This window comes from Nuphar pumila, chromosome 16 (assembly GCF_984573655.1).
Source record: "Nuphar pumila chromosome 16, dmNupPumi1.hap1.1, whole genome shotgun sequence".
Lineage (NCBI taxonomy): Eukaryota > Viridiplantae > Streptophyta > Magnoliopsida > Nymphaeales > Nymphaeaceae > Nuphar > Nuphar pumila.
This window is the reverse complement of record NC_143264.1, coordinates 84,278,824-84,339,771: the sequence shown is the minus strand read 5'-3', so window position 1 is coordinate 84,339,771 and position 60,948 is coordinate 84,278,824. Positions and strand designations below refer to the sequence as shown.

The 60,948-nt window shown below is 38.3% G+C and overlaps 2 protein-coding genes and 1 non-coding gene across 5 annotated transcripts; all 3 read left to right on the top strand.

The window, feature by feature from the left end:
• Positions 1-11,925: 11,925 nt before the first annotated feature.
• Positions 11,926-34,935, top strand: LOC149813924 (serine/threonine-protein kinase D6PKL1-like). Its single transcript, XM_089990742.1, has 3 exons — positions 11,926-12,027; positions 30,480-32,091; positions 33,869-34,935. The coding sequence occupies exons 2-3, from the start codon at positions 30,692-30,694 to the stop codon at positions 34,752-34,754; spliced, it is 2,286 nt and encodes a 761-aa protein (XP_089846868.1). The 5' UTR covers positions 11,926-12,027; positions 30,480-30,691; the 3' UTR covers positions 34,755-34,935.
• Positions 34,936-36,210: 1,275 nt separating this feature from the next.
• TRNAN-GUU (transfer RNA asparagine (anticodon GUU)) lies at positions 36,211-36,284 on the top strand. Its single transcript has one exon. It is a non-coding gene; the product is annotated as a tRNA-Asn (tRNA).
• Positions 36,285-36,609: 325 nt separating this feature from the next.
• UCH3 (ubiquitin C-terminal hydrolase 3) lies at positions 36,610-52,549 on the top strand. 3 transcript variants are annotated; one of them, XM_089992435.1, is made up of 10 exons: positions 36,610-36,762; positions 39,007-39,138; positions 41,668-41,721; positions 43,848-43,953; positions 45,133-45,191; positions 45,305-45,379; positions 46,390-46,438; positions 49,591-49,667; positions 51,983-52,126; positions 52,290-52,549. In XM_089992435.1, the coding sequence occupies exons 1-9, from the start codon at positions 36,697-36,699 to the stop codon at positions 52,070-52,072; spliced, it is 708 nt and encodes a 235-aa protein (XP_089848561.1). In that variant the 5' UTR covers positions 36,610-36,696; the 3' UTR covers positions 52,073-52,126; positions 52,290-52,549. The 3 variants fall into 3 exon arrangements, with proteins under 3 accessions (XP_089848561.1, XP_089848562.1, XP_089848563.1); XM_089992436.1 differs by having other exon boundaries at positions 52,239-52,549; XM_089992437.1 differs by lacking the exons at positions 49,591-49,667; positions 51,983-52,126; positions 52,290-52,549 and adding an exon at positions 48,672-48,995.
• The last annotated feature ends 8,399 nt before the right edge of the window (positions 52,550-60,948 follow it).

Genomic DNA, 60,948 nt, shown 5'->3' with positions numbered 1-60,948 from the left:
TTGGTGAGTTTGAGATACGGATTCATTGGTGTGTTGATAGGTTTGGCGCCAAGGTAACCACTATCACTAAGAATATCTAAAAGATATTTTTGTTGTGATAGAAAGATACCTAATTTGTAATAGGCTACTTCAAGGTCGAGAAAATATTTAACCCATCCAAGATCTTTGATACCGAACATACTATTCAAAGTGGTTTTGAGAGTCTTAATATACTCTACATCATTTCCAGCAACTATGATGTCATCAACATACACATGGGTGTACATGTTGCCCACTGATGTGGTTTGAGAGAATAAGGAGTAGTCCGACAAAAACTTAGCAAACCAATTGTGGGATAATTGTTTAAGGTCATAGATGGACTTATGTAAGCGACATACTCTCTGCTCTTTCTGACCACAATATCCCGGCGGTAAGCTCGTATAGACCTCCTCCTCTAAGACACCGTGTAAGAATGCATTATTTTCATCAAATTAGTAGAGAGTCCATTTTTTGGATTGCAACAACGGCAAGTAAACATAAAAAAATAACCAATTTGGCAATGGGGGCAAAAATTTAGCGTAATCGAGCCCTTCAACTTGTGTGTATCCTTTTGCTACTAAATGGGCTTTATATTGCTCAATAGTTTTGTCAGAACGATGCTTACTTTTATAGACCCACTTGCACCCAATGGGTCATTTACTCAAAGGTAAAGAGACAAGGGTCCAAGTATCATTAGCTTCTAATGCCTAAATTTTTGTTGATATCACCTCCTTTCAGTGTGGATCCTGACTGGCTTAGGTAAAGGTCTTTGGCTCAATAGTTTGAGTGATGGTTGTTAGGAAGGCTTTGTGAGAATAAAAAAATTTGTTATAAGATAAAAAGGAATACAAAGAGTACCGAATGGGTTTTACCGTGGTCGTCTCAAATGAAGGAGGTTGGATGATAGTGTAGCATCTATAGTCCTTGAGATATCTAGGTTGAGAATGAGCCCTAGTGGATCTTCGAGAAGTTGAGGGAGGGGTGCAGGTGAACCCTGATGTGGGTCGGTATCTGACTTAGGAGTTGGGTTTGATGGGTGATCATGGGTTGGATCCGGTGATGGTTCATGGTCAGATTCACAATGTGGGACATGATCCACAATATCATTTAGGAAAGGTGTGCCACCATTAGAAGAAATGTTTGTGATGGGTAGAGGTAAAATGATATCATTAGGGGTGGCAAAACCTGACACGACCCGCCAACCCGCCTCTTAGGCGGGTTCGGGTTTGGAAAAAACAAACCCGTTTAATAAACAGGTCGACCCGCCTAACCCGTTTATTAAACGGGTCAGGTTCGTGTTAGGGGTATGCCAACCCACCAACCCGGTTGACCCGTTTAATAAACGGGTTAGGCGGGTGGGTCAACCCGCCAACCCGACCCACCAACCCGCCAACCCGACCCACCAACCCACCAACCCGCCAACCCGACCCGTCAACCCGCCAACCCGCCAACTCGTCGACCCACCAACCCGACCCGTCAACCCGACCCACCAACCTGACTCGCGAACCTGAGAACCCGTTTACCTGACCCAACCCATTTATTAAATGGGTTGGCGGGTCGTGTCGGGTTACCCGTTTATTAAACGGGTCGGGTTCGTGTTTGCCACAGCCGACCCGTTTAATAAACGGGTCGGGTTCAGGTTGAGGTATGCTGACCCGCCAACTCGTCGGGTCGACCCGCCAACCCGTCGGGTCGACCCGCCAACCCAACACAATTGCCACCCCTAGATATCATAATCTTCTTGAGATGCACTTGGTATATTTTGAAACAAAAATATGTTTTTATGAAAAATAACATCTCAATTAGTGAAAATGCTATAGTTATCCAAGTCATAAACATGATAGACATTTTGGCCATAAGGATACCCAATAAATATGCATTTTCTTACACGAAAGTCAAATTTATGAGAATAATGAATGTTATGTGCATAACATAGACACCCAAACACACAGAGATGTTTATAAGGACTTTTGTGAAAAAATAATTTCTTATGAGGTTTTGCCTAGTAGTGGTTTAGTAGAAACACTATTAAGCAAATAAACAGTTGTGAGAATGCATTTACCCCAAAACTTTATAGGAACGTTTCCTTGAAAATGCAAAGTTTGTACTATGTATAAAATATCACGGTGTTTGCATTCCACAGTCCCATTTTTTTGTGGTGTGAACAAGCAACTATGTTGGTGCACGACTCCTTGTTCATGAAAGAAAGCTTGCATCTCATTAGAAAAAAAATTGGTTCAATTGTCACTGCAAAGGCACTGAATTTGAGTACCAAACTGGATCTTAGTCATGAAAAAAAAATTATGAATTGTATGGTTTCAAATTTGTATCTCATCAAATATACCCACGTGCTTTGGGAAAAGTCATCGACAATGGTTAAAAACCAATGTGTACCTGAACTGGATGGGGTTTGGTATTCCCTCACAAATCACAATATACTAATTGAAAAATGATTGTAGTTGAGATAAAACTAGCAGGAAAAGATAAACTAGTTTGTTTGGCGAGATGTTAAACTTCATAATAGTCATAAAAAAAAAAGCATTAATGTTATTAGAATTAACAAGATTTTGAATGTGTTTATTGAAAATGTAGCAGGTGTATTTTTGCAAATGGTTATTTTTAAACAAGAACTGCACACCAAATAATAAATTTAAAACCAATCCTTGCACTCATGTAGAATGGCAAGTTAGATTGTCTCCTCAGGAAACATGAAATAAGGCATACCATTTTACTTAAATCCTCCCTTTATTAATATTTCAAAAGAAAATAAAAGAATTACACTATCTCTTCAATTATAATACAGCAAAAGTAAACATGATTAAAATGAAAGCAAATCCTAAACTAAGCTTCGGACTTTCTCTTTTCGGGCTCAAGTAAAGAGGTAATGATAGATATCCTCCTCTCCAAAGAAGCAACCTCTAAGAGACCTACAAAACAAAATGACACAACTATTCCTATACTAACAAGACTATTAACAAAATAACAAAAAGCCTGCAGGACTAACAGTTAAAAACTCAAACAAATTAATTCTAACTAAATTCGAGAACAATTGAAAGGAAATCGATAACTAATCAACAATAAATCTATCTAATTTAACACTACTTAAAAGCAAAAACAAAAACAAAAACAAAAACAAAAACAAAAACAAAAACAAAGGGATTATACTAACAATCACAACTAAAAAGAAAACTAAATAAAAACACCTATGTTTTTCTTAACGAAAATCAATGCACACACACACAGACTAGACCTAACTAACACTAATATATCGAATAACACAAAGTAACACTCAAAAAAAAAAAACTAAACTATTCTACCTGAATTGCAAATAAAGAAAACCCAAACTCGGCACGACCTATCAACTTTGGACAGAGGATGGGCAGGGTCAAAACAGATCAGAATCTCCTCAAATTTGGCATAGACCTAGCCAATATCCTCTAGTTACATGTTCGCCTTGTCCCTGGACAAAATTCTACAAAAATTTACATGAAATGACGCACTAAAATGTGAAATTCACTTTATTGATTTATATTTTAACGATAAAATAATTAAAAGCTAATTAAAAACAAAGCAATTCAATCTAATTAAATACTAATCAGAATGAAGACTATTCTAAAATAAATTCTAAACTAAAAAATAATCACTAACTTAATGACAAAATGCTGAAATTTTTTTAAAAACACTAAAAAAATTAAACTGCATGATATAACTATCTACCACTAACTTAAACAAGAATTCGGCTAATATCGACTAAATCAGACCTAAAAACGATAATGATAACAGAATCTGGCACAAAACAACAAGATGAAAATAAATTTTAATCTACCTAATATCAAATTAATCAATCAACAATTGAAATTAACTATGACACTGCAAAACCTTAAGACACACTAATACTTGATTGACGCTATTCAAGCTATTTAATTCTAATTAGTCTAATCTCAAATAAATTTTAAAAGAAAAACTGAAAAATAACTTAATTAATAAATTGATTTAATAAACTAACAAAGAACTACACGCCTAAACTAATTAAACTTATTTTATGCCTAACTACAAGCAGTGGGTGAGAAGACTTACCTCAAGGGCTGTCCAATGAATTTTAGAAAGAAGAGAGTTGTCCGCCTTCCTCGAAAATGCGTACCCACATTTTCCTCTGTTGCATGTTGATATCCTTTTGCAGAACACATCCCGAAGTCAAATCTACGAAGGGGGAGATCGATGGAGAAGAAAATATAGTCGGTGGTTGCTAGATAGGATTCTCGGTCATCGGCAATGAAGGTAATTGGTGTTTTCATGCAAAATCCGATTTGAAGCTCTAAAAGATTGTACCTACAATAATTAGATACAAATTACAGCCAGAAGAACAAAAAATGTGAAAAATACAAAGATTTATAAGAAAATCACAGAGAAAAACTAAAAGAAAAAGAGAACAAGAAGAGAAAAATGATGGAGAGGAAGAAGAGAAGAGAAATGAGAAGAAAACGTGAAGAAGAAGAAGAAGAAAGAGGAGGACAACTCTTAGGGTTGTTGTAGTTTTCTTTTTGTATGAAAAATTCACCCTATTACCTAAAACAACCCTTAGTTCAAGCTATTTTCAAGACCCACCTTCAACTTATTAAAATTTATAATTTACCTCTAGGCACCATCTTTGAGGGTGATTCGGTCTTTTCTCACCTTAGATCTTTGGATCTTGGATGGGTTCAAGTATGGATCTGATCCAAGGTCCATGATGAAGGCTTTGGGTCAGATCTGGATCCAAATCTCCTAAAAAATTGATCACTTACCATGAAATAACTCTATCTTTTTCATTTTAACTCAATTTCAAGCAAAATTGGAACTGAAGCATCTTTGCATCTTAAACATCACAAACATGAATACTTAAGTCATAAAACCATATATAAATGAATGAATGTATGATAGAATGATATGCATTTCATGCATTATCAGTGACCAAGTCTAGAATGTCGAACATGAGTTGGTGTAATGGCCACCAAAGTAATCTCAGCGATTTTCTCAAGAAAATAGAGCCCATTTTGTGGTTTACCCGCTCCAATCATATGTTTCGAGAGACAGTCTTGTAATAAACAAAGATCATTGTCAAAACAAGCTATACAGTTAAGGTCTCAGATAAGTTCACTAATGAAGATGAGGTTGAATTTGAATTTGGGAATACACGACTTCTGAAAGATGAATCTTTGGAGTCAATGTGATATCTCCAATATAGGAAACATGGGAGGTGACTCCATTTGGAAATCCAACTGGTGGGCATGATGCTGGTATGGGTGAAGTCAGATTGGTGAGAGACCCAATCATATGGTTGGTGGTGCCTATGTCAAGGATCCAACTTTTGACAAGGAAACGACTTCAGTAAAATTTAAAACATTACTTGCCAAGTTTGCTTGTTGTCCTACTCGATTACCTTAGTTGATGAAAGTAAAAAGTTGCTCGACCTATTCCTTGGTGAACTGTTGATTGGGAGAGGTCTTCTAATTTGAAGAATATGTCAGTGAATGTCTCATCTCCTGTTCTTGTCAAACTTGTGCTTCTCTCAATCATTCGATTTGGAAAGCTATGCAAGTGATAACACTTGGCCTTAACATAACCAACTTTTCCACAATGATCACAGTGGGGTCGAGTTCTTGTTTGACAAAGTAGACTTTGATTTTCAACCACTGCAACAAGTGGTGTCTCAATAGTGACACTAGGGTTCACACACATATCGTGTTGTCGCTCTTCTTGGACAATCAAAGAATAAGCCTTAGAAATTGTGGGGGTGGTTGCATGAGCAAGATTTGACTACGAACGGTGCCATAGTTATCGCTCAAGCTCATTAGGAACTGAATAAGGTGATCTAACTACAATCGATCATATACCGTTTTTATGGCACTGCACACACACATGGGAAGCAGGACATATGAATCGAGCTCGTCTCATAAGCCTTTTATCTTTGTGAAATAATTTGCAATAGAGTTTTGCATTTATTTAGTATTGATGATTTGGTATTGAATCTGATAAATTCTTGACACATCTAATTGCAAAAAATGCTCCTCAAGGTCTTTCCATACCTTGGCTACACTTTGAGCATATATGACGCTCTTTGACAAGTCTTTGTGGATGGCATTAAGAATTCAAGAGAGGACCATATCGTTGCATCTCTCCCATGCTGCAACCATCTTCGGTGGATCCACAGGCTTTGTAATGGTACCTTTGATGAAACCCATCTTATTCTTGGTGCTAAGTGCCATAGACATGGCATGTTTCCACATAGAATAGTTTTCCCTAGTGAGAACTTGTGATACGAGTAGAGCGCCTAGATTATCCAAGTGGTGTATGTTGAATGGATTCAAATTGACCAGATCATCATCCTTTTGGTTTTGGCTACCACTGGTGTCGTTGGAAGCCATAGAACCTAGTCCTTAGGATACCTGGTTTGATTCCATGAAAAAATAAATGAAAGAGCAAAACGATAATGGTAAAACGATAATGAGAGAAAATGATAATCAATCACGATCTCATTCCATACAAGGTGATATGTAATCATGTATACAATGGGAAACGGTTACGAGTGGAGCCCAAATGATAGCAATCTCATTGTAAATAGGTAGAGATCCAATAAGATATACATCAAGGTAAATGGTAAATGTAAAAGATAAATATATAAAATGTACTCGTAATTCCTAATACAAATGATGGTGGTGGAGATGGCTGTGAGAGTAAAATGTTAAATATGACACTAGTTAACAGCAATACAGACTGAAGTTAACTTGAACTTTTTTTATCAACCATAAAAATGTTTAGGTGTGTTATTAAGGATTTTTAAAACTTAGGTGCATTTTTTTATTATTGATAAAAAGTTTATATGCGTTTTGAAAAATTCCCTTATTTTTATATGTATTGATACTTTCTCTTGCTTTAAAAAAAAAAAAAAACAGGGTTTTTCAAATTATCTGGAGATTTTCCCTGTCCCAGATTTTCAAATTATCTGGAGATTTTCTCTTGCTTTAAAACAAAAAAAATTACCCACGCAAGTCCCATGAGAGCCGACCTGAGGTAATTACAACTCGGTATTCGCCGTTAAGCAAACATTTTAAGGCCATTTTCGTAATCTAATTAATCGTTCTGTGTGTGGTAATTTGGTAATTTTATGATCCATATCCCAGAATGACAGATACCCACCCAATCTTTCGAGGGGGAATGAGGTGAGCATATGCTGCCGCGGGAGTTCTTCCGAAAAGCGATGCTGGGGAAAGCTGGGGAAGGGTGGGCCCAGCTCAGGCCCGGGGTCCCGGTCCTGTGGGACCCACGGGACCCTATTAGGCGAAACCCTCTTAGCTCTCTCGCGTGCTCTGACACGCTGTGTACAATTTTAACCTTTTTTCCAATAAATAGGAAAAAGAAAAGTATAATTTTTATTCTTGGTCAAGGACAGAAAGGTACCTTACGTGACATCGAATGACGATTCTACCCTTCTTGGCTTTACGTCTAAAATATTAAAGGCCATGTTGACCACCTGTAATGATCCACAAGTGTCCTCCAAATTTCACTATATGACGAAACTATCCCTACTCCTTTAGTGAAACAGTGATCAAGGATTTTTGACAAATTTGGATGAACAGATTTGAAACGCTTCACGAACCAACTTGGTCCTGGTTGGATCCTCTGTGGACTCGGGTGAGGAATGAGTAGGGATGGCAGTGGACCTGAGAAAAATGGAGCCTCGCCCCACCTTGACCTGTTTGGACCGAGGATGGAGGTTAGAATGAAAACCCATGCAAGGATGAACTTATGTTTCCCCGAGCCCTGTTCCCATCACAATCCCTATCTTGCCCCCACTCCAATCTTTCTTTAGAGATGACAATAGACCGAGAGAAAGTGAGGCCCGCCCCGCCCCATCTCACCCCGTTTGGACCAAAGATGGAGGTGGGGATGAAGGTTAAAATCAAAACCCTTGCTAGGATAAAGGCAGGGACGAAGGTCTGAATTTTGAGATGGTGAGAAGATAGAGACCTTGTCCCCCGCCTCAACCCACTGCCATTCATAGTGACAAACGTTTTTATCGGCAATTTCTCATTTTTCAAAAACTCTTGAGAAATTGAAAAAATTTCATAAATCTTGCATTTTTTTTGGCAAAATCTTGGCAATAAAAAATTTAATTAAAAAATATAACATTTATTTTTTATAAGAAAATAGTAATAAAAAATATTTAAAAATAAAAATACATAATTTTTTCATAATAAATAGCCGTTTAAAATGTAAATATCGTGTTTAAATCGTGGTATTTATGTTTTTTTCATAAATCTCACGATATTTTGAAAATCTCACGAGAAATTACCGTTATAAACTTTCAGGCAATTTCTCATGATATTATCGCAAGATTTTCATAAATCTCGCAGTATAGTGCGAGATTTATGAAAAAAACATAAATACCATGATTTAAACGTGATTTATGTTTTAAACGGCTATTTATTGTGAAAAAACCATATATTTTTTATTTTTAAATAACTTTTGTAGTACTTTTTTATAAAAAAAATATTTTTTATATATTTAAATTTATTTTTTTATTGCCAAGATTTTGCCAAAAAAATGCAAGATTTATGAAAACTTTTCAATTTCTCACGAGTTTTTGAAAAACGAGATTTTGCCGATAAAAAAGCTCGTCACTATGCTATATAGTGCAATTGGAGAGCTCCGTTAAAACACGTAAAATAATTAGAAAGCATAAGGTATACGCTAGAACGTACAAAGTATCATGTACGGTAGATTGCATGTTTGTGACGATAGCCAAAAGCATAGGCTTCTAGTATTCCAACAAAAGAGCTAGGATTATTACAGTATGGATATTTTGAAGTACTCACTTAAGGGTTACTTGGTTCCAATAGCGGTGACTTGTGAATAGTGGATATAACTAGGGGTGCCAATGAGTCGGTTTTACCCAAACCAAACCCAATAGGGTCCCGGTATGGTGACAAATAAGAAGACTTGATTAAGACCTGGGTCCGGACCTGAAGGTCCAATTAATACATGGACCCCAGGTATAGTTTGTGAAATTGTATACCAAACCTGGGCCTGACCCGAGTTCCGATTAAGACCCATAATTTTTCAATGTAAAAATGATAAAAAATATTATTTTATCGGATATGGTCATGGTCTGGTGCATGTAGTTTTTATATGGTCTAAGTATGGTTTTTCTTAAAGTAGAACCGATTATACTCGAGCCCGAACCCGATACCATTCCGGACAATCTGGTCGAAGTCTGGTTCCACTTGAGTCCTAACCAAACCTATATAACCAAGTTGAGGGGAAGTCACAAGCTTGAAACCCATGGCTGCATGTCCCAAATACCATGGAGGCTTTTTTTTTTCAGCAGTTCATTTTTGAAAACCTTAGATGCCCGTTCATCCAGGGCATCAACGGCTCTGAAAAAGACTGTATGGTGTTTGAGATGCTGTTCAACGGGGGCTCTGCTTGTCTGGTAGGATCAGTTAGTTCCCGTCACCTTGTGTTGGGACGTTGCAGGTTCAAAACCCAATGGTACAGTTGTATAACTGGTAAGGGAACCTCAGCTTGCCTTAAAAAAAAACAAACTGCATAATTATAATTGTTTTTTAATTTTTTTCAAAGATTAAAATTGGGTATCGTGCCTAACCTTAGCTTGCTAATCAAGGGAAAAAAATTGGACATTGTTGTGTAACTGGAGTTCCTTTCGTATAGTCATCAATATAAATTCATGCAAGTCAAATTTTCATTACATTATAAGTTTATTGTAAAACCTTGAAAAATATTGGCGTTTTTTTGAATAATACAACTAAAGCAAAACACCTTGGGCAATATCTCTTTTCATTAGCATAAAGAAAAGGTGGACATTTTCTAAAGTGGACAAACTAGGAAATAGAAGGTTACATTATTAATAATAAATAACAGAAACAAAACTATTGCGTAAACATTAGTACTTAAAAGTAGTTCATATTTATTAAAACATTGTATTTATTTATTATTTTCAAGACATTGAAAACTATCATGTTTTTTTAAGTCATGTTTACCACCGATATCTTGATCATTTTCAAGATAACGCATTATGAAATTTAATACCGCCAATTATTTTGCCTTGGATATCACACCCTCTGATTTGTTGGGGAATGGTTTAGTTAGGATTTGGAATAGAATCATCGTTGTTAGATTTAAATCCAAGCTCTATCGAAAAAGTTGGATCGTTGACCTAAGCGGTTCACATCACACTTAACCTGTATGAGGTTTGCTAAGTTAGGTCAATAAAATGATTTTTGCTGCGTTTTAAGATATATATATATATATATATATATATATATATATATATATATATATATATATAATTTTTTTTTTTAAATTTTTCTAAGTTACAAATTTTGAGGCATTGCAGGGTATCAAAGCCCAAAAAAGATACCCATTATAGTGTTCATTAAATGATGTGAATTTTATAATGCATCGTAAATCAAACCAAAAGGTAGGCATTCAAATTTCATAATGCGTTTAGTTGTTTAATAAATGTTTTTTTTTTTGGAAAAATTCAAAGCAAAAAATGTCTATGCCGGTTTAGCCAGAGGGATCCAGCAGTGGCGGGTCGACTCTATTTGAATCTTCGTTGGGTCGGATTTGATATCCAGAAGGCTCGCTTGGGTTAACATTGGAGGCCTGCACTAGGGCTGGTTTTATCTCCGTCATGGCCCATGAGAACCGAGTCTTCCCTTGGTTTAGTCCCATAGTCAAAAGGTTGGCAATATATGACCCATGAAAAGCTATTAAGAAGGAAAAACTCATATCCATTGCCTACAAGGGCTCCGCTCACCTGGTAGGGGCAAGTTGTGAATGTCACTAAACTGACAGAACATCACAAGTTCAAAACCCACAGGTGGCATTCCTTGCTGCATGGTCGAAGCTGGGTGTACTTCTCGGTGGATATGGAGACCTCAAGGGTTTTGCCAAACGGAGGTCACCAAATGTGTGGTGTCGATGATGGGTTTCCCCCCCCTTGGACTATCCAAAAATACTAAAAAGAAAAACTCATATCCATTTTGGCGAGACCCAGCTTTTATAAGATCTGATCTGCAATTATAACCAACCACGCAAGCCCAAACCAACTTACAAGACTTAATCTCAGACAACAAAACCAGTTGGTTCAAAGTGCTCCGGACCCGGTTACCAGTATTTAATGAATGAATCGAGCTTTTTTGTGTTCAAGCTTGATTCATGTCTGTGGTGAGCCAAGCCCAGTTCGAGCTCATAATGAGCCTGAGTTCGAGTTGACTTGTTTAAACAAAAAATACAATTGTTTTAGAGCTGGGAGAAATAGTGTTACAAAAAAAATACGTAGAAATTATATTTCTTATTATCTAACATGCTTCTATGAGTCGAGCTGAGCTGGGAGAAATAGTTTAAACAAAAAATACAATTTGGGGAACGACAATATCCATTGGAGTCTATTATCGTCCATATGAAAGTTATCATGCCTAATTCCGTCTTTTCATACCTACTGACATATAGCGAAATTTCAGGGAGACTTTTGTCATTTACAAACGGGTAAAAAACCGGAAAGGGGGTTAAAAAAAAACACAGGTCTCCTACGTTACCAGATTCTGAAAGCTTGGGTTCTAATAATTTTAATTTATTATTTCTTTTTTTTTTACAAATAAATATTAACAGGCTTTCTTTTTTCCACCATATTTTCAGGAAAAAAACAGAGAAAAAATAAAAGAAAAAAGGAGAAAGTGAAAAAGTAAAAGCGAGCATGCCGTCTGCACACTGCACACTGCACACTCACACTCACGCTCACGCTCACGCTCTCATCAATTCCTCTCTCTCTGCTTGCAGACACTCTTCCAGTCTCCCCACACATACACAGAGAGAGAGAGAGAGGGAAGTCGGGAAGCGGGGGGAAGCTCGGGCTGGGGAGGTTCGCAGGGTAAAGCCGGTAATGGAGGAAAGACAAAGGGGTGGACGAGGGGAGATGAGGTTCTCACTTGCGAACGGATCGTGGTACGTTTCACACGCCTCAGCCCTCTCTTCGTGTTGCTTATTTCTCTCCTTCTCTTGTTCTCTGTACGGTTTCTCTCTATCTCCCTTTGGATTTCTGGTTTTAATGGAGGCACAAAATCGATTCGTTAATTTTCAAGGGAGTTTTGCCTGATTTTACTGCAATGCTACGACCTTTTAGCGATTTTTGTTATAGTTTTATCATTTTTATGGGAAGAAATTGTTTTTTTTATTTAGTAGAAATTGTTTTTTTCTTTCCCCTTTCTAATTGATTTGGTTGTTGGTCTTTGTGATTTTCTTGTAAGTTGAGGAATTACTTTTAGGATATTTGAGTGCATGCCAGAAATTCGTTGCCCCCTTTTTCTACTTTCTTTTTTATTTTCTGTTTTTTTGTGGGAGGAGGGTCGGGGGAGTGGACTTTAGGAAATCTTGTTGTTGGTTCGTGATGAGGTTGATCTTCGTTGTTGGAGTTGTTTTCAGTCTCGATTTGGATCTGAAGGGAAATTACCGAAATGTTCACCGGTTTGGTGAAAATTACGGATATGTCGTCTAGATTGACCAAGATGATGATGATGGGGAAACCTGGAATGTTGAAGAGTTTTTTTCGGCAGGGTTTCCACCATTTTAAGCTATGGTGGAAACAAATACACAGTAAAAAAATAGTTTATATAACAACAAACTATAATAGCAAGTTCTAAAGAAAAATTAAGGAACTAGAGCTTGTCATATTCATAATTAGGGACCTTGCTTGAATCGATGGTTCAAAAAACCCAGTGACTCAGGAATAGGCTGGTCCACTAGTGACTCTCAACTCGAGCGGGTCAACTTAGTGACTCGTTAGGGTTTTGTTAACTTTTGATTTTATATAAAAATAATGTGCTATTAGTCAATTAAATACAAAAAAAAAACTATAAAATGACATGATTTCTTCTAACATCACTAAATAAATCAAATAACACAGTGGTAGCTTACAACTAAGCTACATCTAGTCATGTACTAACAAGAAATCGAAGTACCTAACAACTAAACTAGTGTCTCCAACTATAGATTATATACCATAGTTCATGTAAGTAGTTTAACAGTATCCATGGAACCCATTCTAACTTGAGAGCAGATTCTATGAAATGTTGGATGGCATTAGCAATGTCACCCACCAGCTTGGACCGTTAATTAGGGATGGGCGGGTGCGGAGGACAAGGTCTCCACCTCCGTTTCCTTTCAAAATTTTGCCCTCCATCCTCGCATGAGTTTTGATTTTAACCTCCATCCCTGGTCCATTCCCCTTTTCATGTCCTCCATCTCCGGTCCAAATGGGGTGGGGTGAGGCCCCGTTTCCCCAATCCTTCCATTGTTGCCACCTTTTGTCGCTGCCATCTTCCACCGTTGCCTCTTCCGTCATTAGAGGAAAGAGAGTTAGGAGAAGAGAGAAATGGGAGCTCACGCAGCTCGTCAGAGGAAGGAGGAAGGAGATATTCGAGAAAGATTTTTATGCTAGTGTTAGGAATATATATATATATATATAAGATTTTATAATATGTATAAGGGTATAATAGTAATTTCTTTAACGAGGATTGGGGACTGGGCAGGATAGGGCCAAGAGTAAGTCCATCTTCGCACGGGTTTTGATTTTAACCTTCATCCCCAGTCCATTCCCCATTTCATATCCCTCCTCCCCAGTCCAAATGGGGTGAGGCGGGTCGGGGCCCCATTTTCCCCTGGTTCACTACCATCCTTACCGTTAATCATGTACTGGTTGGGTCGCTTGAATTGAGCTACAGTAGAGGGGGGGCGAGATTAATAGTTTTGGCTACTGCTAATGTCGCCCAGCATTTCATACGATCAACATTCATAAATTTATTAAAACACATTTTAACTTGCCCATCAAACATTCAAACATGTAACTTCATAACTTTCATATGAATTCATTAAAAAAATATAAATTTATTCTTTGCTCATAAATTCCTTTAAACATTTAAATACAAACATATACTATTCAAATACAAACATAAATTCCTTCTAACATTTAAACACAAACGTAAATTCATTCAAATACATGCTAATGTGCCCATTAAACATTCAAACACAAACATATATCCTTTATATACACATGCAAAATGTGTATTTATAAAACCCATTATAACTTGGGGTCTTGCTTTCAACATTCATAAATTCATTCAAATACATTTTAACCTACTCATCAAACATTCAAATATGTAACTTCATAACTTGCCCATGAATTTATTTAAAAATGTAAATTTATTCCCAGCTCATAAATTTCCTTCTAACATTTAAACTCATAAATCTGGTTTTCTTGGGCCGATCCTTCGGAATGGGGTATGTGCAGTGCAGAGCTCTACTGAGTGGAAAATGCATCGAGTGTAGGAACGCGCGGTATGCGTTTGCTTAATCGGTGACGTGCGGTGGTAGCATGGCATGTGATAGGCATCAATATCGTCATTAGTGCATCGCTGTGTGGCGGAACAGACGTTGAACGTTGTTTGGTTAAGCAGTGTCAGCGGATCAAAGGATGTTGCATGCAAGAGATGTCCCACGCCTAGCGGTCGGACGCACAGGGTGCGTGTGGTTAGGGCTAATTCCCTCAAGAATCACCTTAGGTGGTTCCAACCGAGTATGGTGACTCAGGGCTAGGCGAGTGAATGCCTAGGTGCCGACGAATGAGTCTGGGTGGTGCTCTTCGCTATAGTGTTCAATCATCAACTGGTCTTCAGACTGGGGGCATGTAACAACCCCAACTCATATCCCTTAAAAACGCAGATTTTTATTTAACCCTTGCGAAAATATTTTCAGAGACCCGAGGCCTTTACAGTTCTACTCACCATTGGATAACTCAACCAACCAAAGGGTTCTTACACTTATCATTAAACCATAACAAACCAAATTTTTATTAATTAAGAGATAATAGTTATAAGACAATTGCATTAGAAATCAGAGTGCATAGACAATTAAATGTAAATAAAAAGTAAAGAAAAGTAAAGTCACACTGTCCCTCTGTGAAGTTGTCTAGCAAACGTGTAGCACTCGTAGCTCTCCAAGAAGCGAGTCACTTCACTGATCCCCTGCGGCTGTGTAAAACAACAAAGTAGGGTGTCAGAAAATCGAGAAATTTTGCGTACGAATCTCTCTAATGAATCAAATGAACATAAAGAATACAGATAGGAATTCATGCAATAACTTAGAGGAATGCAATTATGACAAATACATAATTTAATTAAGCATTCATGTAATCGAGAACGATTATTAAGCATGAGAGAATATTTAATAAATAACAAAGATCACAATTTAAGTAACCATGACATTTAACATGCATTAGTAATCAAACATCATGCATCCACCAACATTTTACAATTAAGGGAATGAGTAAATATGCATAATCTAATGTATAACAGGAATATGCATGATTTTAGTGCAATGCATGAGTAAATTATTATCTTTCATTATAGTTTTTTTTTCATATGCATGTCCCTATTAAATGCACACAATTTAAATTCCTATTTTTAATTACCGTTGCCCGCGGATACACGAAACAGGTAAAATCTCTGAGGTCAAGTTTGGTTCCCAGGGTAGCTTAACACACAATTTGTATTTTATTATTGGGTTCCAAACTTAGCCCTCGACCGAAACAGCTTTCGGAACATTAGATCAACCATATAATGTCGGGGACACCAGGGACCACTCATCTAGAAGTGTCACTTTTCTTGGTATACCAAAACAACAACTGTATATACACACCACCCCCAAACAAAGTGGCAAACTCTCCTTAAAACCGTGATCAGGAGAAAGAACTTGAATATTGGGTTTAGGGGTAAACAATAATGCATACGGAGTTTTTGTATCCTCGTGGTCTCCCAAAACCGAAACTTTAAGATTCTCATTATAACGCTGAGAGATCTCAGAACGTGTATTATATTGTTTTTTTTATCTTTATTTGATTATTATTATCTCATTTCTTTAATTTGCAATTTAGCATGAAAACAAAGGTAATAACTCGTATATTCCCCTGCGAGAACCATCACGGGGCCACCGCCCGCGAAAAAGCATAGAACAGTGCAAAATATTAATGTGATTTTTGCGATGCATTTAAAATAAATAAAGAGGAGCAAACCAAAGGTCGAGGCTCTTCACGCCTGCGTTGATTCATTTGATCATCGATGCACCATATGCAAAAAACATAACAACACGCCATAATGAAATAATCACATGCTTTCTAAATGCACATTCATATATGCAAATTTCAACTATGCTTATGAGACAAGAATATTTAGAAGCATGTTTATATTCAATTCATATGATAGTAACAAGTGCACGCTTTCGTTTTATGCACATATTCAAGTCAATTGCATGCTATTCCAATGCACATTCATATAAGCCACTTTAACAATGAGCATAACTAAACATTCATATGCATATGTCCATGGATTCATGTCATTCACATGTTTTCATTTATCAAGCAAGCATGAGAACGCATCCTCACGGAAGCTCATGTTGAGCATATTACACACTCCACACAAAAAGATAGTTTAAGTTATACTGCACTAACAAGAACAGCAGTGCATATAAGCATATGACATTACATCTTCTGGAGAAAGAAATCATCAATTTCGAACTCCAAGGAACAAATTTTGAGTAAATTACTGCATAAGGGAAATTACACAATGCAGCTACCTCGTGATTCCAACAAAAGTTAAGGCATCACCATGTTTTGCTGCCAGAAATATATTTCATACATACAGAATTACATACAGTAACCCAATCCGGAAGTTAACATGCCTGCTAACTTAAAATTCCAGATTTAGGCCAACACAGAGTCTGCAAAAGGACTCTCTCTTTTTTTTTTTTATAAAATAGTCCTGCACACCCACTGTGTTTAATTTTTATATATATATATATATGTTTTCTTATTTTTTTCTTTTCAAAAAGGGGGGTCACACCCAGGCTTTAAAACATATACCCATATATATATATATACTTATATCTGTATAAAAATATATTATTTACTTTCTCCTTTTTTTTTGAAAGGTTTATACCCGGTCGACCTAGTCGGCTGGGGTCTCAAACAGACCCAGCCGACCAGGATCGGCTGGGTCTGGTCTGGGCAGACCCTGGCCGGGCCTGACAGTGGACAGACAGGCCTGCCCCAGTCCAGCTGGCCAGTCCCTGCCAGCCCAGTCGAGTCCATCGGCTGGGCCTGACAGCCTGTTCACAGGCCCAACACGGGCTTGTGTATGTACTGTCGGGGCCTGGCTGACAGCCCGGAACCCAGAAAAAAAAACTTTTTTTTTGTTTTGTATTTTTACCTGAGCCGGTTCGACTGAGCCCCTGTGGCTTAGCAGGCCTTGTCAGGCCGGCTGGACTCTGTCCAACCGAGCCATTGACAGGTCGAGGTCCAAAACAGAGTGAAAGGGTCCATTAATGACCCAATTTCCTACTTCTGTAAAACTATGCATGTTTTCATTACCCAGATATGCATGTTTGAGCATGATTACTTTCATGTATGATCATAAATGAATCCAACCAAAGGCGTGTCCGAAGGAAAACAACATAAATCTTAAATCTCTGTGTGAATACTTATTCGACCAAGCATACTCGTTCAAAGATTTTAATCAGCATGCATTTACTTACACGTTTTCCGAACAATATATGCATACACCATGGCTTTCATTTGCGATTTCATACATCACAATATTAGTACGTATACACATAAATAACTATCTCTTGTCATGAAATAAATTCTGTTTTAACCTAAAAATAACTATGTACAAAATTTTAGTTTTGAAAGGATGAAAAAAAAAAAACCGCATACATGGAAGAGGATCCATGGATTCTCTTCCGTGTATTTTAGAGTGACCTCATAGATTTACTCTTCTACCAAGGTATAGCATGAGAATCGAAACGGTAATCGATTTTTCACTCATTTCAAAAGAGGAGACCCGTACCTTTGTAAGAATTGAGAAAAAGAACCAAAACCAATGGTAGGAAATATCGGACGGTTGGAGACTTGAGCTCCTTCTCCTTCTTCTCTTTCTCTTTCTCTTTTCTCTCTTTCCTTCCCCCCCCCCCTCCCTTTTTGATATAAAGTAAGGGAGAGGGGGTGACGCCCCCCCTTCTCCAGCCCTTTCTAAAGGGAGTCTCCAATATGAGAACTCTTCCCTAGTTTCCAAATTTTTAAAAACTTTTCCTGTTGACTTTTTTCACATGTGGTATTTTTTTAACTTTTCAATTCTTTTAAAACTCTCTCTTAACCTCTCTTAAGTAAAAATAAGGACTCTTTTAAGAAGTCCTACTCGGCCTTAAAATAAAATTCGGAATTAATATAATTAATTAATTATTAAATATTAATTAATTAAAAATTATCTAAATGCTTTCAAAAATAGCCAAATTAACCCAGAAGGCTTCTTAACCTTGTTAAACTCCAAATTAAAGCTTTTATTGAATTTAAAGCTATAAAAATATTGTGCTTGGATTTGAATTTGAATCCGGATCCAAGATCCAAATCCAACTCAAAAAACCCAAATAGATTTTGGACTGGACCAAATACAGATTAATATGAGTCTTGGTTAGAGTCTAGATCCATATTAATTTGGATCAAATCTATTGGATTCAATCCGATCCAAATCCGGATCCAGTTAAACAAACTTCTCAATTTTTTGAAAAAATGCAATTTTCGGGCCAACCGTAGCCCGAATCAAGGAAAATAAAATATTGTTGCGCTTAGAATTTCAAGACACATTCAACGACATATTACATGAATATCAAATTTCGAATTTTGCTCGAAAATAACCTGAATTTCACTTGAATTTAAAGGTAAAAATTAAAACTCTTTCTCACGCTTAGATTGGCTCGCCTCGACCTTGTCGATGAGACCTGGGTCAAGCCCAGACTCATAGTCATCAGTCTAAAAATCGAGCCTCAAACGATTTTTCTCCTAGCCTTTGCCAAATTTTCGAAAATCTCATAAAATGACTAAGTACGAAAATACGCGATATTACAGGACCGCAAGGTCTTGTTCCTTCGGTGATGAGGTTTTGCTGTGTCGTGCACATAGAGTTGCAATACGCTCCATGGCACGCAAGGCTAAGGTAAAGTTTGTGACTCTTTCGAAAGTGATAGCTGGTATGAGATGGTTATGCACTAAGTGACATGGAATGTGCATTTGAAAATGCGCCTAATCAGCTTCCGCTAGGCAGTTGCGCACGGGGTGGTGCGCAGGGCCAATGAAAATGATTCAGCACATGGAAAGGTGTTGGTACGCGGCCTTTGGCCGTTAGGCTGGCCAACTTGGGCAGCTTGGCGTATCGCAGGTTTGCGAAGCATTCTATGCCAGCGATAGAACAATAGAAAGGCTTGCGGCGGTAAAGAATGACCGTCGTGCCGCACTGGCTTATTGAAAAAAGTAAGATCGTGACAAATTGGTATCAGAACAGAAAGATTCATGGAGACCTTGTTGTTCGTTGTGTGTGACACTGAAGAGGACAATGATGGTTTATCTTGGTTACACAAATTTTCGCAGCTGAAGTGTGGTTGACCGAGCACAGAAGCAAGATGTTGGCAGGATGGTATGGGACATCTTGTCGATGATAAGCATAAGTGTAAAGTTGTTGTCCAGTTGGCTAAGGGAACATAGATAAGTCAAAAGATTCCTACCAGTTATGCGTTAGGCTTACAGGTGGAGCGTGACGTTTGTCTTGTGCATGCAAAGAATGCACGTTCGATTCGGCTGAATAGATTTGTACCTTTGGGTATGGGAGACTTAACTAAACTTTTAGATTATCTCCCAAGATTGTAGGTTAGCGGACTACCCACGTTGAGCAGAATGCTCATTGTTTTTGTCCCTTGAGTTGGCAGATCGTCAATGGATTGTGTTTACAGAAAAAGTTATTGTTCGTGGCTCGTCGGTTTCTACGAAAATGTTTTACTGACTCTTAGAGAGAGTTACAACGTGTTGGCTTCAGGAGGAGAGTTGCAGCATTGGGCCAAAGGTGCCCATGTAAGGACGAGTGCCCAGGAAGACGCTTTGAAGGACCACTTTGGGGTGATACGCAAGAAGGCGTCCCTCACTTGAGGACTAGTTTGGACCATTGAAAAATTGCAAGTTGGTGCTTAAGGGAGTTGATATCCCTATGACACGCATTGGTGGTCGTCTTTCTCTACGAAGACCATGAAGGGCTTGAAATTGCCCTTGTTGAGGTTGGAAGGCACCCTAGCCATGAGCATAAAGATGATAAGTTTGTTGTGCGGGCGAGGATGACCTGCTTGTGTATGAAACCGCACTGGAGTCTCACGAGCAGAAAATGCTCGATGTTGATAAATCTGAAGACCGCTCGCTGTCTAAGTGGTCGGAGATGCGTTAAGGGTATGAGACTTGACGTGTTAAAGGTTGTGGTGATGGTGGATGTAAACCAGAACAAGTTGAGTAGGCTGAAGAAAAAGAGTAAATCAAAGATAAGTAAGGAAACTGGCATATCATTGAAGACTGTGTTCTTACCTATACCAGTATTGTCGAGGACGACAATGGTTTTGCGTGGGGGAGAATGTCTCGGGCCGATCTTTTGGAATAGGGTATGTGCAGTACAGAGCTCTACTGAGTAGAAAATGCATCGAGTGTAGGAACACGCGATATGCATTCGCTTGATTGGAGGCGTGCGATGGTAGCACGACATGCGATGGGCATCAGTATCGTCGTTAGTGCATCGCTTTGTGGTGGCACAGACGTGGAACGTTGTTTGGTTAAGCAGTGTCAGCGGATCAAAGGATATTGTCTTTGGAGATTTGGTTAAGGACCTCTCGGCTTGCAAGAGATGTTTCACGCGTAGCGGTTGGACACACGGGGGTGCGTGTGGGTTAGGGCTAATTCCCTCATGAATCACCTTAGGTGGTTCCAACCGAGTATGGTGACTCGGGGCTAGGCGAGTGAATGCCTAGGCGTCGGCGAATGAGTCTGGGTGGTGCTCTTCGCTATGGTGTTCAATCATCAACTGTGTAATGAAAAGAGGCGGAAGCACCAATAGAGCAAATGTCACTCTTAAAGAGTGACCACTAAAGCCAAGAACACAAATACCGAATGTGCACACACAAAACTCTCAAATATGGAAATGACTTAAAGTCATAAGTTGGATATTATTGAAGAAGAGAAGAGAGAGGGGTATAAAACCCATACATAAGAAGGAGAGCACCTCCTCTATTTATAGAGGAGGGAGGCACTAAAGAAGAGACTACAAGGGGGCTCCCTTGTAGTCGTTGGGAGCTCCAACGGTCAGAAATCTGACCGTTGGGGCCCCAACGACTACAAGAGTGGGGCCCCTTGTGGTCATCCTAAAGAGAAAAATAAAAAGGTAAAAAAGTAAAAAGCAAAAAAGGAAAAAAGAAAAAAAGGTAAAAAGAAAAGTACATTGACAGAATTACAATAATACCCCTATCGGGTATTTCAATATAATATGTATATACATACATATATGTATACATATACTTATATATATATGAATGTATATATATATAAGTATATGTATATATATATATATATATATATATATATATATATATTTTAACACGCCCCCTCAAACTTTACGGGGAGAAGACCGAAAGTTTGCTAAGGAGAAACATGAATCGTGGAGTTGGGAGCGCCTTGGTGAAGAAGTCAGCTAGTTGATGCTCTGAAGTAACATATGGTAATGAGATAGTCCCTCTGAGGTATTCGTCTCGAACATAATGGCAATCCATTTCAATATGCTTGGTCCGCTCATGAAAGGTGTGATTACTAGCAATGTAAATCGCACTTTTGTTGTCACAGCAGAGCTTGGTGGGAGTAGAAATGGGGACGCCCATATCAGCAAGGAGACTTCTGAGCCATACGATTTCCATAGTTGTCATTGCCATGGCCCGATATTCAGCTTCAGTGGATGACAGTGAAACCTTCTGCTGCTTCTTGCATCTCCACGAAATGAGGGATTCACCTAAAAAAATACAAAGACCCGTTATTGAGATACGATCATTGGGATTTCCTCCCCAGTCAGCATCAGTAAAAGCAGTTAAGTCAAGAGAGGAGGAAGAGGATAAGAAGAGTCCCTTGGATATAGTATTTTTGATATATCTGACAATTCTCAATACAGCTGCCATATGAACTGAAGTAGGTGCATGCTGAAACTGGCTTACTGCATGAACCGCATGAGCGATGTCTGGACGTGTGATGGATAGATAGGTGAGAGATCCGATTAATTGACGGTAGGGGGTTGGATCCTCAAGAAGAACTCCATCTTCAAGTCTCAGTTTTGCATTAATGACTTCAGGGGTCTCAACTTTCTTTTCATCAGATATTCCTGATTTGGCACAAATTTCTGCAGCTAATTTCATCTGAGATAAGATGTATCCTCGCGGGGAATAAGCCACTTCAATCCCTAAAAAATATCTCAAATAACCAAGGTCAGACATATCAAAAGTTTCTTTTAACATAGACTTTACATTATTTACTCCCTTTTTGTCATTCCCAGTAATGATCATATCATCAACATACAGCAGAAGCATAATAATGGAGTCACCTGTCCTTTTAACAAAAAGAGCAGTGTCAGTATAACAAGAAGAAAAACCTAAATTTATTAACACGTTACTAAACCTATCATACCAAGCTTTAGGGGCTTGCTTAAGACCATATAAGGCCTTTTTTAATTTCAAAATTTTTCCATTTAAATCCATACCTGGAGGCGGTTCCATATACACTTCTTCATTTAAATTACCATTTAAAAAGGCATTTTTGACATCTAGTTGAAAGATGGGCCATTTTTTAACTGCGGCTATAGCAATAAGAGCTCGAACACTAGTCATTCGAGCAACGGGGGCAAAGGTTTCATCATAATCTACCCCATACTCTTGAGCATATCCCTTGGCTACCAACCTAGCCTTATATCTTTCCAATGAACCATCACTCTTAGTTTTCACTTTAAAAACCCATCTACATCCAATGGGTTTCTTGCCATTGGGAGGATCAATGATTTCCCAAGTTTGTGCCTTTTTAAGAGCATTAAGTTCAAGTTGCATAGCATCATTCCAATGAGCATATTGCTTAGCATCATTGTAATGAGATGGTTCATGAAAAGAATGAAGAGCAAGTAGACATGCTCGAAAATTAGGCGAAAAAGAATCATAAGAAACAAATCTATTTGGTATTTTAGAAATCCTATTTGACCTTCTTTGAGAAGTCTCTTCGATGGACTCATTTTGGGAAAATCTTTCAAGGGCACAAGGAGGATTCCTTTCATTCCTTCTAGAGTAGACCTGAATTTGCCTTGAAACATTTTCTTCTAGGTTTTGATCATCGCTTGGATGTTCAACAAGTTCTTCACTAAAGGATTCATTAGGATCAATATGATCTTCTTTGGGCAATAAGTCAAATAAGAATGAATAATCAATATTTTCATTTGGTTGGTGCGAAAAACCATTTTCCTCTTCAAGGAATGTGACATCTTTAGAGATATAAAGCTTGTTTTTAAGTATGTCAAAACATCGATATCCTTTTTGTTTTTCGCCATATCCCAAAAAAATGCATTCAATAGCCCTAGGGGAAAGTTTATCATTCTTGTGGGTTAAAACAAAACATTTACATCCAAAAATTCTTAGTCTTTTATAATCGGGAGACATATTGTAAAGTTTTTCAAATGGAGAAAGATTTTTCAAAGAGGACGAAGGAGTTCTATTGATAAGATATGTAGAGGTTAGAACCGCTTCGGCCCAAAAAGATTTTGGAATGTTTCTTGAGATTAATAACGTTCTTGTAGTCTCTATTATGTGCCTATGCTTTCTTTCCGCAAGGCCATTTTGTTGCGGAGTGTTGGGACAAGAACGTTGGTGAAAAATTCCATTTTCTTTCAAATAGGTTTGAAAATCATTGGACATATATTCGCCTCCCGAATCGGATCTAAGAATAGATAGATTACCCAAGAATTGGTTTTTGACCATCGCATGAAATTCTTTAAAGAAGGAAAAAACTTCGGATTTACGACTTAGGAAGTAAATCCATGTGAATCGAGTAAAATCATCAATAAATACCACGTAATACGAAAAACCACCTTTAGATAAAATAGGGGAAGGTCCCCACACATCGGAATGAATAAGTTCAAATGGCCGAGTGGTAAAGTAACTTCTTTGTGGAAATGGAATAGCTTTAGATTTCCCAAAAATGCAATCTTTACAAGTCATGTGATTGTCTTTACAAGTATTGTTCAAAAACGGAAAAAGAGACATTTTTACAAAATTTGGATGGCCAAGTCTCTCATGCCATATTCCAATACTTTTGTCTTTTACAAGATTGCACGATGGCTTAGATGGAAGAGTCAAAAAATCCATAAAGTAGAGGTCACCCCTTCTATGGCCTTGCCCAATCAGCTTCCCTGACTGGAGATCCTGCACGGTGCAATCCTTAGGTGAGAAAGAGACTTGGCATCCATGATCGGTGATTTGAGATACGGAAAAAAGGTTTAAATTTATTTTAGGAACGATTCTTACTTTAGGAACAAAAAAGTTTTTAAAATCAAGTGATCCAATACTTTCAATTTTTAAAGATGTACCATCGGCCGTTGAAACACAAGAAGATATAGGTTCGGAAAAAATATTTGAAAGGGAATTTTTATGAGATGTCATATGAAAAGAAGCACCGGAGTCTAGTATCCACATACCTGGAGGAGATGAAGAGTAGGCAATGGCGGCCCCGGATGTTGAAGGAGAAGCCTTGAGGAGATGTTGGAGAACTTCGGAGATGTGATTTAGAGTTTCTTTGATATCTCCTTCTTTGGTGCTTTCTTCCTTCTTTGGAGAATCTTCTCCAACCGCGGCAACTTTTCCTTTAAGCTTTGGGCAAACCGGTCTTATGTGTCCCGGTTCATTACAATAATGGCATATAATCCCCTTTCTAGATCCATAGTTATTTTTGTTAAAGTGGGGAGGTCTATATGCTTTAACATTTGATCCGGGCCTAGTAACGGCCAAAACATCATCATTCTTAATACTCAAACCAAGTCGAGTTTCTTCTTGACATATCTCGGCAAGGGCATCTTCAATAGGTAGGGCTTTGCTTCTATGGAGAAGAGATGCCCTTACTTGTTCAAATTCCGGGCGAAGACCATGAAGAAATTGAAAAAAGTGCTCCTTTTCAATTTGTTCCCTTCTTAGCTCAATATCTTGTGGAGCAACCCATTTAGGCTCAAGAAGAGCAAGCTCATCCCAAAGGGGGGTTAGAGAGCTAAAGTAGTCCCGGACACTCATGTCCATTTGTTTGGTAGAACGGATTTTCTCTTGACAAAAAAATTGTCGAGCAAGATCCTTTTGGGTATACATACCCTTAAGGAAAAACCAAGCCTCATTGGCCCTTCTAAATTTGGCAATATTAGCACAATTTTTAAGATCTACATTGTTCATAAACCATGCCAAAATTTTGGCATGGTTACTTTCCCAATCCTCGATTTTGGATTGATGTTCATTAATGGCTTTGATGCGTTCATCTCCATCTAAAGCCTTTTCAACTTCATTTTCAATTTTGGTAAGAACAAGAGAGGGTTCGGGAGTAGTTCCCATAACAAAGCCCCAAAGTTTCTTACCTCTTAAATGATTTTCCATAGCGGAGGCCCACATGAGATAGTTGGACCCATTTAGCTTGAAAGAAAGCTCCACTTTAGAGTCACGTTCCATCGGCACCAAATATTCTTCCTTTCTTCAAAAAACTTTGAGATGCACGCTTTCCAAGATGACAAAGAGAAGCCCAATCACCAACCGAGCTCTGATACCATGTAATGAAAAGAGGCGGAAGCACCAATAGAGCAAATGTCACTCTTAAAGAGTGACCACTAAAGCCAAGAACACAAATACCGAATGTGCACACACAAAACTCTCAAATATGGAAATGACTTAAAGTCATAAGTTGGATATTATTGAAGAAGAGAAGAGAGAGGGGTATAAAACCCATACATAAGAAGGAGAGCACCTCCTCTATTTATAGAGGAGGGAGGCACTAAAGAAGAGACTACAAGGGGGCTCCCTTGTAGTCGTTGGGAGCTCCAACGGTCAGAAATCTGACCGTTGGGGCCCCAACGACTACAAGAGTGGGGCCCCTTGTGGTCATCCTAAAGAGAAAAATAAAAAGGTAAAAAAGTAAAAAGCAAAAAAGGAAAAAAGAAAAAAAGGTAAAAAGAAAAGTACATTGACAGAATTACAATAATACCCCTATCGGGTATTTCAATATAATATGTATATACATACATATATGTATACATATACTTATATATATATGAATGTATATATATATAAGTATATGTATATATATATATATATATATATATATATATATATATATATATATTTTAACACAACTGGTCTTCGGACTGGGGGCCACAAGGTCTTGTTTCTTCGGTGTTGAGGTTTTGTTGTGTCGTGCGCGTGGAGTTTTAATAAGCTCCACGGCACGTTTGTGCCTCTTTCGAAAGTGATAGCTGGTATGTGACAGTTATGCACTAAGTGGCATGGACTACATAGAATGCGCATTTGAAAATGTGCTTTATCAGCTTCCGCTAGGCAGCTTGCGCAGGGCCAATGAAAATGATTCAGCACATGGAAAGATGTTGGTACGTGGCCTTTGGCCGTTAGGTTGGCTAGCTTGGGCAGCTTGGCGCGTCGCGGGTTTGCGAAGCATTCTATGCCCGTGATAGAGCGATAGAAAGGCTTGCAGCGATAAGGAAGGACTATCGCGCCACACTGGCTTATTGAAAAAAGTAAGCCCGTGACACTGGTATTTGCTCATAAATTCATTCAAATACATAATCAAATACAGAAAATGAGAAGAACACAATGCATTTATAGATCAAAAGTACTGTGTGACTTCATAACCTTCCCATGAATTCATTCAAAAATATAAATTTAAGAACTTGTTGCTGAGTATCATAATAACATGATGGATACTTCAATATTTAGCTTTGTTTGATATAAAGACCAAAGAAAGTACCTTCCATGAATATTGCAGCGTGACTAAGCTCAAGTTTTGATTTTGAAATGCATTCAGCAAGATGTGACAAATAAACACAAACATCCTACAAATAAATAGTAATTATTTAATTAATTTTCAAAAAAATCTACAAAGGACATCATAAATGTTTTATAAATAATTAGAAAAGTACAAGCCACTCAAAAACATATTTAACATCAAATAGTTAATTGATTCATTGTTAATGGTATCAAATATGTCCTTCTCGATGTAGGTAACCAAAGCATCATTTAGCCATTTATCTCCCATCCGATATGTAATCGAGTCTTGATAATATTCATAGCTAAAAAAACACAAAAATATCTAAATTCGTGCATTTATATGATATTCAAGTACCTAATTCTTATATAATCAATTATGCACTTATATGATATTCAAGTATGTAGAATCACGTTTAATGTTAATTAAAAAATACAAAAATATCTAAATTAAATATTCATCTTATTTAAAAACAAAATAAAAATCTAAATACTATTAAAAAAAATACAACAAACTCTAAAACCTAATTAAATATTCATGCTATTTTAAAAAAAACTAAATGAAAGCCTCAATCCTAGCAAACTTCATTCATAGTTTTCATATATAAACTAATTGAAACAAAAAATAACAAAACCCCCATTTTTTTTAACTAAAATCAAGCATGTGGATCATGTATAACGTTGATTTAAAAAATAAAAAAATAACTAATTAATATTCATCTCATTAAAAACCTAAATGCCAATTGAAAAAAAAAACCAAAAATCCCTAAACCTAAATGCTATCATCAATTATGCACTTATGTTATTCAAGCATATAGATTCATGTTTAATGTTAATTAAAAAACACAAAAATACCTAAATTAAATATTCATCTTATTTAAAAAAAAATCTAAATGTTATTAAAACAAACACAAAAAACTCCAAAACCTAATGAAATATTTATGCTATTTAAAAAAAAAACTAGATGAAAACCTCCATCCTAGCAAACATCATTCATAGTTTTCCTACATAAACTAATTGAAACAAAAAACCCCAAATTTCTAACTAAAATCAAGCATGTAGATCATGTATAATGTTGATTAAAAAATATAAAAATAACTAATTAATATTTATCTAATTAAAAATATAAATGTTAATTGGGGAAAGCAACACAAAAAATCATAAACCTAAATGCTAATTGAAACCCTAATTCTTACCTAATCAGTTATGCAGTTATGCCCTAAACACAAGAGAGAGAGATATTAGACCTCGTGCGCGCTGCGGCAGTGGTGTGTGCGATGTGCTGGAAGGTTATGCCGCAGTGGGGTCAGGCCGTCGGGGGGTGGGGATCACATAAGAAGTCCAGAGAGAGAGAGAGAGAGAGAGAGAGAGAGAGAGAGAGAGAGAGAGAGAGAGAGAGAGAGAGAGAGAGGTGAGGGCCCAACTTACCGTTGTGGGCCTGTGGTTTGTGGGGTCGTGGGCAAGGGCGGTGCGGTGAGAGAAGGGCCCACAGGTGGGGTTGTGGCCTCGAGGGGAAGGCAAAGCTGCAGAGGGAGCGACACGAGAGATAAAGAGAGGGAGAGTGGGGGGCCCTATGGGGTCACGAGCAGGGGCAGAGCCGTGGAGAGGGGAGCCACAGTCTGGGGCAGAGCCGCGAAATCAAGGTTGCGGGTAAGTCAAAGCCTCAAAATCGAAAGAGAAAGAGAGTAAGGCCACCTGGCTGTGGGGTCGCATGGGCAGGGCCGAAGTGTCAGAGGGCCATAGTGGGGTTGCGGAGAGAGAGAGAGAGAGAGAGAGAGAGAGAGAGAGAGAGAGAGAGAGAGAGAGAGAGAGAGATTTTTGGAAAAGGGGAGGGTCGGGCGTATAGAGTCGAGGCCCGTCGGGCCTACGACAATGGGGCACTGCGCTTTGCCTTCTACTGGTCAGGGTGGGACTGCCCACTCTGACCCATACCCCCTTGGGGGGGTTTAGTGGGTCAGGGTGGGCATGTGACCACCTTCCTCTTAACGTGGCTCCACCCCTGGTTTCGACGTTCTAGTAAATGCTTTTGGTCAGTTTTTCTTATTGTTTTATTTTTTGTGTTTTTTTTCCTTTTTTTCTTAGAGAATATTCATTTGCATTGTTGTCGTTGTTGTTGTAGTTGTTGGTCTTGACTTTTTACTAGAAGGTGGAGAATTTGTGGTGAATTGATCGGGCACATTTTTCTTCCCAAAAGAATATTCGGGGCATTTGGATAAACTCATTTATCCGGAAAAGGGGGATAAGTTGTGATTTTGCATTGTGCTTCATGTCTGCAGGCTCCAACTTATCCCACTTTTCCGACTAATCGGGTATGCCCAGACAGATGACCGCTTTTGGGAACTCAAGATTGCAGAGTGATATCTGAATCTTCATGTTGATTGCTTTGAAATTCAAAAATTTAGAAGTTTTTAATTTCTAAAGATGTGGGGACTGCTTATGTTTATTAAGACGATGTATTAAGGATAATTAACGAGTTCTCATGGTGAAATGGATGGTTATTGGCGTGGTCTGTTTCTATCACAATCAGCAGAAATTAAACACCATATGCTTGAACACCCTTTACTCACTGTTAGGTTCAGAAACAGAGATTGAGAGTTGGCATTGGTTGTTTGAATACGGTCTAGATGTGTGCCGAGTTGTGACTCTCGGCGAGTTGTTTGAAGGAATCTATTGCCTGGGACTGAAATGTTGAGGACATTCTTGTAAAAGGCCTCTGCTTTGTTCTAGGAGGATATTGTTTTCCTGCTATAATTATGTTCTTTTTTCTTTCCTTCTATTTTTATTGAATATGGCAGTTCAAATCCTATATATAATTGCTAAGTTTGGAAATAATAAGTAATAACATTCCGATTAGTTGGGTTTGTGATTTCATGTTCTTCTGTCTAATGTTCATGAATGTAACCTGATTGATATGTATCACGAATGTCTGCATTGTTGGTTGGGGTTAAGTCACGAATAGCGTAGCTCTTTAGTTCTGCCTGAAAGGGAGAAATTGCTTTCATTGGATATTGAAATTTTTTAGGTTGCACATCAGGCTATTTCCTTTTCATCCCAATTTGCATTGTCTATTTTAATTCTGTATATGTGATACGTGATAGAGTTTGTATCTATGGCACTTAATATAATTAGGTGGTGTTTTGACTTTTGGTTATTTAATGAACTAAAATTTCAATGAAATTGTATTTCTTTGTTTTCCTTGGAGCAATTTGGTAAAATTATCAGTTCATGATCATCAAAGAGGGACTCTAAGTGCTAGCATTAGAATTTGTGTGATGTCAATTTTGTTTGATATCTAAGTCCTACTATTAGATGGCGTTAGACCTGTTGGTTCCTTTTGATATATGAAGAAATGGGCATATTAAAGTTTCTCTTGTATTCATGAATGAATTCATGAGTCTCCCTAAGCAGTCACTGATAATGATGGTTGATCTTTGTCTTTTCAGTTTCAGAAGCAGTCAGTCTTGATATGCTGACTGGGAAAGTGGGAAGATGATATTATGTGCCAATTGGGAAAGTAGGAAGGTGATATTATGTGTTGCTCACTGCACCAAGAAGCTTTGACCATCCATGTAGTCACCGAAAGGCTGTAGCAGACTTCAAGAAGCGTGACTTCTGAGAGGTGCAAACATATCTTATGTCGTGGTTATAATGCTCAATGCATAGACCTAACATGGACAGTGTTCCTTGTTCAAAGAAACTAGTATCAGAGGAACAAGCCCCTTCAGTTGACCAGGTATCGAAGCTGCCTGCATATTCTTCAAACTCATGGAGATCACAGCATTCAGATTCTCCTGTACATGGGAAAACATGGAAATATAAAGGTTCTGTATCGAGTCCTGAAGCCTTTGTGCCTAGAGTTATTAAATCAACCCCGACAATAGAAAAGATAAGCTGCCAACCAACAGTTACTGTAATGGAACCAGTGATATCAGTGCATCCCATTAAGAACAGCACTGCATCTTCTGCACTGGATATGGCCCCTCCAATAAAAACATGCATAACTTTGGACTCATCCAATTTATGTGAAGAAGGTAATTCCAGCTCCTTTTCTGGAGTCAGCCACCCCCCAGAGCCTGTGGACAGTGATCTAATGCAGGCTGTTTATGTAACTATTGATCAGAATGATTCAGCAAATGAGAGGTGCTTTATGAAAGCTGTTCCATTGAAAGTTCCATTTCTAGAAGATCTTTCAATAAGCATCCCGACCATAAAACCAGAGACCTGCTCTCCATCTCCAGCGGAAAGCCTTCTAGAAGAGCCTGATGAACTGGCAGGGTCAATGGATCCACTGTCATCCATCTCTGAGAATGCAGAATTGCAGGCGCCTGCTCTATCAAGCTTGTTGGAGGCCAAAACTGCTCAAATGAGTGAATGCCTAATTGAATCAGAGGAGACAGAGTGCATATGGGATGCTTCATTGCCACCCAGTGGTAATGTTAGCCCTCACAGCAGCATAGATAGTACTGGAGTTGTCACTGCCATGAGCATTGTCAACAGCTCCACAAGTGCTTACAGAAGTGATGGGACACTCAGCATGGAAAGGAATTGTGAGAGTGCCAAGGGTGATTCGCTTGAGAGTGCTAAAACTAGTATTAGCAGGGTAAGTGACAGTAGTGGCCTCAGTGATGATAGCAATTGGAGTAATGTTACTGGCAGCGCTAATAAACCTCACAAAGGCAATGATCCAAGGTGGAAAGCAATTCTCGCTGTTCGTGCTCGGGATGGTATATTGGGGATGAGCCATTTTAGATTGCTCAAAAGACTGGGTTGTGGTGACATTGGCAGTGTCTATTTATCAGAGCTGAGTAGCACCAGATGCTACTTTGCAATGAAGGTGATGGATAAGGAATCTCTTGCAAGGCGAAAGAAATTGACAAGGGCACAGACAGAAAGGGAAATTCTCCAGCTATTGGATCATCCTTTCCTTCCAACCCTATATACACATTTTGAGACTGATAGGTTTTCCTGCTTGGTCATGGAATTCTGCCCTGGAGGCGACCTGCATACCTTACGTCAGAGACAGCCAGGAAAGCACTTTTCTGAATATGCAGCACGGTATGCCTTTTTCCACTTGTTCTGCCATATTCCTATATCAAGCCAGTCGATTGTATTGTTTAGGCTATATTAGATTGCGATCACCACTTGGTTACATGCAAGTATTTTTTTTCTTCACCTTTCGATTAATGAACACTATCAACTTGTATCAAGAACTCAAACTATAATTAGCTGGACTATTTTGGCAATATTTGGCTGGTTTTGATCTTATGACATTTCTCTGTTATCCTTAATGAAAGGGGCTGATGAAGATCCAATGCCCTATGTGATTTGGAAGTTTGACTGTCTTGTGCTTGTAGATTGTACTGTTTAAGGTTTTAAGCTATATTAGAGTGTGATTCATCACTTGGTTACATGTAGTTTTTTTTCCTTCTTTCTATCAATTAAAATGATCGAGAACTCAACCTATCAAATTTGTTTAGCTGGCCTATTTTGTCATAAAAGCTCCAAGTATGGTTGGTTGTGTTTGTCATCTTCCCCTTCCAGAACTTGACATTATCAAAATAGGATGAGCACCTAAACTGCCCAAATTTGCAAGTTTGATGGCATGTACATAGGTGCCACAGCAAGATTCTGAATAAAAAAAGCTTGAAGCTCATCTCGGTGTATCTGATCTTCTTATGGAAATAGTCTGTTGTGCTTACATGGGGCACTTTCATGATTACAGTAAAGTGAGTTAGAGTTGATATGAAATCAAAAGCACAAACTAGCCAGTATAGTCAAACTTCTATCTTCATTGACTCTCTTACTGTCAATATTTGGTCACATCAATGAGGTCTGGATTTAATACTAAGTTCCTTCTCAACTCAAGAAATAAGGTCCTATTAAAAAAAAGGAAAGAACAGAAGTAGCTGTGTTCTATGGATACATTTAGCTGCATGGTTTGCCTCTGTATTGTAATCTTGAAGATTATGCAAGTGTCGAGGTTTGGAGATATAGCCATTATAAATGCTTACCCTAATGAAAAAAAATATCTAAAGTGTATGTGGATAGGCTGGCTTATGTTATGAACGTTAAGGAAATATGCCTATTTTTGCGTCAAATATGCACGTTTACAAACCAACTTTTGGTAAGATGAAGGATCTGGTGACTGTTGTCCTTTATGCATACTGTCTCATTTCCCACTCAGGCTAAAATAAGTATGTCAAAATCATTGTTCACTTCAAAAGCCCCAAGTATCAGAAAGAACTCAGAGCTTCTCCTATGTCGTTGCTTTAAGTGTCTGGATGTCAATCATGTATTTTCATAATATTCATATTAACAACATTTAGCATTAAACTTCCCTGCCTTTCTTCCAATGAGATTTAAGTGAATAAACCCAATTATGCTTGCTGATGAGCCATGCCTGTCTTCAATCACTACGAGTTGGAGTTTCCATTACAAACTTTTTTGCCTTTGTGAGATTTTGCTACATACCTGACTACAATTGCTGATGGGCCACAACAATCATCAATCACCACACGGAAGATTTTTTATCCATAGTGTTTTTGCATGGAGTTGTATCCCTAGATTTTTAAACATTGTTAGATTGTGTGTACCATTTGATCTGGATTTAGCTGACAGCGACTCAGTTAGTTGTTCAACTCAAGACTTTCAGAGTCCATGTTTCTGAACTTTGCATGTATTATTTGAAGACTCTGAATAATTATCACTTCAAGTGTACATGTTACATTTAGTTTTTTGTGTATCTTTTAGTGTGCATTTTCATGACAATGTATGTGCCTGCTAATTTTCATGTCATTATGTGCGTTGTAAGTCTTTCTGGTTTTGTCAATAGGTTCTATGCAGCAGAGGTTCTTCTGGCCCTTGAGTACCTCCATATGCTGGGGGTGGTTTATCGGGACTTGAAGCCTGAAAATGTCCTTGTCCGGGAAGATGGCCACATCATGCTCTCTGATTTTGACCTCTCATTGCGCTGTGCAGTAAAACCTACCTTAATCAATTCCTCTTTCTCCGAGTTTGATCCATCCAAGCGTGGGAATGCATTCTGTGTCCAACCTGCATGCATAGAACCAACATCTGTCTGCATCCAGCCTGCTTGCTTGCTTCCTCGTATCTTCCCTCAGAAAAACAAGAAAAACAAAAGAAAATCCAAAATGGACATGGGACAACCGGTCACCAAATTGCCTGAACTTGTTGCAGAGCCGACCACTGCCCGGTCTATGTCCTTTGTGGGAACACACGAGTACTTGGCCCCTGAGATTATCAAGGGCGAGGGCCATGGAAGTGCAGTTGATTGGTGGACTTTTGGAATTTTCCTTCATGAGCTTCTTTATGGAAAGACTCCATTCAAAGGATCAGGCAACCGTGCAACACTTTTCAATGTGGTTGGGCAGCAGCTCAGGTTCCCAGACTTGCCGGTGACGAGTTATTCAAGCAGGGACTTGATCCGAGGATTGCTTGTTAAGGAACCACAGCACCGGTCAGGAGTGAAAAGGGGAGCGACGGAGATCAAACAGCATGCATTTTTTGAAGGCGTGAACTGGGCATTGATACGGTGCAGCACACCACCGGAGGTTCCGAGGCCATTCGATACAGAGTTGCCCGGGAAATTTGGCGCTGTTGGCGCAGCTGGCCCAGTGGGGGTTGGTAATAGTAGCAAGAGGGCAGTTGGAGCAGATGTGAAGTCTGCAGGGAAATACTTGGACTTCGAGTTCTTCTAAGCTGGGCTAGTTATTAATCAGTGTTAAACAGTTCTCTTGGTAGTTGCCACATGTCACGTAGAGCATGGCTATTGGTTGGATGTAGAGGTCGTTGTAGTCATTTATCAAGAAAGGGCAGTTGCATTGTATGGGAACATGCTAAGAGCAGGCATGGAAATTGGTTGGTAATAGAGGACGCTTTGATCATTTCTTATGAAAAATTCTCTTTCCTCCATGGATGTTTGGTCAGTTCTCGGGGCTATGAGTGTGCTCTCTTGAGGAACATAACTTGCAAAGATTATTGAAAGGCAACGTGGGTCATTCTTATATGTTTGCCAACTTTAATAGCTTGAGCTCTGTGCTTATGCAGATCATTATCCTGCCCTCTGTAACCCCTGAAGTGCTAACGCAGGCCCTTCCCTTGCATCTTCTTTCAGCTCATAGCTACCATCTTTCTGACTAAAAGTGCTGAACTGAAAACTATGCAACAGTCCATGGACCTTCTACATTGATGCGGCAGGCTTTCTTCAGCTGTAGAAAATTCCCCACCATACCATCTGACTTCAGAATGATTCTCTATACAGATGAATCCGTAAAGCCTCTCTCTGGATGGAAACTGGTAGGATATGGAGCTGGGTATCAGCATACCAGACAGACTTTTTTTTGTGTGGGTTGGGGGTGTGTTTGTCAAGGTGTAGAGAAATGTGTATTCAGAGTTTTAGATACAAGGTTAGGTCCAACTGGGCTTGGCTTCGTTCTAACATAAATTGATCAGACGGTATGTTTTCTTTGCCTTTCTAAAATCACATAAGGCTGTGTTTGGTCAAACTACCTTGGTGGTGGGTTTTAGGGAAATGACGTCCAGGAGATTGTGCATTTGGGGAAGGAGGTGAGGTCATCTTTCCTTTGTATTTTTACTTTACTAAAAAGTAAAAACTGGATTTGGTAAATCAAAGAATCGGCAGTTGTTACCGTTCCTAAAATCTAAATGCATAATCTCCCTCCAACTGCCAGTTCTCAAACAGAGCCTAAAACTTTGGTTGAACCTCATTAACAGGGCTATGCCCAAGTTGCTGTTGGTGCTGACCCAACTTGATCTTATGAGTTGTGGGGTTCTAGTCGGTCCAGATTCAGTCTTAACTGTGCTGGTTCAAGTCGAGCCACGATATGTTGGAAGCGGCCAGAGATGGTGCTAAACCAACAGTAGATCCAGCAAGCTTATTCTGTTGGACCAACATGCGTAAAACGGAACTGTGTACTTCTAGCATGCATTAAATTGATTTGTATCTGGACCCAGGTCAGGGTTAGCATGATCCGAATCTCAATCTTACGGGACACTATAAGGGAAAGTTCATGATGCTCAAGTGTCTGCTTCTAGTGATTAAGGAATTTTCTTTGGTGATTAGATCGATCCAGAGATCCCCAAAATATTTTTATGGTTCCTAAAAATGATATCTATGGCACCTATGTCATCAAAGCTGGAATAGCTCAGTTGGCTAGAGCGTGTGGCTGTTAACCACAAGGTCGGAGGTTCGAGCCCTCCTTCTAGCGTTAAATTCCGCTACTTTTTTCGTTCGATTACCTTTTTCTGCCTCTCTTTTTTTTCCCAGTTTTGTTCACGGTCCCTCTGCTCTAACTATGCCATGGTTTGACTAACGAGAGAGAGAGAGACGAGGGACCCCACCAACTGGCCTGGTCCAGACCCAAGCCTGCCTTGTATGGGTACCAAATCATTGGATTCGCGTGACCCGAACCAAGTCGTTGTTGAGCAATTCCGATCCGACCCACTGCCCCAAGTACTGTAGCGTCAAGCTTACGACGCAAGATTGCGGAAGCTCTTCCCCTCTCTCTCTCTCTCTATATATATATATATATATACTCGCATCATTTCCCGCTTTAATTTCGTCTCGAGCGAGCCGCGAAAAGCATAGAGGGAAAGGAGGAGCGGAGAAGCAAATCAGGAATGGCGGAGGGAGATGGCACCAAGCGATGGCTTCCTCTCGAAGCAAACCCCGACGTTATGAACCAGGTCTCTTTCTTCCCTTCCTCCCTCTCAATTGGGTCTACCGATCGCTCGAGTGAGACTCTCTGTGTCGGTTTCCGTCTTCGTCTCATCGTTATATTTTTTCTATGGCTGGTTGATTCGACAGGGAGATAAATTGCTAGGGCTCTCTCTTTCGTATGCGTGTTCTGTATTTTCATGTCACAAGATTCCTGAAGCAGAGATGCAATTGCCGATTTTTCGTCTATTCTACGTTCAACAACGGGAATATCCAGATAATAATTCAAAAAATAAGTTCGATCTCTCTCTTGTGTGTTTGTGTGTCTCATTTCTGTATTTGTCATATCAGAAAATTCCTGAAACTGATATGTAATTGGCTATTTTTCGTCTATTCTACGTTCAATAACAAGAATTTCCAGATCGATCGTCGAAAAAGGGAATCCGATCTCATCTCTCTCTCTATGTGTGTGTGTCTCCATTCTGTATTCGACATATCAGAAAATCACTGAAACGGAGATGCAATTGGTGATTTTTCGTCGATTCTATATTCAATAGGGAAGATATCCAGATCGATCATCCAAAAAAGAAATCCGGGAGGGACATTGAGCAACTTTTCTTTGTTTTAAATAGATAATGAAACGTGGATGAGTTCCGGTAGGGTTTTTTCTTCTGATTCATGCGTTTTGTCACTTTCTGATCACCGAAAAGACGAGTTCCGGAGTTAATCTCAAGAAGGAGGTGCATTTTGTCCTCTTTTTGTTTTCCTTATATTGTTTTATCTGTCTTTTGAATCTCTGATTGCATTTATGATGTTTCTTAACATTTTTTACTGCGTTTTTCAATGAAAAAGAAAATTGAAATCTGATAGGATCCTTGTTTCTGTATACGTGATCTAAGTTTTTCTTTATTTCTTTCTTTATTGGGGCTTCTCTTCTATGCGACTCAAAACTTTACAATCACAATGTAATTTCATTATTTTTTTTTGTTTGAAAATCGTTTTCTCATATTATGAATGATAACTTGGGAATGAGATGATCTTTGTTTTATTATTTTTTCTCTTATATGTGTAAGTGCCTGAAATGAGGCGTCCTTTGTGTTAACCTTGGTCCACTGCTTGCACAGATATAAAACACGGAGACATTCAACCGGACGTACCTTGATTTCTCTCAAGAATGATGTGTTCTTTGACTATTTTCTTTTACTCATTCGAAAAGTCATGATTTCTGCCCAATGACATTCTATTTTGATGTCTCCTTAAATTGACATGGTTGTGAACTTTGAGTAGGTTTTCAGTTGACAACAAAGAGCCCCTTCTGATCATCATCATCCATTTCTTTTTCTTGAAATTAGGAAAAAATGCACCAAGGTTCCCTTGCTTGATTTCTTTGGTTCAATGTCGAAGCCTTCTTTGTAATTCCTTCTCAACCTCCTGTTTTTCAGTTGTAAAAAAGTTGCATAAGAGTCACGAGAGTTTCTTGTTTCTGTGTGCAAGAATCAGGGTTTGGATGGTATCATTATCACATCAATGTGCATCACACTCTTTTTTCCCCTTGTAAAATTGTCAACCTATGCACTCCACTTGGAGCTCCCATGCATGCTTTCTGTTGCTATAGTTTAGGATATTAGTTATCATCCAAAATATTGAAATTTGGACAGTAAGTGCGGCCTTTTCCTGATTTCTGTTGATTTTTGAATCCAATGTAATAGATAATCCAATGCTTAACTGATGATCAACTTTTAATGAAGTCACTAGTTTGTATTGAGAACATTTGATTCCAAAACTAAAGATTTGGCATTGAACACTGGGTTAGGAATCTGTTCTGATGTTGATGAATGGTCCATTTTTTTTCTCAAAATAAACAAAGAAAGTGATTGAAAATATAAAAGGAAATATAAAATAATGAAAAGAAAAACTAAGCTTCAGCTATGTGCTTCTGTTATCGATGCATGATCAGGGATGATGGAATGATGGAGTTGAACAGTGCAATATCAACTCCTGTGTTCATTTTAAAATTGTCCTGGTTGCTGGGATATATGTGTTTACTAGGTGTATATTAGATTAGTAAAATTAAGTACAAATTATAATTATCTATGGATAATTAATTGGAGACTACTTGCACAGTGAGAATTGTTATGATGGCTAATTTATGATCATAGGCATATTTTGAGTTATTATTTGTTTTGTTAGAAACTTTCTTTTTAAATTATTAACAGATATGGGCAATGTCAGTATTTTGAATCTTTACATTTTTTTGCTATACTTCTTTATAGTTTCTTTGGGGCCTTGGCCTCCCAGAGGATGAAGCAGAGTTTCATGATGTGTATGGCTTGGAGGAAGAGCTCCTGGAGATGGTTCCAAAGCCTGCAGTGGCAGTGATTTTCCTTTACCCCATCACAGATGAGGCAAGAAGGCCTAGTTAGCCACTGATACAGAAATTTTCTGTTCTGCTTACAGTATTATTGCATATTACATTAGGTCTTGCCTGCAAGATGTTATTGTTTTTATTGTTAAATTTGTTTCTGCTGTTGAATATTTGAAACTTGTTGTGTTTTTTAGATAATCTGGAACTTTGCTGAAGGTAAGTCATGACAATAGTCATGAGAACATGAATATGTAATTTACATGTACTACATAAATTTTCTGTTCTGCTTACAGTATTATTGCGTATTGCATTAGGTCTTGTCTGCAAGATGTTATTGTTTTTATCGTTAAATTTGTTTCTGCTGTTGAATAATTGAAACGTGCTTTTTTTTTTAGATAATCTGGAACTTTGCTGAAGGTAAGGCATGACAATAATCATGAGAACATCAAATGTAATTTACATGTACTACAATATGTCAACTGGTGAAGGTATCTGAACAATCAATAATACTTTACTTAAGCTGCCTCTACTGAAGGGAAAAGTTGTGGATCCCGAGGATTGTGCTCTATATACGATTACGATGAGAAACAGTTGTATCTACAAAGATTACATATTACAAATGATGAAAATACTCATAACAATCTCGAAAGTACTTAAAAGACCTCCTATGCCAAAATTGACATTACATAACACAAAAAGCAACCGATAGGATCCTCTGTTGGTTTTAGTTAAAAAACATAAACTGTAACTAGATACAAATAGCCACCAGTATCATACCAAGAAGTTCTTTTTTTTTTAATTATTATTTTGCTTGGAGATATCACCGCTATGGTTTGGATGTCCTGTTACTGGCTGAGAGGTGTACATTGTGTGTGGACCTGAGTTGGTGTCCACAGTGTAAAACTCGACAAGTACTCCTCCGCTGCCCACTGGGAATAGTTTCCCATTTCTCTTAAGCCTTGTGGCAAAGGACACACAGACCGGGTATCGAATTCTCGACCTCCTTCAACTTGAAAGCCTTAAGCTGACCCCACCTAGCCAGGTGTGAGGAGCCCTTGTGGGCATCATATTTAGTAGTTCATTCAATTATTTAATGATGACAAGTTGAAATGGTGCTATGCTATGCAAATGAACATAAATAAGAATGCAAAGTTGCAATAGATAGACAACTACATAAAGTTTGAATTTCACATTGGACAATTTTTTGTTATTCGTCTTTCATGCTTTATGTCATGAATATGTTGTTGCAAGCTGATAGCCATGTTTGTGTTATATCTCACATGGATTGTGTATTGATGGATGCTCATGTTAACTAAGATGAGGGGTCTCCTAGGAAATCTTCATGTCCTACTTAGCATGCTGCCATTTTTCCAAGTGTAAAAGGGTAACTGAAGTTAATAGACATTCAACAACAAAAGATGAGTCTGTATTCATGCTTGTGTTAAATAGGGGTGTGTTAGCGGTATTCTTTTTTAACTTTGTGCTCCTGAATGTTTAATTCTTTACAATATTTAGGACTAGGTGCTGTCACCTGGGTACGGGTGCGGGTACGGGTACAGAGGGTATGATACGGAAATTCCAAAAAATGTGGGTACGTGAACATGGCTATATATATATATATATATATATATATATATATATATATATATATATATATATATATATATTAAATATCACATAAATACAAAATAAATTCAAATAAACTGAATATAATCTAAATATATATGCTATATCTAAAATATATATTATATACTGAAAATATAATTATAAATTATAAATTATAAATTGAATACAAACTTGTATGTGCGGAGGGTAAGCATGTCCAGGTGTCGACGCATGTCGATATGGATACGGAGGGCAAAATGGACTGTCCGTGTAGCATAGATTAGGTGTGAGGGATGAACAAGCATCTTGTGCTTGGGATTTGCATGTAACGTTCCATGATGTACCCACTAAAGCACTTCCTGCCTTTGGGCATCCTATGTAGGTCTAACTTAATGTGTGTGCATATGTTTGACAGTTTGAGTAGCCTGGTGGATGCTATATTGCACATTTTCCATGGCCACAACAAAGTGTTAATGGAAATATGGTGGGTTGGGCAAGTAGTGGTTGAGCATTTAGAAATATACTGGTCTATGAATCTTCTAAATGTTTGTTCTATCTCTAAACACCTGAGTTTAGTGAAGGGATTGGGAACACTTTTGGGCCAAATCAACCATTTTGCCTGAGATGAGAGTTCGTGACCTTTTGTGCACCATTCTTGCATCCCACCCTGTACCAATGCTTGATTGCAATTTGTTTGTTGTCTACGTCATAATTCAATAGATATGTGATTCAATTTACAGATTTCTTTTCAAATAATAAATGAAAAATATGTGATTTTTATCTGTGATGGGATATAAAAGCTCGTCTAAATAATGATATCATTTCATGCAGTATTTTTTTTTGTTTCATCTAAAAATAAATATTGTAGAATGAAACATTAATGTCTTGGGCTGATAAAACAAATACAATTATATTTTCTAATTTGAGTTTTGGTCATTTGGAATTGTGTGCACATATATGCTAGACTGAAGCTGAGAGACTGTTGGAGCAGGAGCAAGCCAAGGAAGAAGGGGCACAGGTATATATATATCAATGCCAATATTGTAAAAGCTATTGGTTAACTAGGAATCAATTTTGGAATCTACATCATGTTGGCCTAGCCAATCACATTTTTTGCTGCTTACATTGGGTAATCTTTCCATTTATGATGCATGATAGCAATGGACCTAATTTATTTTCTGTAGAAATGATTAATTTATTAAACATGAAGGGCACATTTTTAGGTATATTTAGAATTTTTGGAGAAGAGAGAAAAATGTTTACTTAAAATCCTAGAAGTCATGATAGATGATGGACTGCAATGATGAACATGGCATTATATATAAGGATTGTTCCCTAACTTTCCATATTGCCATAATAGAATAATCCCTCCACAAATACTCATTTAAAAATAATAAAATAGTAAATAATATCACAATCATCATGCCAAGGTGTTGCCTTTAAGAAACCATTCACGAGACAACATAAGCCTCTTTTATTAAAGAGGTGAATTGCTTGCTGCATCACTATAATCTTAAAACACTTGTAGTGCCCTACAACAACAGTGGGTCAAAGTGGCTCTAGGCATGTCCAAAAAGCTCTTTTGGGGCTTTGTTAGTTTCATGCCAGGGATGGGAAGACCCGTTCTTTTTTATGTCCAAAGATTATTTACTTATTCCCCAGTTTTATGTTTGAAAAAAAATCTACTTCTCATGGCATTCTCACAAAAAACGTGAAGCCATTTTTTATATTTTTTATATTTATATTTTTATGTGCTTAAACTTTCCTGAGATCTATATAAAATTATACAGAATCTAGACAAATTGACTCGCCAGGATATTTTCAAAACTGGTATATAGTTTAGTTTTGTCATGTTCTCATTGAAGAGTTGAATCTTGTGTGATATCAATTTTGCCATGAGCGACTGTAATCAAATTTATCTCAATTGACTTCACATTTAATAATTTTTCTTTGGTAAATCAAAATTGTTTAGACATTTGCATTGTTGCAGTAATTTTATTTGCAAAATGTGCTGCCAATCATTCATTGCATGTATGTGAAATATAAATATAATTTTACATAAGTTTATTCACCAACTGAATTTGATTTATTTAGCATTGGCACCTCAGTCACCAATATAGGCAATATTTTGAAATTGCCACATTTTAAAAGGATTTTCCAAGAAGCTGACATTCACTTTATATCTTCAAGGAATTTAGATTTTAGATTTTTGAAATTCTTAAATTTTTAATATTTTGTTATTGTTTATTCTTAAAAGTTTCCATTATTTTCCTAAGAAGAACCACTAATTTTTAAATTATTCTGAGCAAAACCTTTGCTGAAATATTGCTGAGACTGGTGCTATCATACTTCTCTATGGATTACCGATATATTCCATGACATCAGTGTCTGAAATTTGCCATGGCATTCTAGATGGTTTGTGGAATTGTGCTTGGTGGCCTTATGATGCAACTTTTTATGCACTAAAATGCCTCTCATATATTTTAGTCTTTGCAAGATGTTGCAACTTTGAGAACAATGACTTGCATGGTTATTCTGCCTTGCTTTGTTGTATTGCATGCTAACACTAGCGTACATGTTTCCTTTAAAAGATTTTTTGAAGAAAACTATCTTGTATACCATTGCTTACTTACAATTCATAGTTTATCTTTTAACAAGAACTAAATAGGAATAGCCCTGTTGAGATTCAAGCCTGAAGCCAGTTGGCTCAGATTCTTCATTACCAATTCAATTATTGTATTCAACCCCAGATTGGGTTCCATTATAGATTCTGTAAGTTTTTAGAACACTTAAATTGTTAAACATTGTTGTGGTTAGTTCAATATACTGATTATCACGTTTCAATTTATGTGCTTAAATTGTTTCTCTAGCACCATGGTAGATTGTTCTGGTTAATTTGAAACTGTTGAGGCATGCTAATTTGACCTTAGGCTTATCCTATTTAGTTTGAGGAGTTGTATATTTTCTCTGATGTTCATATGTTGATGACATTTTCCCACAGGAACTGAATTTTATTTTTTTCCTGTCATGTCTTTTATTTATTTACCAATGTGTACCATTGCTGTTCTATCAACTCAAGCGTTCTCCTCTTAGTCATTCAGCACTTCTGATTCATGGGTGACTCGTTACTTCTCTGTTTTGTAGGAAATAAGTGACAAAGTGTACTTTATGAAGCAAACTGTTGGAAATGCATGTGGAACAATTGGACTTCTTCATGCTTTAGGAAATATAACCTCTGAAATTAGGCTGGGTAAATATTTCATATGACCTATACAGTTACTTTGTTTTAATCATGTACTTATCATCCTGCTTGCTTGTTCTATTTTGTGGTGGCTACAATTTAAGGGAATTAGTCAGGATTTATGAAGTGATGATTATCCCGTTCAGCATGTATTTGGTGTATGCTTGGAAAAGTTGTTACATAATACATCATTATAGGTTGATTATTCAGTGTACATAAACAAGCAGTCCCAAAAGCTTGGGATTGAAAAAAGGCTTCATTCTTAGGATTGTTTGGCAAGAGAACCTTAACTTGGATCAATGATTAGCTGGATCTTCTTGGACATCGAGGAGGCTTCTAATTTCCTAAATACCTTTCCTCCATTGTTCTACTTTTTTGAATATTAAAATGGATACAATGGTGGTACAAGAAGACCAGTATCCTTAGAGAATCCATTATTGTATTTATGTAAGGTGGCAAAGGAATGTGGAAAGAGGATTTTAGAAACAGAATTTTCCTAATCTCTTCCTACCCATGAAGTTTGGCTAGAAATGTCATGGTAATTAGGATGTGGGTGATGCATGTCCAATGTATTCTCCTCGTCCTCCTAGTCTGCCTTTTCATCATCCTGTTACTTCTAGGCCTCATTCTAGCTTGTATTCGATGGTTACGGAAGAATCCATCTACATGTGGGAAGTACATTTTGTTGAGAACTGTTCCGAGATGTGAAACTCAACATTTTTGAATCTTATGGAGAATGCTTGGGAAGCGTGTTTTCCATCCATGTGTTTCCCTGAGTTTCTTGTTAGATAGGTAATATTTTCTCCTATAGGAAAAAGTTGAGACACAAGCGCTGTTTGAATTTTTTAATTAACTTTTTTAGTAAAAACCTTAGACTTTTACCAGAGTTACCATAAGCTCCACAGATAAGTGGGAAGCACACTTCCATAGAAACTTGCTTTGGAAGCATGGTAATAGTCTTTACATTTTGATTTAAAAAAACAACCTAGGGTTTTAGAATGATATGACCTCAAATTTTAGACATTTTGGTTCAAAATCCCAACTGTTTTGAGAGATTTATGAAAAGAAAAATCATATCTGATTTGTTAGTGTGGTTCTGGTCAGAATCCTATTTTCCTTTTTTTTTTCTTTTGAGAAATACAGCATAGTCTCATAAGTTTTTTACTGTTCTGCTTTTTCCAATTTCAGTAGAGGGATCTTACTTAGATAGGTTCTTCAAAACAACAGCCAAGATGAACCCTCTGGAGGTATTGTCTTTATTTATTTGTTCATTTTGTTTTCCCTTTCTAATCTCTTTCTTACAAGGTTGTTAATCATATTGACTTGCTATCTTCCTATCAACTATTATTTTTCTGCACAGCGTGCTAGTTTTCTTGAGAAAGATGTGGAAATGGAATCTGCACATGATGTGGCAGCCACTGCTGGTGATACTGAGGTGAGTCTCCATGCAAGATGATTTGCAATATTATTTCAGTTTGTAAAGTGAGAGGAATGAAGTACTAATAGGTGGTTCAATACGAGGGTTTTTGCACATCGTGTGCCTGCCATGAAAAACTGAGGGTTTTTGCAGAAAGACATGAAAATCCATGCATTCTGCGAGCACCACAGCGGCAACACAAAAGTGGAGGCTTCTTTCCTCATGGAAAATGACTCCCAAATTCAACATTGCTGCACACACTGTGTGCTTGGGTGTTTTCTTTTCTGGGGTGGGGTGGAGGGAAGGGGGTGTGTGCAAATATATTTTTGTGCAAGAATGGAGCCTTCTTCTGCGACATACAAGCAGACACTAAAGGTTTGTGGACTATAAAGGGAAATTTTCAAATAATGATCCATCTTTTACCCTATATTCCAAGTACAAATTTACCTTTCTGAAAAACTCAAATACAAACCCTCCATTTTGATGAAATGGCTAGATTTAAACCCATAGTTGCTATTTTATATTTCTGTAAATGGCGATGTTAAGTTCTAAGTGAAGTGCCCATCTATCGTTATACATTACTAAGACATTACTACTTTGTTTTATTTTTTCAAAAACACCCTTATGGTCGTCAACACCTCAGTTTTGCTCTTGTTGGGAGAATAGTAACTTTACATTGCTTAAGTGACAGCAGGTTTGAGTTTGGCTATTTCAACAAAATGTTGAGTGCATATTTTTGTTTCTGAAAATGGTCCACACTTATTTGGAATTTAGGGTAAAAACTGGGCCCTTGTTTGAAAATTTTGCAGTTGGTGATGATAATTCATGTGAAATGCTACTGTGGTTACAAAATTTGTCAGGAGTAGAAGAATTTGATGAACTTGTTGGCTTCTATGGAAGGTTTTGTTTGCACGTGTGTGGTATCCCATCTATGCTTACACAATGTATACTCTTTAAATGTGCTAATGTTGTCATGGTTATTTTCATACAGCTTCTTACTTTTTGGTAAATATGTGGTTTGTTCACAGGCTCAGCAAAATGTGGACACCCATTTCATATGCTTCACTTGTGTTGATGGTATGTGGTTTTTGTTTATTTCCCTTTTCATCTTTTCCAACAGGTTTGTCTTAGCGGTCATTTGTTTCATTCCCACCAATAAGGAAAGACTCCATGGGAAAGGCATCCCATGATGGGAAGACCATCCCATATGTGAAAAAATGCATATGTAAATCCATTCATTGGGGGGGGGGGGGGGGCATGTATGGATTTACATAGAAAATGCATGGACAACGTGAAAAGAAACCCATGATGACTGTGGGCCCACATGAAAATGGAGTTGGCTTGTTTGTTTCACCTGCATACGAAAATGGATGGTTTCCCCATTTTCATGTGTAAATTGGGTGAAACAAACAACCCCTTAATGTTTTTCGCTGCTATGAACTTTTTATTCCTAAAGATTATACTCCGACAACTAGTTTGTGCCTTTGTGGTATTTCTCTCCCATAATTCCTCCATATGGCTTTATTGTCAGCCTGGTATGTTTACTTGTGTTTTCACAATGAGACATATTTTCTGAAGATGTCCATACTTTTATTTATCTCTAGATATGTAGTCAAAATCGTAAAGTAGGCTCCGACTAGGCTGCCTAGTCCGGCTAGGCAGAGCCCTACTGCCTAGGCCCTTGCACCTAGGCAGTAGGGCCCATTTGCAGGAATAGCACCATCATATTTGTTTTTTGTTTGACCTGTACCTTAACTGATATTGGTGTGTGTGTGTGTGTGTGTGTTGTACGGATATTGTGTTTTATTTTTTTACATATATAAATATAAATTGTATTTTCCTGTTTTTTTTCATATATATATATATATATCTGTGTGTGCATGTGTGTTTCTTCCATATACTCTATATTTAAGGTTTAAATTTTGTTTTTTACTTATTTTAATTTAGTGGTTTTAAGTTTTTTATTAGAATAACAATGTAAGGACTTCTTTTGCTGCAAATACTAGTGGATCTAATCAACAAGATAATTATAATCAAATATAGCAGGTCATAGTGCAAAATTACAGTTTTTCAATGTGTTACGACATGCTATATTTTGTTCATAATCATCTTGTTGATTAATTTCATGTTGAATACATCTTTGCTATTAATTTTAGCAATTCACTGTAAATTATATATTTTTAATTATTTTTTTATTTTTTTATTTTTTTGTTTCAACTAAACTAACTAGTCTTGCCTTGTTCCCGACTAGATCTTTTGTGGGTCTACAGACTAGTGCTTTTGACTAGATAGATCTCTAGTTTTAATTTCATATGATTCATTGCCAAAATTGACTTGGATACATTGTGGGAAGGAGAAGGTGAGATCAGCAAGCCACCTTTTGAGCACCAGCAACTATAGTCAGATTTGACTGGAAACAGAGACTATACTGAAAAAGCGACTTTGAGACTAAGATTTTCTTGGTTTTTGGTTTTATTTACTCATGCTAGCCTATAGCTGATTAGACGAGCAAGGAACTTTCATCTGGGTCTTCACCTGGAAACTTATTGTTCTTGGTCTACTAGAGACGGTTGGTGACAAGTTGCAATTCATTACTATTGAAAGAAATGGCTCTGTGTATTGAGAAGAGAGAAAGAGATCAAAACAGTACAGATGCAATGTTCCATTCCTTGCAATGGATGACTGTCCTGATCTTAAACAACAAACTTATTAAGCCTTAGTAAATAATGCATATACCTTCTCACTTTCCTGCATATTACATTGTTATTTTGATTCTCAACATTCACTTCAAGTTTTGGTCTGGAAAATAGATGACACCTTTAAGTTTTATAGACCTTTTTTTTTTAAGATTTTAAGTTTTGGATACTTGTCAGTTATCACTCCTTTTTTAGATCTTTTTGTGTGTGCCTGTTATTTACTTTGAGTCCACTGCAATACCTCCAACGCCCATCTTGCTCTCCACTGCAATACTTCTATGTTACTTTGGTTATCAATACCGTGTATTAGGGTGTGTTTGTCCTGGACTCGCCAGTCGCACCCCTGGTGGTGTGACCAGCACATCCCACCAAATACCCCTGTGCAGGACCGCTGCATCCTGTGCAGCTTGTGTTGTCCCCGCATAATCAAACAAAGGAGACAGCCCAGGCAGGGACCGGTGGGTCCCCACCCAGGTGTGGCTCATGTATCAAATGCACCCTTACTGTATAATTTTTTGCTCAAGATTGGTAATTGATCTCTCCAGATGACTTGAAGTGAATGCCATCCTTCCTTGATACCTAGCTTCTCCACTTGATTCAATTTTTCTTTGCAGTTCATCAAGAAGCATTCTCCACTTGATTCAATCATCCTTGTTTTGCACTTCATGAAGAAACAAATTTCCTGCTGTCCTTGAAGATAATATCCAGGAATCAAATCTTTTGCTCAGAACTTTTAATCAACAGAGAAAAATAAATGAAACAATGCCCATGGAAGTCTATTTATTTTGACTATTGTCCAGATGGAGTAAGATGCTAATGGAAGTGCCATGATTTATTAAAATCCTCTTGTAAACTGTATGGTCAAATACTGGATTTTGTATTGTTTGCCACTGTACTTCAGCGTTTGGATTTTAAATCATACTTCAATGTCTAATCCATTTTAGTTTGCTGACTTAGCATTCAACATATTGATCCTTCCTTCCAACCCTCAACTGATTGTCCTTCCTTCCAAAGTCAAAATCCTTGGAAATGATTTAAAGTCCCTTGGCCGTGTGCTTAGAAAGCAGGGTGACAACACAACTTAGTTTTATTTTTACTTCTTATGGAACTGAGTATAATGTGATACAAATCCTTTTCAATACAGTGAACAAATAGCCATGGTCTTTCATTTGGTGAGCCAAGGTTCTTTGCAGATTTATACTTATCCTTGACTCATTGTTCTTCTTTTCAAGTTGAAACACTTGGAAGCTGTTTAAATTCCTGTGTCCTTTTGTTTAGAAAACAGCTTTAGCTCCATTTTTAGTTTTCTAATTAAGTTGTCACTAAAACTTTTTCCTTTGCACTTCTAAGAATATGTTCTTGACATTTATATGCAATTGCTATGAACAATAAGATAAAGCCATAGGTAGTGCAATTAGGTATGTATTTTTCTTGCCATCTTTTGTTTGTATTAGGCCATCTTTAGCTGCTGTACTGTCAATTTATTCCTTAATTTTGTCATGGTTAAACCTATTTTTTTTTATTGTTTTACAGGAATGCTATATGAGCTTGATGGAAGAAAGGAATGTCCTGTATCTCATGGTGCATCATCACCCAGCAGCTTATTGCAGGCTCTCTCTCTCTCTCTCTCTCTCTCTCTCTCTCTATGCATCCGTGTGAGCTTACAGTATGAGAGCATTCTTGTATAACCATGTCTGTAATTCTTGGGATTTTGTAAAGCATTAACTGGTGGATTGGCAAAAACTTCTCACCAAAACTTGTGTTTAAGGGCATGTTTTGAAGCGGGAAAATGCTAGGAAAAATGCAAGTGGTAACTTTTCCCTTTGTTCCAAACAATAGAAAATTTTTGAAAGAAAAAAATTGCTATTTTGCTATAAAAATTTCTCCATCTCAGAGATGAAGAAAATTTTCCTATAAAAAGTGTCAGTTTTGAGGGTAGCCCTCACCATAATCAAAACGCTCTAACAATTTTCCAACTCTATTTTCTCATGTCACACAATCCAGAGAAAATTTTCCATAGAGAGTTCTCATATGAAGGGCATGTTTGCAATGCCTCGTGATTCTTGGATTTTCTCAAGATCCTGTGATTGTAAATCACTGTCACACACTTTCTCAAGGTTAGTGAAACATGAGAAAGGTGCAAATTATGATTGTGATTGCCAGCTGTCTGTTTTTGCCTTGAATCTTGTGAAAGTTGGTCACAAGATTGACCTTGTGACCAACAATCACAGCTTTTACTTTCTCAGCTGTGGTTGTTCATTTCACCTGTGGCCAATGCAAACATGCCCGAAAACTTCTCATAGGAAAAATCTTCTTTTCCTATGAGACTTTTTTCCCGCTTCCAAATGTGCCCTATGTGTTACTTGTTGAAGACACTCTTGGAAACATGAATGTGATTTACCTGATAAAACATTTGAAAATGCTGTGTTGTAGAAAGCCATTTCCTAGAGGTAGATATTCTTTTGCTGTTGTGTTGCTGATGTTTGTTTTCTTTCTTTGTTTTTTGTTTTTTTTGTGTTTTTAAGGAAAGATACGTTTCCTGTTTTTATTTAGTTGGGAATAATGATGACCTCTAGATGGTGATAAGTGGTCGTGAAGGTCTTGCCATTTCAATTGTAGGAGAACTTGGAATGTGGCGGTTGCTGGCTTTTTCGTAAAGTGGCTGTAGTCATAGTAGTGGTTGTAACTCATGAGTGTTTGTGGGACATATGGTGTATGTAGAAATGGTGGTGCTTGTGCTAGTGGTTCTGATGGATGTGGGTTTGAAGTTGGTGGCAAATCTATTGACTATTGTTGGTGAACTTTGTCATGGAGCAATTCAGGAATGGTTGTTGGAGCAGTGATGGTATATGTGTGGGTGCAATGTTTGTGTATTTTTTGTCGCTACTGGTGGACCTAGTGGTGGTCATACTGGGATAGGTGGTGGATGTATGTCAGGGTCACTTTGGTAATAGAGAAGTCCCATCATAGTGTTTGATACGGCAGTGCTGATGCTGAGAACATAATCACCAGGGTTATGGGTTGCCATTTGAGGTTCTCATCACAGACTGCATATGCTGGGATAGGATCCTTCAAACTAAGGATGTCTTGTCGGTTGCAGGTTGCAGCCCAAAACAGAAAACTTGTCAAAAGATGTCAGGTTGGCAACAATGGAGAAGGTATAAGAGGTGGAGTGGTCTTTTGGTGGTGTCAGTTAGAAGTCGATGGTCATGAAAGCTAAAAGGGAAAAAAAAAGATGTCTGAACACAGTTTTGATGTGTTTCTAACTCTAGACTCTGGTAGATCACATTAATTTTGGTCACTTCGTGCAAAGTCTACTACTATGTGTTGAAATTGCCTTCATGGTGCAAGTTTTGGTTTGCTTGACTTGAAGTTGGGGACAGTCTGCGACTCTGCTGTCCACAAGGTTGATCACAGACATGGCTGTGTCACAACACAACTTTAGGCCATATTTTATTGGAATAAATCCCCAAGATGCTGAAATTTTGATAATCTCATTATAAATTAAAAAACCATCTTTTTCGTGTGTTGTGATTTTGTTGAAATTTTAATGGTTTTTATTTATATTTCGTTTTTTAAATTTTTGTATAAATTTTTAATGTCCAGAGGTTTTTTCTTGATACTTCTTAAAAAGGTATTTTCAATTGATCACAAGGTTTATCCTTATCAATAAAATCTCGATACTGGACTTAGACAATGTTCCTGAGCTGGTCACCACCTGGGGATGGGAAGACTTAGCTTGGATATAGGGATCTTGTCGCTTACACCAACTCGTGTGAACCACAAAGAGATTGTGCTGGTGCTGGGATAGGATTGCCTGTGTTGGAACTTATGTATGATAATGTTTTAGATGATCTATGATGGATCGAGTTAGCTGTTTGTTTTTATGCATGATCTGATGATATGGTCTTCTATGCTTGAACAGGACGCAGCCAAGGTTATACAAAATTTCATCATGAAAAATCCAGATTCTGTCAATTTCAATGTCACGGCTCTCTGCAAGAAAAATAAGTGAACCTACAAACTTTCTACACTGGCTGGTTTTGCTGACACCCTTTTCCTAATTCAGGTATGCTGTTTTTTGCTTTTCTCCAAACATCATCTTTAGATTTTGTAAGATTAATTCTCTTCTAAGTCCTGTTCTGCTTCAACGTTTCCAACATAAATTTTGTTGTTTAAAGGTGGGTGTATACTTGAAGCCTGATTAGATAGACCTGTGCGTCCACATGTAGGGAAGAGTTGTACGACTTGATAGGTTTAACCTGGACTTGGACTTGGACTTGCGGCTGCTGCCAAAAGTCAGTACAAACACCATGAAGTTCGTCCGAAGTTCATCTTGGTTTCACTCCTATGCAAGGGTATGGTACTTTGGTTAACTGCTCTGTACTCCTCACAGGGATGTGTCACTGACGAGTCATGATAAATATCATCTGCTTGTTACAAACTCAGTAAATTTGGTTTTAAGTTCCCAACGGAAGGAGCCTTTTATTTTTATTTGGAGGTTGTTTTTGTTGTATCCAGATACAGGATCCAATCTGTGGCTGTAAGTGGGAGGTGGGGGTGTGCCTGCAACCTTGGACGATGGCCACCCGGATGCCTGCGTCCGAGGCACCAGAGTCAGATTGCATGCCAAAAAAAAAGGACAAAACGGCCCCAATGGGGCCTTGCAAACGTGGGACAACCCACCATCTGGAGCTCTGTCTCCAGGCAGAATTTGTCCTGCGATTCAAATGGACCCTAAAGCCATGTTTGCATTGCAGGACAAACTCCATGCGTTCTGTGCATGGACCAGCGGGGGCTCCACTTGTTTGATAGGAGCTGTTAGTGCACGTCACCATGTGTTGGGATGGTGATGGTGCGAGTTCAAAACCCAATGGTATGTTGTGTAACTGGTGGGGGGTCTGCCTAACCCCAGCTTGCCTACAAAAAAAAAAATTGTCCTGGACTTGCCAGACACCCCTAGGGGTGCAACTGGCATGTCAAATGTGCGACAGCACCTGGGCAGAGACTGGTTGGTCCCTGCGTGGCTGTGTCCCGCTTACCAAACACACCCTAAGCGTCTCACAAATCTCATTCTTGGGATATTCTCGTCCAAGGATTCTTTCTGGTCACATTGAATAAAATGTTTATACTTGTAGTAGACGTCTATTATGTTTTAGTTTTTGGTTATTATTTAAGGATTCTAGAAAGTGATAGTTGAGTGGGTTTAATTAATTTTATATTTCATTCTTAATTCCGTTTAGCAAGTTTTTGAGAAATTTATTTTTTATTAAAGGTGAATATACCAGTTTTGAGTAAAACCAAGTAGATTTTGAATTGGATCTGAATTTCTATGAATTAGATCAGATCCAACTCTGCTCTATGGTAATGGATTTCATGCTCCCCCAAATTGTTCCCCAAACATGATAAGGATTAAAGAGGAGTTGAATGCTTGAATTCTTGAAGGATTTGATGGTGCTTTCAAACAATGGATGAAGTTTGGAACTCCCTTGAAAACCATTTCCTTTAAAATCCAGTAATTGAACTTTCCCCAACTCCTTTGAAATACCTTCAAATGCCTCCTCCCAAACATAGCCTTAATGATTTTTGTTTTTTTAAACAAAGCGCGCAAAGTGCATGGCGTTGTATTTATCGTGATTAAAAAAGTCATGAGTAATACATGAGATATTTTATTTAAACGAGATATTGAATATCTTGTGATTTAATGAAAATATTGTCAGTTTTGCCTTAAATGGAAAAAATCTCTGATATTTGTTACTATGCTCACAAATGGAACCCCACAAGACAAGAATGGAAGGTCCATAATGTATAATTTCTTAGTATTGTGGGTGGCTTTAAACAACTTATTCTTAATACTAAAAAAATTCAAAAAATAAAAAAACACCCAAGTTTTAGAAATTTTAAAAAGTCACTAAATTTTTTGCATGATTAATCGAAAACAGATGCTTATCACTAATCCAAGATGGGTTAAGAGAGTTAAATTACTAGTTAACCTTTCAAAAATTCCTTTGCTCTTTTTTAGATGCATTTATGAAAGTTGGACTGTGTCATTTGATGATGATGCCATGTGAATGGTTAGAAACATCTGAAGTATATGGCTTACTTAATAACAAAAGTTTGGTAAGAGGACTGTAGTAGGCTGTCACAAGACAATAGATCTTTTTAAAGAGATTCAGCACTATTGTATTGATGTCCAAGGTTCAATATTTAAATCATTTAAGAGGTTTTCCATGACATTGCATGTGTCAAAAATGAATTTGAATTACTTCAACTTTTTAAGATCAAGAAAATACTAATAATGCAACTTTTTTTATACTATTTTGGGAATCCGAGGACTTAATGGTATAGATATGTAAAATATAGGATTTACAATAGCAAGAAAAGAAGGAAAACATTGGTATTGCTTTTTCTAGGTGCAGCTTTCAATTGTAACTGAATAGTTCTCAAAGCTATAAAATGCAACATGGTCATAGGGGAGAACCAGAGCAATGTTGGTCTTGTTAGGTTTTCTTTCATTTGAGGATCAGTTTAGGTCTGATAAACAAGGACAAGTGCTCATGATTCAGGAGGAGTTATATGCTAAACGAACTGAACAGAGTCTGTTCAAGCTCTGCTCATTTCTGTGTTGAGCATAGCCAAGCTTGAGTTCATGGCAAGACTTAAACTAATTTTGAGCTGGCTCGTTTACAAAAATATATATGTTTAAAATTAAAAATAATAAAATTTAATAAAAAATGGTGGTTGTTTTCCTTTTGAGTACTGAACTGCTACGGGAACTATTTTACCACAATCTGGCAAAAAAAAAGAAAATGCAACCCCAATTCTGTTGTTCCTTGGATTTTCTAATAAAAATTATTGTATGGATTTTCAGCTAACATTAGTGTGTCACCAGCCAACAAGGCCAGAGGTTGCTATATAGGTAGCGTTACCTATGCTCGTAATGCCACCCTCCCCAGTTTTCATCTTAGTCTGTTGGAATTATGCTGAAAATAATGTCAATGCTTAGTACCTCAACCTAGATCCTATTGGAATGTTGTCCAACTTTTGAACCACGGTGTCATGTACTTTGAGAGGTCGCCCGTGGTAACGTGAACCTTCAATGAAGTTTGCATTTACTTTTTTGAATGTTCCTATTATCAATAAGTGTTGGGGGATAAAGTTGCATTTATTCTTTTCACCAATCCACCCTAGACTCCTTAGCCTTTTTGTAACCGCCCTTTCTTCTTATCTTCTTTTTAGATGCCATCTCCTTTCCACGATCTTGTGTTTCCTTTTTTGCTTGCCCATCCCTTTATTCTTTTTTTTTTTCGACAGAGAAAGCTGGGGTTAGGCAGACCCCTACCAGTTATACAACGGTACCATTTGGGGTTCGAACTTGCAACGTCCCAACACAAGGTGACGTGCACTAACTTCTCCTGCCAGACAAGCGGAGCCCCCCGTTGGTGCCCATCTCTTTATCTTTCCTTCTAGTCTTTTTCTCTCCGCTCTTATATCGGTTGCCCTAAGCGCCTCACTTTTTGCTTGGTTTTTCTGATACGGACAAAAGCCTCTTCAGAACTGTTGTTGCCACTGCCACTTTTGCACATGAACGCGTCCTCTCTCTCTCTCGTACAAGGAGTTTGGCTCGCTTACAGCGTACCTTGGTTGGAAAACTTAACCATCCAGCTGGGCCGAGTTGGAGTGGGTCAATCCCTAACCAAGTCAAAAAGGTCGGTCAGTGACTAACTCAGCGGAGTCTTATATTTGAGTTTTTATTTTTAATGCAGACAGTATTGATTTTCAATATTCCAAGTTATGTTTTGCAAATCAAACCTTCCAACCTGATTTATTTGCTACTATTGGATTGTGTATTTCTGATGACAAAATGTGGTTTTTGAGCTTTGGAATTTATGAAATTGTTGCGCTATTGATTTTTGAAGCCTTATAAAAACCTACCCACATATCGTAATTGGTTGATAAATAAAATGTGTAAATCGCATTGTGTAAGGTCAGATTTGAAAATAAAAAACCCAGAAAATGAAAAATAAAACCATCCACGCCCTCTTACCTGGGTAGCGGGAATCAATCAATATGTGTGTGTTAATTTTCAATATTTCAAGTCATGTTTTGCAAATCAGACCTATTGATGTGTGATGTCAGTAGTAGGCTGTTGGGTAGTGTTTTCCTGATAAAAAATGACTTTATAAGCTTTGAAATTTATAAAAAAATTGAGTTGTTGATTTGTGAAACCTTATAAAAATCTGCTCACATATACTCAGGTGTTCCAAATGTCGAATCCTGATAAATAAACCATGCAGATCATATCTTTAAGGTCAGATTATAAAAAATAAACAAAAAATAAAAAAAAATAGAAAATAAAAAACCATTCATTCCCTCCCACCTTAGTAAGAAGAACCAAATCTCGAGAACGCTGACCATATGTCAACGATACAAAAGGTTTGCTACATTTATTTTTACCAGTCCACCTTGAAAAGGCCGTAGAAGTGTATTATTGAATTGGTTTGCGTACATAATATTCTTAGGAACTTGTGAAACAAGAAACCACTCGTATCAGCAGAAAGCACCCAAAGTCAGCCAACATGGTAGTGGAAACAATGAAGGACCAGTCCTCCAAAGCAAATCCTAAGCGAAAATCACTCTTTTTGAGGGAAGCTGATAGAAGGCTGGCGGGAAGAAGCATCATAGGAAGTGAAAAAGTATGTTGTCAGATACCCAAAGAATCTTTCATGGGAAAAGCAATTCATCATTCCTCGAAGCTCACAGAAATTGTCCGGTCACGTACTTTCGCTGTGTTGCATTTGTGTCCTTTCCTGGATTTCCTAACCCCCTAGAATTTGAATAGCAATCGTGTGAAATGGGAAGTTATCTAATGTCACAATGACACGAGGAGATGACTCGCAAGTTCATTTTTTTAAATAAGACACGCGTCAGTTCCTACCCCCTAGAATTAGAATAGCTACCGTTCGGCACGTACCCGGCTGGCTATTATTCGAGTTGCGCTCATCCCTACCCGAGTAACATGAAATGCCACATACCTGACCCAAATTTTCTCTTATATAGTTATATGTAAAAAAAAAAAAAAATTCTAAATGCCCTCTAAATTATGTGTGTGTGGGTGTCAACGGCCGGGTTTGGTTCGAACCCAGGTGGAATCAGACTTGGATCAGATTTTTGGGTATGGTATCAGGTTTGGACCTGAGTCTAATTGGGTCTACTATAAGAGAAACCATACCCGGACCCGATAAGAACTACATGAACCAGACCCGATAAAATAGCATTTTTTATCATTTTTACATTGAAAAATTGCGGGTCATAATTGGAACTTGGGTCGGGTCTGTTTTAAAATTTCAAAAACTATACCTGGGTTCATGTATTAATCAGACTTTCAGGTCCGGACCCAGGTCTTAATCAGATCTTCTTATTTGTCACCATACCCAGAGCCTAAAGGGTTTGGTCAGGGTAAACCCGACCCGTTGACACTCCTAGGTTTGAGGTTTCATTTTCAAGCACCCAGGTTGGATACCATGCACGTTGGCAGCCTTAGACCCAGACTTGCCTAAAATGTGCTGGTCCCCCTAAATTTTCTGTTGGTCTAGACTCTAGCTCTATACATCAGGGATACGTGGACTGGAGATGGAGGTCATAAAATGGGGATGGACGTTAAAATCAAAACCCGTGTGGGGATGAAGGCGGAGATGGACTTACACTTTCTTCCGCCCTGCCCTGCCCCATCCTCGGACTCCTTTAGTAAACCTTAATCTCCTTCTTTAGGGATGGCAGTGGATCGAGGAGAAATGGGACTCCGCCCTACCTCGCCCTGTTTGGACCGGGGTTTGGAGGACATGAAACAAGGATGGAGGCCGGGATGGAGGTTAAAATCAAAACCCGTGCGAGAATGGAGGCGAAGATGGATGGCAGAATTTTGAGACGGAGCGGGGGTGGAGACCTTTTCCCCCACCCTGGTCTACAGACATCCCTAATCAGGGAACATTCTATTTAAAACAGCAATAGCAAACCAGGCAGTGAGACGTAGGAGTGCAAATGGTTCGGATCTGGAACAGCTAAATCATGGGGGGTTCAAATTATAATCGAATCTGGAACAGCTAAAAATTGCAAAATCCCAACCTGGGTCCGACCCACTTGCATTCCTGGTGGTACGAGGCCATTGGCTACATCAATTATTAATTTACCTGTTACCTTTAGGGAAAGTAGCTGCCATGCTACATGCACTCCATCAGAAATGGCCCTTTGGGAATGCTGCAGATCACCTCTTTTTTCTTTCAGAAAACACACTTTAGTGATTATAAGCAATTTCTTCCTATTCAGGTACCTTTTTCAGTGCACATGAAAGTCAACTCTTTTGTGATCAACTGATCTCATGCATTAGCGAGTGACTGCCTTTTTTTTACTTTCTTCCGTAATTCCCGGCTTTACCTGCGCACATCATTTTCGTTTTCTTTTTGCTAGCATAAAAAAAAAAGCATCTCTACTTTTTTTGTTTTTTGAAAGGCAAGCTGGGGGTTAGGAAGACCCTACCAGTTATACAAAGATACCATTGGGATTTGAACTTGAAACATCCCAAAACAAAGGTGACGTGCACTAGCTGCTACTACCAAACAAGCGGACTCTACTTGTTATGAGGTTCACCTGTAATTGATGTATCTTGGTTTTGAGTGGTGATGTGTACTGATTACTGGCTGAAGACACCAACACTGAAATGCTAAACAACGGCTAGGAGCAGAACCACAAGATGTTTATGAAAGCCTCTGAAACTTTTTTTCAAATAAAAAAAGTAAAAGCATGGGAAACTTGCTTCAGAGCCATGTATGTGTTGATGCTTCCTAAATTTTCAGAGAAGCTAGCTTTTAGGAAACTTGTTTTTAGCATTATGAATTTGAACTTCAAAGAAGTTCAAAAAAACCCTTTTTTTTATAATCCATGGGAAAAAAAACACAGTCACTGATCACACATTGGCTGGCCTCTGGTTGGTAAAACCCTTGAAGTCTCATTACAAGAAACCTTTGGATTAACGACGACCTAAATTCGTTGCTAATCCATCGCTAATTCGTCGCTAAACAGTTTAACGACGGATTAGCGTCGGATTAGAGACAGATAGCTTTCATTGCGAATTTTTTTACGTTAAGTAGCGACAAAACTTATCCGTCGCTAATTTGCGATGGATTAGCGACGAAAATGATCTGTCGCGAGTCTGTCACTATTTTAAATTAGCGATGGATAATATCCGTCGCGACTCCTTTGCTATTTTAAATTAGCGACGAATAATATCTGTCACTAATCCGTCGCTAAATTTTAAAAAAAAATTAAAAAAAAATTTTGCTCGCTGCCGGGAGGTATTTCGGCAGCAATAGGCCGGACTTGGAGCGATTCGTCGGCGGCAACGGAGGAGGAGGATGACCCACCACCGGATCCCAGCAAGCCGTACTCCCTCGACCCCAAGATCTCTGATTGGGTCTCGCAGAGGTCGGAATGGACCGATCTCGTTGTTGACGGCCATGACGGAGACGAGGCCGGTGTCGGGGCGGATGGCGTCGTGGAGGCGATCGAGGTCGAGGAGGTCGTCAGAGCCGACGGGGAGGTAGGTGGCGTGGAAGCGACCTGCTCCCTGGCACGCTCGACCGCCTCGTCCGACTCCCAACCGTAGAGGTGAGTGCGGGAATGGGGGTTGCCGAAGCGGCCAGTGAAGAAGGGCAGCATCGCGTCCAGCACCCGCGGGTCCACCGGCGACGTCGCCTGCATGTCCAGGTACAACGGTCGCCCCGCGATCTGCATGCCCTTCATCGAGATTCCTCCGCCCTCCTCTGCTGCATCGGAGTTGGGCGACGACAGTCCCGGCGGTCGACATCGTCCAGTGAGCCTTACTGCGGCGAGCATGAGGCTCGGCTTCATCGACGAGCGGGAGCACGAGGCTCGGTTTAAATCGAACATCAGTTTAAATTTCGAACGGGAGAGAGAGGGAAAATTTCGCGCCTTAGGTGGGACGGTTTAAATCGAAAATTAGCGACGGATTTAGCGAGAGAATTTTTCCGTCGCTAATTAGCGACGGATTAACGACAAAAAAATTCTCTCGCTAAATCCGTCGCTAATTTTCTACAGTTTTGCAGTGAAATTTTTTTGTCGTCGATCTGTCGATAATTAGCGACAGATTTGAGACGGAATTTATACCGTCGCTAATTTCAAAAATATTTAAAAGATTGGCGACGGATAATGTTCTCTCGCTAAGTCCGTCGCTAATTTGCGACGGAAAAAATCCGTCGCAAAGATCCGTCGCTAATAAGGGTTTTTCTTGTAGTGTCTTCCCTATCCACCGGGAAGCATACCCCGCTTCGACCTTGCGGGCCTGTGGCAAGGGACGCCACTCTTGGGTTTCGAACTTGTGACGTCCTGTCAACTTGGTGACATTCAAAGCGCTGTGGGCCAAAGTGTTTTTTTTATGTTACAAAGAATTTCATGTTTTTAGTTATATTTTTTATTATTAAAATAGAATAAGCGAGTAGGATCTCGATAGATTCGAGCAAACTTACCATGATGAGTTTGCTCATGTTAATGCTTATGTGAATGCATCCATGTTGGGAGTGGATCTAGCACTCCAATTTGAGTGCCATGAAGTACTGGACCAACCAACACCTTCTGGTCATGCTGTTAGACATGTCACATGGTGGTGACCCACCTGGTAGGGAATGGTTTGGGCTACACCAGATCCAGTAGTTGAATTAAAGGACCTGTGCCCCAAAATTGATGACAAAAGATTAGCACCACCAAGGTCTGGTCTTGGCCTGTCATTGAATACCGTCATGGTCATACTAATACATGACAAGTTTAGTGGGTACCATCATTCATGAGGAGGGCACCGACCTATTGCTACCCTGGCCA

What these genes read in the sequence shown, in the direction of transcription:
- UCH3 (XM_089992435.1), top strand. Translation starts at nt 36,697, where the DNA reads ATGGCGGAGGGAGATGGCACCAAGCGATGGCTTCCTCTCGAAGCAAAC. An exon ending in ACCCCGACGTTATGAACCAG is followed by an intron (nt 36,763 to 39,006) that starts GTCTCTTTCTTC and finishes ACTTCTTTATAG; the next exon opens with TTTCTTTGGGGCCTTGGCCT. An exon ending in TTTACCCCATCACAGATGAG is followed by an intron (nt 39,139 to 41,667) that starts GCAAGAAGGCCT and finishes CATATATGCTAG; the next exon opens with ACTGAAGCTGAGAGACTGTT.
- LOC149813924 (XM_089990742.1), top strand. Translation starts at nt 30,692, where the DNA reads ATGCATAGACCTAACATGGACAGTGTTCCTTGTTCAAAGAAACTAGTA. An exon ending in TTTTCTGAATATGCAGCACG is followed by an intron (nt 32,092 to 33,868) that starts GTATGCCTTTTT and finishes TTTTGTCAATAG; the next exon opens with GTTCTATGCAGCAGAGGTTC.